The sequence below is a fragment of the Erythrolamprus reginae genome, chromosome 3 (genome assembly GCF_031021105.1).
Source record: "Erythrolamprus reginae isolate rEryReg1 chromosome 3, rEryReg1.hap1, whole genome shotgun sequence".
Classification (NCBI taxonomy): domain Eukaryota; kingdom Metazoa; phylum Chordata; class Lepidosauria; order Squamata; family Dipsadidae; genus Erythrolamprus; species Erythrolamprus reginae.
The window spans coordinates 130570160-130642248 of NC_091952.1; the positions used below are offsets into that span (position 1 = coordinate 130570160).

Below are 72089 nucleotides of genomic sequence, written 5' to 3' on the forward strand. Positions count from 1 at the left end.
AACAAACATGCACAGAAAAGATCTGATTGTGGGAAAAGTAATCTTCTTAATTGAATATCTATAGAGATTCTCAGCCATCCAGGTCATGGTTGTCCCAAAGGTGCTTTTTAAAGAGGCAACTGAACTGTCTCATTTTTCTTTAAAGATGTTTCAGTTAAGCTTTGGGTCTTAACTGAATAGTGAAAGTTTTACATTTCAATGTATCAAACTCAATTCCCAGTCTCTAGGATTTGTCTAGTTCAGGTAACTCAGTAACTGAGCCATCCATTCCTACACCACCCTGAACCTTCAGACCAACATCAAATACAGTGGTACCTCTACCTAAGAGTGCCTCTACTTAAGAACTTTTCTAGATAAGAACCGGGTGTTCAAGATTTTTTTGCCTCTTCTTAAGAACCATTTTCTACTTAAGAACCCAAGCCCGGAAAAAATTCCCAGGAAATTTGAGAGCGACACGAAGGCCCAGCCAGAGGGAGTAAACCTCTGCCAGCGCCCAGAGAAAAGAAACGTTCCCTTCAATCTGGGCAACCCATATACCCGGTGCAAGGTTGCCTCCCGGAGCGGGCACGGAAAGGCAAAAGGGGGCACTTCACCCCAGCCAGATCAACTCAGCTTCAGCCAAACTGAGGAGTCACCACAGTGAAGGAAAGGCGCTAGCTACAAAGCGAGTGAGCAAGAAGAGAGAGGAGCCCTTCAGCCTGGGAAGGAAGAGGAAGTAGGTATCAGCAGCAGCAGCCGCTGCCTTTCGGTCAAAGGAGCAGGAGGTTCCCCCCTCTCACCCGCCTTGGTTTCTCTCTCTGGTGCAGTGTATGGGAGGCAGCCTCACGCTGGGTGTATGGGAGGCGCGTGCTCCTCCTCGCCACCTCAGAATCCCTCTTTTTTTTAAGCCTTAAAGTTTTGGATTTTTTGGATTCTCCTCACCTCACCCTCTTCCTTCAGCAGCGACTGTCCTCCTCCTCCTCTTCTTCCTCCTCCTCCCCCCCCAAATTTATTTCTTTCCTAATGGGTTTGCACGCATTATTTGCTTTTACATTGATTCCTAGGGAAAAATTGCTTCTACTTACAAATTTTTCTACTTAAGAACCTGGTCACAGAATGAAAAAGTTCTTAAGTAGAGGTACCACTGTACATCCTTCTCCTAGAAGTGTCATGAACCTGGTCTCTACATAAAGCCAGAGGTGGGCTGCTAAGATGGAACGGTGATGTGTGCTCGCTCCTGTGGCTCTGAGTGCTAGTGGAGTCCAGCACAATTATGCTACTGCACCTGGGCTGGTAGTGAAATCATGGCCAGACACAAGTTAGGGTTCAGGACAATAGTGGAGAGAACAAATAAGTGCACTTTAAGAGTACAAGTCCCCATATTACCTTGGACCTTGTGACTTGGCCATGAATTCATTCAATTTAATCTATCTCACAAAATTATTGCCATGAGGAGAGTGTGCAGGGAGACTCACCTGCTTTATAAAGTTGCCTTGGATGCCTAGATAGTAAGTGATCTACATATGGAGAAAACTACATTTTTTTACAATGCATAGGCATTAGACCAAAAAGAATTTTCAACATTTACTTTTTAGATATAGTAATGCTATCTTTTGAGTACTTTTGTTTTAAGGTTACATCAATATAAATGTAATGAACTGTGACCTCCACTTCACTGGATTCCATTAGAAGCTCCCTAGAGTACATACCGCACTGGAGTTGAGTATAGCCTAGCTTTCAGAAACAGCTGGAGTGAGAAGGAACATTCTTTTGAAGTTCAATTTTTAATTCATTGTAAACATTCCTCTTACCTCCAGGTACTCTTGTGTAATAATCCATCTTGCTAATATAGCACTTGTTAGCAATCCAAGAAACTTTAGGTGTTTTTCTCTCCTTCTTTTTCTGCTACTAATGCACTGCAGTGAGTTATGAGTCTAAAGTAGCTTCTAAGCATGGTATACCTTCAACTCCAAAAATTTCCAGCAACTGTACACAACACACCTGAAAGATGTCAGGTTGGAGAAAGTGGCGGTAGACCTATAGAAGCATAAACCTGTTCTCTGCATTAGATAAAATGGCTGATTGGTAAAGGTCCTGGTCACTCAGAGTAAATAACTGAAAGAATTTGAAATGTTATACCACCTGCCATCTCAAGGATATCAAAAAAGCAATGATCTGTAAGTCATATGGCTTCCGCTTCCTAATTCTCTTCTTTCTATCTGAACTAAAATTCCAACTCATGCAAATGAAAAAAAAAATATGCTGTAAAATAACACAAGGGTTACAGTCAGAAGAGATCAACATCTGTATTTACATGTAGATTCTTACCATATTGTGAGAGGCAGCATGATGTAGTGCTTAAGGTAGCATGCTAGAAACTGGGAGGTTGGGAGTTCTAGCCCCTGCTTAGGCATGAAAGCTGGCTGGATGAAGAAAAAGTGTAGAAGGAAAAAGAGTGTTAGGTATGTTTGCTGCCTTGAGTTATTTATATAAGCAATAATGGTGGGATAATAAGTAAGTCAGCAAATAAACAAACAAAAAAATGGGAAGGCAATCAGGAAGATTCCTTCATTGTATGTATCAGAATAGGCCTCTGTAAAAACATATTTAGAGAATTCCACTTTTTATTTCTGGAAGTTTAACATATAAACTGCTTTTCAAGATGAAAGACCTCACTCTGAAAAGGTGAATTCCAATAACGTATGTTCTTGGAATTATAAAACCAAAAATATAAAATTAAAACCATTTGGTTCCATCCATTGCTTCTTGTCCTGTCTTCTGGTCCTTTGGAAAATAGGTTGATCCCCTCTTCTTTGTGGCAGCCACTCAAATATTGCAACACTTCCAGTTAATGTTGTGGTAGGAACGGCTGGAAAAAAACAGAGCTCTGCTGGGCTCCATGAGACTTTTACACTCTGTTGATTTACTAACATTATTTCATAGATCATCCTAGCAGGCAAAAGAAGAAAGAGATATAAAGTGGTTGGGAGGAGAAAAGAGAATAAGAAGAAAGACAAATAAGCCTTTACATTTTGGATAATTGGGAAGGTGTAAGCTGGAATCTATACAGTATAGATTTATACTGTAGCTTTTAAGGACTAGAAAGCTAGGGGATCTGGAGGAATAATTCTTGGATTGATAGATTTTATTAATAATAAACTTATTTAGATATTGGATACAGAAATATTAGAGATAGAATAATTTTTCATTCATTATTTTTTGGTACAAAATATCTCAGCAGGAGACAATAAAGTTCTAAGAAGAAATATTAATGTTGACTAAAAAAATTTATGAAAGTGTGACAAAGAATCATAAGATGATGGGATTGTCTAAATATAAAGAAGTGAGTATAGAAGACCCTCAACAAATGGTGGGGAAAGATGAACAAAATATTCAGAAGACAAATGGAAAATCAGAAGGAGTGGTTGAAGAGACAAATCAAAATAAGCTACCAGAAAACGAAAGCAATGAAAAGACAATTACAATAAATACTAAGAATCCAATCCTTAAGAGTTTACTGTAGAACAGAGAAAAAAAGGAACGCTTCCCAAAAATAATGAAAGGGTTATGGATGATGGGCATGCAAATTATGCAGAAGAATTGGAACATTGGATGCACTATTCCACATATGGTCTTACTAATAGCAGTATTAATAGTTCACATGGTCTTGACTCTATAACTTTTTGGGCTACAGGTGTAACTCTGCTCCTTTTTTCTGCATCAGCGATTGTCAGCTAAGAGCTATAATCAAACTAGATAATGAAATAATTGTCCAAATGAAATCCCCTTCTGAATACTGATGACTTATTGAAAATTATGCAATTAAGTGAGCAGTAATTTTAACCTACAAAAATATTGCAGGAAGCAAAACCTGTCTGCCCCCATTTCACCCATAATAGAATATTCAGTTCATTACACTGGGAGCTTAGTTTTGTCACATTTCTGCAATGCATGGGGATCAGGTATCACTTTAGTGTTCCGTTATTCTTCAATTATCATTTTGGCCACTATTTATCCACTACATGAGGAGTCTTCTTCATGTCCTTAGCTGTTTTTTGCCAGTTGGGCCCATAATATCTGATGATGACGTTGATCCATTTTGTTTTACGTTGCTTTATTTTTCAATATTGTTTTTTTTCCAAAGCAATATCTATACGAGTTTTATTTAAGTTTTATTAAACATGAATAAAAATCTATTTTTATTGAACCATTAATAAGGATCACTGCATTTTTTATTTTAAGGATGATTTGTAGAAAATCCGGTGATAGAATTCAAAAAGCTTCTTGGATGAGATGCGAAATATCTTCAAGAAAAAAACAAGTCCAAGTTGTCTTTTGAAAAAAAGCATCTTTGGGACAATCATGACATGGATGGTTGAGAATTTCCACAGACATCCAGTGACAAAAAAAATCTACAAATTTTCTTTTAAAACATTTGGATCAGGTGTGTATGTGTGTGTGTGCGTGTGTATGTGTGTGTATATGTATTTCCATTTATATGGCTGTCCATTTCAGGTTTATGTTTCCGGGTGGCTAACTCCTACCCTGTTTCCCCGATAGTAAGACACCCCCGATTGTAAGACGTATCGGGGGTTTCAGGGGGGGTCGGCTAATATAAGCCGTACCCCGAAAGTAAGACATATGTCTTACTTTCGGGGAAACACGGGGGTATTGCCGCCTCCCTCTCATCTAGCTGCGCGCCGCCTCCTGCCCACGCCTGCGCCGTCCCCCTCTCCATACGTCGCCGCGTCTGCCACCTCCCTCTGATCTTAATGAGCGCCGCCTCCTGCCCACTTCCGCGCCGCCCCCCCTCCATACGTCACCGCGTCTAAATGTTAATTTTATGGTTAAAACAAAAAATTTGACAATTTTTTTCCAATATAAGACATACCCCGAAAGTAAGACATAGTGGGGCTTTTGGGGATAAAAAGAAAGTAAGACACTGTCTTACTTTCGGGGAAACACGGTAAATTCTAAAAAGCATTACAAAATCCACTAGAAAACAAAGCAACAGCAGCCATGGTAAAAACAAACCATCAATCACAATTAACTAAGCCAAAACATAGGCTCTGTCCCACCTTCTGATTTCTAGTCTTGATAACTGAGCCACGTCTTTAAGATCTTAGAAAGGCTGACAAGATTGGGGCTAATCTGGGTTTATCCTCTATCCTGGTGCTCTTTGACCGCTCAGTAGCTTTCAATACCATCAACCATGTACCGATTAGTGGTTGGGAGTGGGGGGCACTGTTTTATGGTGGTTCTCCTCCTACCTCTCTGGTCGGTCACTGTCGCTGTTAGCAGGGGGTCAGAGGTCAACTCTGAGGTCCCTCCTTTGTGGAGTTCTTAAGGGGTCGATCCTCTCCCCCCCTGCCATTTTAATATCTACATGAAACCACTAGGTGAGGTCATCCAAGGACATGGGGTAAGTTACCATCAGTATGCTGATGACACTGTTATACATATCCATCCTGTGTCCAGTCAGTGAAGCAGTGGGAGTGATGTGCTGGTGTTTGGAGGCTGTTAGGGTCTGGATGGGTACTAACAGACTCAGGATCAACCCCGACAAGACGGAGTGACTGTGGATTCTGCCTCCAAGGACACTCCCATCTGTCCGTCCATTACCCTGGGGGGGATGGGGACTTCTGATCCCAGCGACCAGTTAGAGTCGGCCTTCTACAGGTCCCATTAATTAGACAATGTCGCTTGGCAGGACCTAGGAGAAGAACCTTCTCTGTGGGGGCCCCGGCCCTCTGGAATCAGCTCCCCCTGGAGATTTGTACTTCCCCCCCTCCTCACCTTTCATAAGAGTCTAAAGACTCACCTATGCCGCCAAGCTTGGGGTCATTAGATTCTTCCCCGACTGATGAATGTATTAGTGAGTTTCATGATTGAATGGTTATGTATGTATTTTAATTGTTTCTTTAATTTTTAGTTGTAACTTTGAATTTTAATTATTTGGATTTCAATACATATTGTCTCTTTCATATGTTGTAAGCCATTCCGAGTCCTCAGAGAGGGGCGGTGTATAAATCCAATAAATTTAAACTTAAATTTAATCTAATTTCTGGTCCATGCAAAGAGGATAAAACAGAAATAATAAATTTTCTTTTAAGTTTTGACAATTTGCTACATGTATCAGCCTACATACAAAAAAAAATCAACCCCCCAAACCCAAAACAAACCTGGATGAGTAAATGTTAGAGATTTCCATGACAAATAAAGCACATCTCCCACATCTCCCATTATGCAAATATAGACACAACTCCGAAATTTCTTTGTTAAAGAAATATCAGTTTGCTGATAGAAATATGAATGCTTGGCAACTGACATTTATTTATGACAGTTGCAGGGTTCTGAAGTCATGTGATCATCTTTTGTGACCTTCTGAGAAACAGTCAACAGAGAAGCAAATTCACTTAACAAACATGTTACATACCTACGGGACTGCCTTCTGCCGCACGAATCTCAGCGGCCGATTAGATCCCACAGAGTTGGCCTTCTCCAGGTCCCGTCGACTAAACAATGTCATCTGGCGGGATCTAGGGGAAGAGCCTTCTCTGTGGCAGCCCCGGATCTCTGGAAACAACTCCATCCCGGAGATTCGAATTGTCCCCACCCTCCCTGTCTTCCGCAAGATGTGAAAGACTCACCTATGCCGCCAGGCATGGGGGGATTAACTCCCCCCTCTCTTCTGACTATAGCACTTGAGAATGGTATGACTGTGTTGCATTTATTGTTTTTAATATTAAGGGGTTTTAATTCTACTTTTATTAATTGGATTTGTATTTATTGTTGTTGTGAGCCGCACCGAGTCTTCAAAGAGGGACGGCATACAAATCTGATAAATTAAATTTAATTAAAAATTAAATTAAATTACTTAACTTAATTGATTCAAAAATTGGATGGAAAAACTAAGTGAAAAGTGGAAATGGTTCACTCCTTAAACCCATTACTTTACTGTTTACAACTTTTATTAATGAGAACTGACGATCTTGGACAGGAAAAATTCCTTGGTCTATGGCTGGAAGTCAAAGGAGGTAAATTAATTTGGTCCCCAGGATTGAATTACTGTCAAATATAATTCCAGATTTGATTAATATTTTCTGTATTAACAGCAATTTTAAACCTGCAGTGAACTTGGACACTGAAAATTCTGATTACGTTATGACTTAGTTTGTTGTGCATTTTTTTTTTCAGGCAGCTTTTTAATCTCTAAAGCTAACATCTACTACTGAGGTAGGTTTTGGTCAGATAGGCACTATTATTTTTATAATGTTTCTACTCAATGCCTTTTCAGATTTAAATCATACATTCATATTTTATTTGTATTTTATTGATAATTATTTATAGAAGGATAAAATAAGCATACCTTAATAACACATGCTAAAGAATTGGCAGCTGTAGTTTGACACTGTTGTACCATATTTTTCGGAGTGTAAAATGCACCTTTTTACCCCCCCAAAAGAGGGTGAAAATGTGGGTGCATCTTATACACTGAATGTAGCCCCTCCCCAGCCATCCCCAACCTTTGGCCTCTGCCTCTCAGCATTTTATCTCCGTGCAGCAAACAGAACAAAGCCTGTTAAGCCAAGCAACTGGCTATCAGCTTCTTGACCCTCAGCTGATTGAAGCTGCAGCCACATGCTAGAACTGAAAGTGAAACTAACGCTGCAAGGAGGAAAATTACTGGAAGGTAGAGGAAGAGGCAGAATTTTATTTTCTTGTGCTAATGAGACTGCTAAAACTGGATGCAAGAAGATAAGTCAATAACTATAAATGTCTGTAGAATGTTCAAATTATTAGACTTATTTTTAAAGACCGCTTTATTATTGTTCTAGACAACTTTAAGGAAATGAAGAAGCTTCTTAAAATGAATGCTTGATATAAGAGGCCCAGTGCTTTTGTATCTTCTTTTAAATAGCAGAGAAAAATGTATACAGTACTTCTAAAAAGCCATATCAATATTAACAGCATCTGCATAAGTAAGTCTGAAATGTAAGTATCCTGTTTTAGTATTAAGATAGAGCAGCAGAGTTAAACTCTGATTCAGTCATGTTTGGACTAGATCTATTTAAATAATTGGGAGGAATTAGCATGACTACATTTAAGAAAACTTTCTGGCATTAATATACTGCCATGATGTATATTTCTCCAATTCTTTGCTGTTTCTATGGATCAGACACATATGCACAGAAATACACAGCAAATTGTATATCATTTATTCTGTTTGCTGGAGGAAAATTGCTGGGAAGGAGAGGCAGAATTTTTTTCCTGTGCTTTTCCCCCCCAAAACTAAGGTGGGTTTTATACTCCAGTGCATCTTACACTCTAAAAAATACAGTATATGATGTCCTCAACACTCAATGACTTTGCCATTTACAAAAATATGCATATAACTTAAATAATACAGATCATTGATTATCTGCAAAATTATTATATTAAGAGTAGAAATGTAATATACAACAAGAAAAACAATATATGAGGAAAAGTCATGGCATAAATTGCCCAAATTTCAGTTGGGCTTTAAATTATAATTTCCCATAGGTTCAAATTACAAGCTTTTTTTTTGCTACTGTTCAGTTAACTAGATAAACATTGAAGTCTTTTAGAAATTTTTCATACTGACTTTCTGTGATATATTTATCTTCCTAAAGTTAAGGAGGAAATATCCACCAGAGGCAGCTAATCGTGCAGATGCTCCCAAGGCAACAGTTGGACTACATGAAATACAAAATTCTCGAGAGCCCTGAAGCTCAGCAGTAAAGACCAAGGCATTTTGATCAAGGGCACAAGGTTCAAAGTAATGATTAGCATTATATAAAGAAACTGTTCCAGGAGCATCATTAACCATGTTCTCTGAAGCAGGTCTTCCTACATAGTAAAGAGAAGAAAAAGTGGTCAGAAATTATTTGTTATGGGGCTTAGATCCTGTTTTGCCCTGACCAATGTCACTTTAACTAATTCACACTTCTACAATGTAAGTGCAGATTCTGCTTTCCCATATCTTCTCCTTAAATCATTCTAATTCCACTTTTGATTAAATAAATATGAAGTCATATAAAATTACTCAAAACCTAATTATAATCATGAACAGGAAGTGCTGAGTACAGGAAGCTGTTCTCATGTTCCTAAAGGAAACCTGTCTAGACTGCATCATGATTTTTTATTTGAAACATGAAGACCAACAAAATCTGCTCTGTAAATCAATACCCAGTATTTCCCTATTTTCCCCCTAGCTCTCTCATATTTCATTTTAAATGTTAACCCTTTCAGAACCAGTATGTTCCATACTATTCCGGTTAGCCACCATACCTGATATCTCAGAATTTAGTTCTTCTGGGATTCAACAAAGGCCTTCTATGGTTCAGAAATTGATCATTTTGTAATCTCTACTGAATCTAATTTTGTAGTATCAGCACAGCTACAAATCCATTTTAAAAGGGTATGATATTTTGGCAACAAATTTAATAATACTACAGCAATAGTAAAGTCAGCATTATTAGAAGATAAATGCATAAATATACCGTGTAACACAGATGTTGATGGAGGAAGTTGGGAATGACAAGCAGACAATTTGTTTTCATGTGATTCATTTTGACTCTGCTTTCCTGGTTTCTTAGAATGGACAATAGAAATATAAAACTCTTCTAATGTTTGTGACAAAGAATCAGATATATCTCCAACAGAGGATTCTGTCTGCAGTCAAGTGAAAAAAAAGAAAACTGCTTTAAAACACAGGATATTTTATTTATTTTATTTGTTTGTTGTGTCAAGTACGTATTGGTGGTATACAAAGATATAACAATACAGTACATGATACTAGTAGGAGAGAAAAATTAGGACAGGTGATGGAAGATTTAAGATTTGATTGGATTTGTATGCCGCCCCTCTCCGAGGACTCGGGGCAGCTCACAGCATATACAGAAAACAGAAAACAGTAATAAACAATCCAATTAATAATACATTTAAAACAATCCTTAAAAGTTCTGATTTAAAAAAGACTATCATTCACAATTCATTCAACAATCATACTAAAGCATTCATTGGTCAGGGGGGAAGATCTAAAAACCCCAAGCCTGACGGCAAATGAGTTTTTAAACTCTTTCAGAAGGCGAGGAGGGTGGGGGCAGTGCAAAACTCCGGCTGATTCCAGAGGGCCGGGGCCCCCACAGAGAAGGATCTTCTCCGAGGTCCCGCCAGCCAGCATTGTTTGGTCGACGGGACCCTAAGGAGGCCAACTCTGTGGGACCTCACCGGATGGTGGGATTTGTGCAACAGAAGGTGGTCTCGGAGGTAGTCTGGTCCCATGCCATGCAGGTCTTTATAGGTCATAACCAACACTTTGAATTGTGTCCGGAAACAGATTGGTAGCCAATGCAGTCCATGGAGTGATGAGATATCGGCAATACTGCGCACACGGCTGCATTTTGGACAATCTGAAGTTTCCAAACACTCTTCAAAGGTAGCCCCATGTAGACAGCATTGCAGTAGTCGAATCTTGAGATGAAAAGGGCATTAGTGACCGTGAGCAAAGACTCCCTGTCCAAATTGGGCCGCAACTGGTACACCAGGCGGACCTGAGCAAACGCTCCCCTCGCCACAGCCAAAAGATGGTGCTCTAAAGTTAGCTGTGGATCGAGGAGGTTGCCCAAGTTGCGAACTCTCTCTGAGGGGGTCAATAAGTCCCCCCCCCAGTCGACCTCTGAACCCCCCCCCCCGCTAACACCGACTTTGACCGACCAGAAAGGTAGGAGGAGAACCACCGTAAAACGGAACCTCCCACTCCCAACCCCTCCAGCTGGCGTAGAAGGATACCATGATCGATGGTATCGAAAGCCACTGAGAGGTCAAGAAGCACCAGGACAGAGGATAAACCCCTGTCCCGGGCCCGCCAGAGATCATCCATCAGTGCAAACAAAGCAGTTTCCGTACTGTAGCCGGCTCTGAATCCTGACTGCCGAGGGCCTAGATAATCGACTTCTTCCAAGGACCGCTGGAGCGACACCACCTTCTCAACAACCTACCCCATAAAGGGAAGGTTGGAGACAGGACAATAGTTGTTAAATACGACCGGATCCAGGGAAGGCTTCTTGAGGAGGGGGCGCATAAGTGCCTCCTTGTAGAGAGCCGGGAAGGACCCCTCCCTCAAAGAAGTGTTGGTAATCTCCTGGACCCAAATAAGGCATGCTGGTGCACTTATTTGACAGACATTGTTACAATTAAAAGAAAACATCTGAAGCAAAGGATTCGTATGGCATATGTGATGGTCACATAAATTTGGAATGGCAAATACACCGAAAATCTGAACAATCTAACAATACACTTCTATTTTGTGTATCTTATAACAATTGCTATAGACTGAGGTATATAGTTACCTAATTAGAAAGGGAAATGTCTGCAAGCAAACAAGCAAGCTCAGAGAGCAACAAGGATTCCATATTCAACCCAGTCCAGCTTATATATGTATTTGTGTGTGTGTGTGTGTGTGTGTGTGTGTGTGTGTGTATTTGCCATTCCAAATTTATGTGACTATATATATATGTCACATGTTTTTTTGCTGAATTTGAAAATTAAGGGAGACTAGGATAGATCTATTTCAGTCTTATTTTGGCCTCATCAGCTAAGTCCCAGTGGGTATGGCTAGCTGATGAGGCCAAAATAAAGCCTAAATAGATCCATCCTAGTCTCCCTTAATTTTCAAATTCAGCAAAAACAAAACAAAACATGTGACATACATACATATACATGCAGTTGCAAACAAACTATATCTACAGCAGCACGAAGCTTACAACTTCAAGCCTCCGGAGCCTCTGGATGGCAAAAAACGGATCCAACAGGCCTACTAGAAGTTTTTTTCAGAACTTCCTGTTGGGCTGTTGGGCCATTTCTTGCCATTCATAGGCTCCAGAAGCTTTTCTAAAGCCTGGGAAAGTGAAAACAACTCCCCCCCGCCCTCCAGAAGGCTGAAAATCAGCTGGAATCAGTTTTTCGCCATCCACAGGTCCCGGAGGTTTCAGTAAGCCCTGTGCTCACGCGTGCGGCAGGGAGGGGGCAGTGCTGGGGGGAGTTAGGGTTAGGCATTGCATTATTGGTGTGGCCTCGCATGCCCCCTTTTGGTATCAGAGCAAAAAAAGGTTCATGAAATCTTTTCTATAGAACATACAACTGTCCACTCCAATAAAAACATTTCTCATAAATAGAAACAGTACAAATCAAATTACCTTTGTTTCTTCTGTCAAGCTCAAAATTTTATTTGGATGTTCCACACTTGGATAATCTGCTATATCAATGGCACTGGACACATCTACAGTCTGCCAAAAAAAGGACATTTATTTCAAGCAGAAAACAACCTCTCTCCAACCCTTAAGTCTTAGAGGGAGATCCAATCTTTAAAGTAATGACCAAAAGACCAGAATGGTAAGGAGAGAACAGAGGAAACCAATTTATATATGGAATTGCCAGGGACTCAAAGTACTATGATATCAACAGTGTATCAGTATGTCTCACACACTGCTATATTCTCAACACTACTCCTGCCTGGAGAAGTCAGATCAATTTCTCCATAGCCTCCGAATCTTCAATATGGGGCTACCTTTCTAGGCAAGCCATGTCTCCTTCAAGTCCAGAACAATTTCTGGGGACTTCATGGATATATCTGTGCTGTCTTCCTGACAACACAACAGTTTGTCTAGGTAACCCAATGTAGGTATTCACCAGGCCTGACCCTGTCCAACTTCTAATCCAAGACATAATCAGACGGGCAATGCTAACTGCTGAAGTGCCTTTAAAAAAGGGATTTGATATTTTGAATGAAGCAAAAGCCTGCTACCAAATCAGCAGGAGTGTAGCAGCATTAAAGTTCTGATATTATGTGAAAGCATTCATATCTGTGTCATATCCAATCTGGGAAATAAGGTTTGGACAATGTAGGTAAATATCTGCTTTTTACCAAGCTCTCATACTGCTCTGCGAGACTGTAGCATTATTTGAGCAGCTTTTAGGAAATTAAGGTTATTTTTATTAGTGACATTCATGTTATGAAATACAGGTAGATCTTTACTTACAATTGCTGCTTAGTGACTGTTTGAAGTTATGGCAGACACCCCCTCCCCCAAAAGATACAAATGAACCAGTTTCAAAGTTCTGAGATCTGGGCAACCCAGCTAGTTATGTAATCAGATTTGGGGCACTAAACAGAGGGCCTGCATTTATGGCTCTTTGCAGCTTCCCCCAGTCATGTAACCAAAATTAACAATGAACTTTTGCTTGCATTTACTATGTAGACAATTGGTTCACTTAACAGACACAGTGTTCACTTTACAACCAGAATTTAATGACCACCACAAAAAAGTAATAAAATCGGGTTGGTCACATGATGACCGTCTTAGTGACTGGCACAAATTATGACAGTATTCTTGGGCTCAATTACGGTTGTATGTTGGGAAATACATGTACTGATCCCAACTACAAATTGAAAGCATTTTAAAGCAGGGATTTATCATTGCCTTAAGTTTTCCAAAATATTTTGGTATTCTACTCCATATGGTATGATTGCTAGATTGTAATTATTTCCTAGTCTCTTTTTTTTTTACTGCTGTGCAGTTTCCTTATTTTAGTATTTTTGTATTTTACCCTTTTTACTTACAATCTATTTTCATCAATTTCAAGTTTATGCATACATATAAGATTATAATTTTCTTTTTTTTTAAAAAAAATCTATATATTACAAACTTTGAATCTTTGGGATAAGAGAGCACTGCATCTCAACTGAAGCTTTGGATTAGTAACCCGAAAAACCAGTAAAGAAGTCTACCTTTTGAATCACATCTTGGTTGTGTTGACTCTTATTTTTGTTGCCTTCATGACCTGACGTCTGGTCAGAAACTACCATAATATCAGTACGTAAATTATCAGAATCATCCGCATTTTTCTTTTTTTCATAATACGTTGAAGGCAACCAGTTCTCATCCCAAATTTCTTGACTTAAATACACCGGCTCCAGGTATGGTACTTCAGGATTTGGGTGCTAGAAAATGTTTACAATACTGTCATTTTAATTATATATTTAATTTTAAATACAATATTTTAGAAAATTTGTTCATTGGAAAATCTTGCACAAAATTCCATTTATTAAAAGTAATCCAATCGCGCATTTACCCATTTTGTTCAATTCCTACACTGTATAAGTAGTCTTTGTTTACCAATTGTTTGTTCAGCAGTCAAAGTTACAAAGGCACTGAAAAATCTTTATGAGCAATTTTTAGAGTTGCAATTGAATAAATATTGCCACATGTTTAACTTTTATAACTTTGCAGTATTTTATCCATGTAGTGTTCTATTTCTACCTTTTCAGTATACAGTATAGAACATGCTAAATACACTGGTACTTCTACTTAAGAATTTAATTTGTTCCGTGACCAGGTTCTTAAGTAGAAAAGTTTGTAAGTAGAAGCAATTTTTCCCATAGGAATCAATGTAAAAGCAAATAATGTGTTCAAAACCATTAGGAAAGAAACAAAAGCTCGGAATTTGGGTGGGAGGAGGAGGAAGAAGAAGAGGAGGAGGACAGTCGCCGCCTAAGGAAGAAGGTGAGGTGAGGGGAATCAAAAAAATCAGTTGGGAGGATGTTAATGAAAAGGTCTTCTTGTTCATTGAATTGGAGTTAGGAATGTATTTAGGGATGAGCCAGAGATTATAGCATTTCTTTTCAAGACAGGGAATGTGTTAGTGAATGCTGTATTGGTGCCAAATTGGGTGAAAAGCTGCTAGATTTTTTTAAAGGATGTGAGTTTACGGTTATTGAAGGGATATTTTTTGGGATTCTTGGTGCAGCAGATGAAGAAGGAAAATTGATCCATTGATATAGGCAGCAATAGGTAATGAGGGAATTCTGAATATGCTTTATTTAAAGAAGGAAAGAATTTGTAATAGTATAATGACTAAAAATGTGATAGATGGCGTGTGTTTAATACAGATATATATGAGAACAAAGGCAGAAGGTTTGCAGATAAGTAGCTGAGTTGTTGAGTTTGTTTGTTATGTATTATTAGTAGTGGTTTGAGGATGAGAGAAGTTATAAAGCTTCTTGACAGCTTTACATTGTTTAGTGGGCAGTTAGCATGAGAGGAGGGAATTCCGTTTTAGTGAATTCCAATATTAGTGTACAGATGTGTATGTGAAAGGAGTTTATTTCATGTATAATAGAGTAGTATGATGTCAGGATTTCTGGATTGGGCTCTGTTTAAGGGAAGAGAAAGTTGTTTGTGAGTCTTTCGTTGTGTGACATTCCTTTCCCTGTACACATTGTTCTCTCTGTAATCTGAGAAAATGAGGGGAAGTGTAGTTGTTTTTTTTTTACAGCATGGCTTAGGTAGTGTTTATGCATATGTTCAGAGTTGTGGTTGATGCAGTTGTTCGGTGCTTTGTTTTGTTTGTTTATTGTACTGATGAAGATATACTCCTATGTGAAGATTGTTAGAGGATAAGTTATGGGAAGTAGGATAGAAGATGATAGGGGTAAGTATTAGGGTGCTGGAGTGCAGTCAGCGATCGAAAAGTGGTTTGCCTGTTTTAAGAGGAGATTGTCATTTGTATGAAATGGTATGGGGTTATTTGCTGGAGCAGGGGGTTGGACTAGATGACCTTTAAGGGTGTTTCCAACTCTGACCGTTATAATAGTAGTGTTAGTGTTTGAGTTGTTTGTGGCAGTAGAAGTTGGTTTAGCTACACAGGATAAGGACAATCCTGATGTGGGTTAAAATACAAGTTGATAGTTTTGGATTGGTGGCTTGTTGTGGTGAATGGAGGAGTTAAGAGGCTGAAATCATTTGAATGGGTTAACACAAACCTGTAGGACATTTGTCTATTATTTAATTTTGTTTAGTTGTTAGTAAATAAAATGAGGGAAGGATTTGAAAACTCGTGAGGTCTTCACATATTTGAGTAAATTTAGATAGGTCTTAATAATTGGTAGGGTACAATTGGTACAATAAATAGAGCTTATTAAAGCTGTATGAAAGGCAGCCGAATGATCAGTGATTGGTTATAATACCCGTAAAGGCCTATACAATGGGACTATGGTATTGATTATTGGGAAAAGACTAGCTACTGTAAAAGAGACAGCAAGGTAGGAGAAGGAAATAGAAATAATTTTGTGTGGGAAATATGTGCGTGTGTGTTGGAGATATGCAAGAAGAATGCATAGATTGTTTGTTCTTGTGAAAGAAAGTTTGTTTCTGAGTGTGCGTATGTGCGTATATACTAAAATATGTACACTGGAGTAACATAAATAAGGGGACACAATGGTTTGGATGGAAAACCTGGTGCTGCCGATAACAATGGTGAATCTGGTGTCCCTGGTGAAAATGGTACCCCAGGACAAGCTGGTGCTTGTAGTGATAGAGCCCTGTTGGTCCTGCTGGCCCTATTGGTGTTGCTGGTCCTTTTTAAATTACCTGGTTCTCCTAGTTTCCAAGAACCTCCAGGTGAACCTGGTCAAGGTTGTTGTGGTCCAATGGGCCCTCTTGGAAAATTTGGATCTCATGGTCTTCCAGGTTGTGATGGTGGATATGGTGGCATAGGGCTACCTGGCGATTGTGGTGCTACTGGTTCCACTGGTGCTAAAGGTCCCAGCTGTGACACAGATGGTTATGGTGAGGCTGGTCTTATGGGTCCAAGAGGTCTCCCGGGACAGTCTGGAAGCCCGGGTCCAGGTGGGAAAGAAGGTCTACTTGGTTCAACTGGACCTGATGGTTGCCCTGGCCCAGCTGGCCCACAAGGTGAACCTGGCAATACTGGATTCCCAGGACCAAAGGGTCTTAATGGTGAACCTGGAAGATCTGGAGAGAAAGGTATTCCTGGATCTCAGGATACTCAGGCTTTCTTGGAAGTCCCGGCTTGCCTCGACTCAAAGGGATAAGGGGACTGGGAAAACAAAACCAGTTGTAGAAGGTAAAGTGCTGGCTGGTCATTTGAATGAATTACATTGGAAATGCCAGCAGTTGAAATATTTATTTTGGAAAAAAATATATCCTTTAATTGGCCAGGTAGAAGAATTTTGATTTGTAGTGGTAAATACTTAAATGATGGTAAATATAACACTGGAACAAATATGCCTAGATATGGGTTAATGAAAGGTTAGGTACACGTTTTACACCTAAGTACGCCTAGGTAGTAGAATAATGTAGTTGTAATGGTTTCCTTTTGTCTGATACTATCTGGCAAAAGCTGGGGAGAGAACTGAATCGTAGAAACACTGTGAAATTATAACAAGCTTGAATGAAATGTTTATCTTTAGCATTTTTAGGTGTCATATGTGTATAAATGTTTGTGCAATGTATACTTTAAAAACATGGTGGAAATCATCAGAAACCATACTATTTGTTTCTGAAAAAAACAAATATACAAAAAACTGTCCCAGTGTTTTTTCTCGTTTAAGGTTTGATGAGCTGTTGGCACTTATCTGATTATTTACAAGTACATGATTTTAAGAGTGGTGACTGGGTCCTGATTAATGTCTTAAAAGAACATAAACAGAAGCCTGTCTGGGAAAGTCCATTTCAAGTACTGATAATTATTGAGATGACTGCGCACAAGTGAGAAAGGGAGAGGTTGGGTTCATCATTCCCATATAAAGGGTCTGATTCCTGCTCCAGATGAATGAGTAGACTTCATCAATTCATCAGTGTCTCCTGAAACCAGAGTGAAAGAAAGAAGCAATGAAAGCCTTTTATTGTTTTTAAATAAATGGAATTTTGGGGTGTGCAATTGTGCATCTGGGTAGGAGTCATTTTCATGTACATTGCCATATTAATTGCATTGAGAAGAGGATACCGGAACCGCCTTCTACCGCATGAACCGCCTTCTACCGCACGAATCCCAGCGGCCGATAAGGTCCCACAGAGAAGGCCTTCTCCAGGTCCCGTCGACCAAACAGTCATTTGGCGGGCCCCAGGGGAAGAGCCTTCTCTGTGGCAGCCCCAACCCTTTGGAATCAACTCCCCCCGGAGATTAGAACAGCCCCCACCCTCCTTGTCTTTCGCAAGTTACTCAAGACCCACCTATATCGCCAGGCATGGGGGAATTAAGACATCTCCCCCAGGCTTTCTTATATTTTATGTTTGGTATGTATGTGTTGTATGGTTTTTAAATTGTTGGTTTTTTTTAATGTTTTATTATTAGATTTGTTACATTGTTATACTGTACTGTTTTTATTGTTGTTGTGAGCCGCCCCGAGTCTTCGGAGAGGGGCGGCATACAAATCTAATAAATTGAATTGAATTGAATTGAATATATCTGAATAGGTCACTTCTATGTTGTGGAAATTTGAGGATGTAAGTCCCTGGATTCAGAGTGTTAATGTATAGAATACTGTCTCATATACACATGACATACAACTATACCCTTGGGGGGGAGGGGTATTATCGCATGAATGTGATAATAAAGTTGGTGATTGTTTTGTGGAATGTTATATTGTATACAAAGGTAGGGATGGGATCGGATAATGGGACCTAGTGACATGGCAGCAGCTGTTTCCATACTGAACTTGATCATCAGTATATACAAACATCATCACTAGCATTAATTGATCCAGATTTTGAAGCTGGAATATGCATCAGATCCACTTTTAGCAATGGGATGCCAGTAGGAAAATATCCATTGTGCTATCATACATATGACGTGGAGGTGAAGGATTTAGATGTAGCTATTAGAATGGAAGCTTTCCATAGGTAATGTTTTTAAAGATATGGGAATCATACACCCTTATATAAAAAGTTTAGAATCATAGAAGAGGGGTTATTATTGCCATATCAAGAAATAAAAGCATGTTCAACGCTTGTATTCTTATGTGCAATATGGCCCTAATAAAACTGCCTTTCACTTGGAAAGGTAGATGTGCAATTAGTTATGTGAAAGCAGCACATAGATTTTATTTATTTATTTATTTTGTCCAATACATAATACACATTGAAGAGAATAGATATGTAGTAATATAAATGAAGAAAAGGAGAGAAGAAAAGATATAAAAGTATAGGAGATCATATATGAAAGGAAGAAAAGATAAATGAGATAAGGAGAGACAACTGGACAGGGAACGGAAGGCACACTGGTGCACTTATGCACGCCCCTTACTGACCTCTTAGGAACCTGGAGAGGTCAATCGTGGATAGTCTAAGGGAAAAATGTTGGGGGATAGGGGTTGACACTACTGAGTCAGGTAATGAGTTCCACGCTTTGACAACTCGGTTGCTGAAGTCATATTTTTTGCAGTGTAGTTTGGAGCGGTTAATATTAAGTTTGAATCTGTTGCGTGCTCTTGTGTTGTTGCGATTGAAACTGAAGTAGTCATTGACAGGTAGAACATTGCAGTGTATGATCTTGTGGGCAATACTTAGATCATGTTTTAGGCATCGTAGTTCTAAGCTTTCTAGACCTAGGATTGATAGTCTGCTTTCGTAGGGTCTTCTGTTTCGAGTGGAGGAGTGAAGGGCTCTTCTGGTGAAGTATCTTTGTACATTTTCAAGGGTGTTGATGTCCGAGATGTGGTATGGGTTCCAGACAGATGAACTGTATTCAAGAATGGGTCTGGCAAAAGTTTTGTAGGCTCTGGTGAGTAGTGTGAGATTGCCGGAGCAAAAGCCACGTAGGATCAGGTTAACAACTCTAGAAGCCTTTTTGGCGATATTGTTGCAGTGGGCTTTAGCACTTAGATCTTTTGATATTAGTATTCCAAAGTCTTTTACAGAGTGGGGGTTGGTTGTGAGATTTTGTTTATTCAGTTTATATATGAGGTTCGGATTCTTTTTGCCGATGTGGAGGGTAGAACATTTGCTGGTTGATATTTGAAGGTGCCAGGTGTTAGACCAATCTGAGACAAAGTCGAGGTCTTTTTGGAGAGTAGATGTGTTGTCCGTGGTGTTGAAAAGTTTTACATCGTCGCGAAAAGAACACAGTTGCTTGTGATATGATCACAGAGGTCGTTGGTGTAGAGAATGAATAGAGTAGGTCCTAGTACGCTGCCTTGGGGAACGCCACTTTTAACCAGGACAGGGGTGGAAATGGCACTTCCAATTTTGACAACTTGTTGCCTGTTTGACAGGAATGCAGTAATCCAGCTGTGGAGGAATCCTGAGATGCCATAGGAATTGAGTTTTAGGAGTAGTTTGTCATGGACCACTGAATTGAAGGCTTTGCAAAAGTCAATATAAATTGCATCAATGGATTTTCCTTGATCTAGGTGGGTAGTCCATATGTTTTTGCAGTGAAGTAGTTGAAGGTTGCAGGATAATTTCTTTCTGAATCCAAATTGTTTGTTAGAGAGTAGATTATTAGATTCTAAGTAAAGGGTGATTGATTTATAATTGATTCCATGACTTTACATGAGACGCAGCATAGCAAAATTGGTCTGTAGTTGTCAACGAGAGAAGTGTCCCCTTTTTTGAAGATGGGGATGACTATTGCTTTTGGCCATAGCTTGGGGAGTGTGCTGGTCCTGAAGGAAATTTGAAAGATGATGCTTAGTGGTTCGGCTATAGCAGAAGAAAGATTTTTTAGGAAATATGCGCAAAAACCATCTGGTCCGACTGATAGAGAAGGTTTGGTGTCAGATTGCTTTTTAAACACGGTCTATAGTGAAGTCTACTTGGGTTAGGTCGTTGAGAGCGTTTGAGGTGCGATTTGTGAAGATGGGGGATGAGCCATTACTGTTAACGAAGACAGAGCCAAAGAAAGAGTTGAAGAGGTTAGCTTTGGATGGATCATCATGGTATTCTTTGTTGTTGAGTCCAACGAGAGGTGGAATAGGTCTAGAGCCTTTGAGTTTGTTGTTGACAAAGTTGTAGAAGGCTCTTGTTAGATTTGGTGCGAAGGAGATTTTCCTCGTTTGCTGTGGTAGTTGAAACATTCTGCTTTTATTTGTTGGCAAATGCTTTTGTAACATCTTTTGAAGTTGGTTACTTGGCCTTTTTTTATTTTTACGCCAGAGAGATCTTTTTTTGGTTTGTAGTTTCCTTATTGAGACAGGTAAGTTAATTTTTGTTTTACTTCTGGTTGAAGTTAGTGGTACATGTAGTCTGATAAGTCTTTTAACTTGTAGTAAGAATGAAATCATCAATAGTGTTGCAGTTAGAAAATAAAGTTCGCCAGTCGAGAATTGAGAGATTGAAATCTGAGTTCAGAGTTGGCTTTCCTAAAATTGTACTTAGGTGACACATTATACAGGTGAAAGTTATCCTGGTGTAGATTGAGATTGAAGTTGATCATACTATGATCACTGTTGGAAAAAGGTTCTTTTACATGCAGGCCATAGATTGCGCTTTTGCTATTACAGAATATGAGGTCAAGACAGGTATTAAGTCTAGTATTGTTTAATACTAATTGGTCAAGTCCCAGGCTGGTGACGGCATTGTATAAGGTAGTGTGGATTGGTTCCGTGCTGCATTCATTTAAGGTCCAGTTAATGTGAGGTATGTTGAGGTCACCAAGGAAGATAATGAGGTACGGGCAGGATGTTGCCCATGTTAGCAGTGAGATTAATTTGGTTGCATGAGTGATGTCGGAGTCAGAAGCTCTGTAGCATAGGAGGAAGCGAAGTGTGGTATTGAGGGAAAGATCACATATAATGGTTTCTGGGAGGATAAGATCATGTGCAACTTGGATGTTTTTTAGATTGAGTGATTTTTTTATAGAATATAGCCACACCGCCTCCTCTGCGGGATTCACGGTCAGACCGAAGGACAAGGTATTACTTGATGTGATGATGGAGATAGGATAGGATGTATTTAGCCATGTTTCACAGACAAAGGTAAAATCAAATAAGTTGGTGTCAAGAAGGAGGAAGAATTCAGACAAGTTGTTAATTATACTTCTTGCATTGATTTATTTACATTTGAGATTGAGTTTGGGTTCTGGGTTGAAATTGGGCTGAGTTGAGTTGAATTTAAATCGGAATGGATTGAGGTCGGATTGAACTGAGGAAGTAAGGGGCGAGCTTTCATATTCTTGGCTGGAAGTACTAGGGATGACAATTTGTTGATGAGGGGTGGTGGGTTGGGAAGTGTGGGATTGTTGAGGAGGGATGGGATTTTTGAATGGAGGGTTATATGTCTTGGTTTTGATGCATTCAGTGCGGTAGTCTATGTATAGGTTAGTTTCACCAAGCTCAAGACGTCTCGAGTTCGGCCCGTAGTTTGCGAGAGCGGATGCGTTGAAGTAGAGTTAGATCTGGTCTGGATCTGAGTTTGTTGTAGTTGTCATTATTTCTGGCGATGGAGTTCATGGTTTTGATGAACAGTTGTTTGGCAGTTTCATTTTTGCAGACTATCCTACAGAAACGAGGGGCCTTTGATCCATCGCTGTATCTAAGTGCAGGGCTGTTTCTAGTAACCTCTAGGATGTTATCAGGGGCAAAGGTTTGTGGATGTAGGCGGCGGATGATGTTGCGTATATTTGTTAAATCAGATTCCCCATTTTCCTCAAGGCCAAAAAGGATGGCATTCTGTCGCTTTTGTTCGCGCTCCATGGCATCTTTTACAAGGGTGGGGATGTCAGTAGTTGAGCTTGCAGGTAAAGATTGTGGACTTGGTGGAGTATAGACAGGTGGTGGTGGGGTAGTATAGTGTATTTGTTTTGGTGGTTTATCTTTTATCAGATCTTGGATAATTTTTTCAATGGAAGCAAGCCATGGTTCTATGTTCTCTATGTATGATTGTTGAGTTTTTGTTATTGCTTTTAGGGAGAGGATCTCGTCAGATAAGTTGTAGAGTGAGTCAGGTTTGGGAATACAAGATGAGCAGAAATAATAGAACGAGGAATTATCTTGAAGAAAGGAGGCAATTTGTTTATTTATGTTAAGGCAGGTATGGTGTGCTAATTTGTTACAGGAGTGGCATTTTTTGGATTCTTCTTGTATAATAATTGAGTCGTTGCACTTAAAGCATAAGTTGCTGATGTTATTTGCCTGGGAGTTTTGAGCCTTTTTTTTTGCCGGGCATATTCAGTCACTGGGTTTATTGCTTTGCCACTTGTAGCTTTATTGTTTGTATCACTCTGGTTGGGGAAGGGGGCGATGGAATGTGAATGGCAAGAGATGCTTGAGGGTTTCTTCTCTTACAAGGTAAGGTAAGAGTTAATTGCAGTTTGAAGAACTGCTTATTGCAGAGCTGCTAATTGCAGTTTGCAGTTTTAAGTTGGAAGGAATGCGTTTTCAGAGTCCTCCATTTTACTGGGGATCAAGCATCTTCCAGGATCCTTCACGTCCTCAGTGGTTCCAAATCCACATGGAAGAATGTAGGCAGTGGGGTACCACAGGGTTCAGTCCTGGGCCCTGTGCTCTTCAACATTTTCATCAATGACTTGGACGAGGGAATAGAAGGGCAACTGATCAAATTCGCAGACGACACCAAGCTGGCGGGGGTAGCCCATACCCTAGAAGACAGGCTCAAATTACAGAAAGACCTAGACAGACTAACACAGTGGGCCCACACCAACAAAATGATGTTTAACATCGACAAGAGCATAGTCCTTCACCTAGGCAGAAAAAACCCTGGACACACATACAACCTGGGAGAAACCCCTCTTAGCAGTAGCAACTGCGAAAGAGACCTCGGAGTCTTGGTGGACAATCAACTAAGCATGAGCCAACAATGTGCAGCAGCAGCTAAAAAAGCCAACACAATCCTAAACTGCATCAACAGGGGAATACACTCCAAGACCAGGGAAGTCTTAATACCAGTCTACTACGCCCTGGTCCGACCACACCTGGAGTACTGTATTCAGTTCTGGTCACCACACTTCAAAAGAGACATTGAAACTCTGGAGAAGGTGCAAAAAAGAACAACCAAGATGATTAAGGGATTGGAAACCAAGACTTACGAAGAGAGACTGAGGGAACTGGCCATGGATAGCCTAGAGAAAAGGAGGGCCAGAGCAGACATGATAGCAGTCTACAAGTATACGAGGGGATGTCACAGAGAGGAGGGGATCACTTTATTCTTCAGGGCACCAGAGGGCCGGACGAGGAACAACGGCTGGAAGCTGACCAAGGAGAGATTCAACATGGAGATAAGGAGGAACTTCCTGACGGTCAGAGCGATCAACCAATGGAACAATCTACCAGCGGACGTTGTGAACTCCAACACTCTGGACATTTTTAAGAGAAGATTGAACTGCCACTTGACTGGTGTACTATAGGGTTCCTGCTTGGGCAGGAGGTTGAACTCGATGGCCGTCATGGTCCCTTTCAACTCTAACAATAAATAAATAAATAAATAAACAAACTAGTAGCTAGACTCTGGCGTTAGCAGGGTTTTCGCTGCAGGCTGGGCTCCTACCACTGAGTGTCGCAGTTAGGCATTTTAAGGTCAGGTAATTAATGATGGCTCTGCACAGCTGGGGGTCAGACGTCTTCTGAAGTCCTTTTGCAATGGCTGGACTCTTTTTAATGTTTATTCAGAGTCCTTTCGCTGTTGACAGGATTCCTAACGCTGAGTAAGTGGGGGTGCTGGTGAGTTCAGGACAAGTTCTGCACGGGTTGGGGTTTCTGGTCATGTGATCGCTGTCCTTGGATGGCCGCGTGGTTAGTTTGCCCGTAATGGTGACCAGTCAACTCCCTGGGGTCCGTAAAAGTCACATTGGGGCTGGAGGGGCTCTGAGGAGGTAGCTGAGGGGCTCCGAGGGGATCCAACTGGCCTCGTTACTCTGCGGAGTAGAGATTATTGGAGGGCTTCGAGTCTTTCCTATGCAGGCTAGACTCCTGACGCTGTTTCAGTGATCTACGGGGCTGGGAACAGTCTCAGCTGGGGATCTTTTGATCAGATCGTACAACTTGATTAATTGGAAGCTGCTGTTTGCCCTGGGCGCCGGGATTAGTTAGCAGCAGGACAGGCTTTGTTCCTGAAGGGAAGATGGCTGGAAGGATTGTTGGGCTTCTGTCTCGGCTTTAGGCTGAGCACAGTAAATCAAGTGGGAGCCGCCACTCCGCTGGGTGTCTGCGCTATATTCCCTGTTGTCTCTGCCCAAATCGCAGGATTCCTTACTATTGGCTTTTTCGTGCCTGTATGTCTGATTAACAAGGAAAGTGGGAGACACATTAAGAAAGAGGGAAATGTTTTTCTAGAACTGATAAAAGTAGCATTAAATAGTTCCTCTTTCTATGTGAAAGGGGAAACAACAGTTTCAGATATAATGCCTATATGTTTTGTTGGGGTTCCAGTCCCAGGAATATTTTTTTTTTTTGGTTGAAGAAGCTAAGGTTATTATAAAACTTAATAATTACAAACTTGCAAAAGTAATTACTTTGTTTGGGAGTCCAATTAGACCCACTAAATGGACAAATCAAAAGAATTTGGTAATTGAAGTAAAACACATATTACCAGCCTATGAGTGTATATCGGAAACCGGATAAAAAGTAAGAAAAAGTTGTATATATACACATTTATCTCTACAGAAAATACATTCACTTGTGCTGAAAAAGAAGAAGTTGAAGTCCTAGGACAAGGAGTGGTTTTTATTTAGTGGCTTACATGCTTAGGCATTTATTCTTGCAAATGCAGTAGGTGGGCCCTACACAATAGAACGCCTAACATTTATGGGGGTAGCATTTTTTAAAATGGTAATCAAGAAACACAGTTCTAGTATGAAATTATGAACACCACACTATACCATGATAGTCATGTATCATCAGACATTATAATGGAGAAAGGTGAGATGAAAGAACCATCACATGAACAAATCCCGGAAGGTGGAGAAACAATACATGTATCCCATTATGGGCATATACCAGGATAATGACTTGTTCAGTGGCCTATATCCTCAGTGTTGTTTGATTCAAGCCCAGAGAATATATATAACATATATGAGGTAAAAGATCTCTCACTCATGAATATGATACAAGATGTAGTAATGAGATAGTAGTACTATCAAAAGTATAAGTTGGTTTGTTGAGTATATTTCCCTGGTTTGCCTTACAATAAAACCATATGCAAATAGGACATCTTGTTTGTGCTTGCAAAAAGCATTAATGAAATTTCATCTGCCATAGCAGCTTTGGCGGATGAAATGGGGGAGGTACCGAAATCTGTATTAAATAATAATAATAATAATAATAATAATAATAATAATAATAATTTATTAGATTTGTATGCCGCCCCTCTCCGAGGAGTAGCCATTGATTATATGTTGCTAAGAATGGGTCATGAGTGCGAGGAATTTGAAGGATTATGTTGCTTTGAGATTAGTGATAAGAAATAAATTATCAAAGGTAAGATTAAAGCCATGCAAAATATCACTACACATTTACAATATAACACTGATAATGCTTCATTTAGAGACATATGGAACAACCTAACCTCCTGGTTGCCAGACTTCACTTGGCTGAAGAACATATTTGTAGGAATTATTGTAATTGTTGTATTAAGCTTTGTAACCTGTATTTGCATCAAATGTATATGTATCAGTTATTGGAAGGCCTATTGTAAACAAGGTTGCAAAAAGGGAAAAATAGGAGTCGAGAAAAATATTCCCTCTAATAGGGAAGTTAGCATTATGGTACAAGATATGTAAAATTCCTAAGAAAAATAATTTTTGTAGGAGATGGGAGAGGGATGAGTTGTAAGAAAAATCTGGGGCCTACATTTTAATTAAGAGAATTCTGTAGTATATTTTGGCAATAGAAACTCTTATTTTCAATAGCAGGCCTATCCTGGCAACTCCGAGAAAGGGAAAAGTGATGCCCATGTCGGCCAGGAAATCTTTTAGACAAACATGTTTATTACAAACACAAGAATTAGGGCAAAGAACTATTAGAAAAGAATAAACAAGAAGATAAATATAAATTAAGGAAGAAATGTCAAAAAAGGACCTGAAAGATAACATGGGACACTAAGGAGAAAATGAAGTAAAAGTATTTGTGATAAACAACTCTAAATATGGACATAAGGAAGGGGCGTGAATAAGACATTAAGAAACCTATAAATGATGTGCCCTGTTTTGAGCAATTCACCCCCAGAGATACATGGCTGTCTCTCGGTGACCTCTTCGGGGCCCTGTATGCATATCGGTCTATTTTTTCTTTATTTTGTTGTCAATAAGGTATTTCCCCTTTTATTCCATTGGTCTCCTGGGGATTTTTCTAACAAGGAGCAATAATCAGATGCTCAGATTTTCCCACCTGTGAAACTACTTCATTATTGCAAGTCTCTGAATTTGTTCCTGGGAAGTTTACAAGACAGTCCTGCTGAAGCAATGAAGTGTCATCTTCTGTGAAATCATCATGCTGGTTTCGGTTTGGTTTCATATATAGCATAAAAGGATTTAACTCTTTAAAGCCCTGTCAAAGTAAAAATAAAGCAACATTTAATGGCTTCCAGTCTGACCTTAGAAAACAAGCTGCAACTGAGGGTAGTTAATGGTATGTAGGAAAGACCTTGGGCTAAAAGAGGCTACTAGGGGATGGTCACATAACAAATAGTGTAGCCCACAACTATATAGCTGGGGCAAGAGGCTCAGAAGAGACTCTGCAGTTTCTTCAGCTGTAAGAGAAATGGGAGACAGGACAACTGCATTTTCAGACTTACAAATGTTCTGTCAAGGTAGCATACAATGAAATAGAATTTGCTCATCTGATTATGGTTTTTATCTAGTTTAACACACAAGGTCAACAGGATGATATATTACTGATTTCATTTGCTATTTTCATACAAATCAATTTGAGGACTTCAGTTCTATTTATATGATGCTACCTGTACCTGAGGGTAGAGTTACAAAATGAACATTAATTTATTAATTAGGCATAATGCCATCCACCGATAGGCTTGCTTTCCTAATACAGTGGTATCTCTACTTACGAACTTAATTTGTTCCGTGGCCAGGTTCTTAAGTAGAAACGTCCATAAGTAGAAGCAATTTTTTCCATAGGAATCAATGTAAAAAGCGAATAAGGCGTGCAAACCCATTAGGAAAATCCAAAGCTTTTAAAAAAAGCGGCCAGCAGAGGAAGTAGTGGGCAAGAAGGGATTTTCATCCTGATTGGGTAGCAAAAGACAGCGGAGGGAGCAGCAGGCAAGGGAAAGTAGCAGGCGGCTCCGGAGAGCTCCTCAGACACACCGACCTGGATGAAAATCCCTTCTTGCCCGCTGCTCCCTCCACTGTCTTTTGCCCCCCGATCCCATTGAAAATCCCTTCTTGCCCACTGCTCCCTCCGCTGTCTTTTGCTCCCCCCTCCCGATCTCACTGAAAATCCCTTCTTGCCTGTTGCTTCCTCCTCTGCTTTTGCCCGTTCTCACTGAAAACGCCTTCTTGCCCGCTGCTTCCTCCGCTCTTTTGCCCCCAAATCTGGATGAAAATCCCTTGCCCGCAGCTCCCTCTGCTGTCTTTTGACCCCCAATCTCATTGAAAATCCCTTCTTGCCCACTGCTTCCTCCACTGTCTTCTGCCCCCTGATCTCTGTGAAAATCCCTTCTCGCCCGCTGCTTCCTCCACTCGCTTTGGCTCCCCAATCTCGCTGAAAATTCCTTCTGCGAGAGTTCTTAAGTAGAAAATGGTTCATGAGAAGAGGCAAAAAAAATTTGAACACCCAGTTCATTTTTCAAAAAGTTTGTCAGTAGAGGCGTTCATAAGTAGAGGTACCACTGTACTTATTTTTAATTTATAGTTTGATTAGAAAATTAGGCTGTTTTAAAGGTAATTTTATGAAACCCATTTCTTTATATCCAGATTACTTCTTAAAATTATTTTTAGAGAGATAAATGATCCATTTTAAACTTTTTTTTGTATGGTTATATTTATAAAAAAATAAATTCCCATTTCCAATATGGATTTCCTTGACGCAATGACAATTTCTCTTATGATTTTGTTTCATTTGTTTTCTTTTCGATCCAGCTAAGGCCAGTCCGATAATTTACTTGCATAATTCAGCCCTGTAGCCCTGTTGCATCATAACTTGTCTTCATTTTACCTTGGAAGGAATGTTGTCTCTACAAATGAGTGCATGACCCTCTAATTTCAAAACATTGTGCAAGTAGACATCATCATCGGAACTGGTATCACAAAGGAAGAGGTAAAGGACATCATTTATATATTCAACTACCAGTCCCACCAGCAATTTCTGCTCACAGAATCTTCGGAATTCCTTTATAGCACTGACAGACCAATCACCCTTTATGCAGGGGGGGAAAAAGAGAGGATAAAGAAGAATATAAAATAAATGCAAAGTTTAAATTTAGAATCAGTAAAGCACAAGTTCAAGTATTCTCACTGTCATGGAAGGCTTCAGAATAATCTTTATTTTTCAGCCAAATTTTTGGGAAAATTTGAAGGAAATAATGTTTTTCTATGAATGTTACCTTCAACCTGGGGTGAGGAGGGGAAGGAAAATATAAATTTAATCAAGTACATTTACTTTATTTTTTTTTAAAAAATTGCCAGTCTGTATAAAAAATACCAGTTTTAAATTTAATTTCTTCCTTAGTTAATAAACCATCTAACTTTACCTCCTTTTAAATTTTCACTGATTCATTCCTTGACTTATTCAACAGTTCCAATGTTTCAATTCTGATGCTAACATTGCTCTGTAAGCAAGCAATGCTTTCCCAATATTGCAACTTATTTTTTCTTTGAACCCCCAGTTTCAACTGTTTATAAATTGTTTAAATTTTTAAAAATCCACACTAAAATACAAAATAAGCAAAATATTTAAATCAATACACAAACTACATGAAATTATTCCAGAATCTTACCTAGTACTTCCCTGCTGTTGTTCCGTCCTTTACTCTTCCCCTCACTTAATATCAGCCCAATTCTTACCCCTTAATCAATGCAGCTAGCCCAACTCCATCTAGTTTTAGTCATTTTGTATTTTTATGCTGAGAAAAAGTGTGTATACATATGTGAGACAGAATAGCTGATACAGGCAGATGTGGAATCAAATACAGTGATACCTCGTCTTACGAACCCCTCTTCATACAAACTTTTCGTTATACGAACCCGGTGTCTGGAGGCTGTTGGGGCCTGGATGGGTGTCAACAGACTCAAACTCAACCCGGATAAGACGGAGTGGCTGTGGGTTTTGCCTCCCAAGGACAATCCCATCTGTCCGTCCATTACCCTGGGGGGGGGAATTATTGACCCCCTCGGAGAGGGTCCGCAACTTGGGCATCCCCCTCGATCCACAGCTCACATTAGAGAACCATCTTTCAGCTGTGGCGAGGGGGGCGTTAGCCCAGGTTCGCCTGGTGCACCAGTTGCGGCCCTATCTGGACCGGGACTCATTGCTCACAGTCACTCATGCCCTCATCACCTCGAGGTTCGACTACTGTAACACTCTCTACATGGGGCTACCTTTGAAAAGTGTTCGGAAACTTCAGATCGTGCAGAATGCAGCTGCGAGAGCAGTCATGGGCTTACCCAGGTATGCCCATGTTTCACCATCACTGCATCTGCATTGGCTGCCAATCAATTTCCGGTCACAATTCAAAGTGTTGGTTATGACCTTTAAAGCCCTTCATGGCACTGGACCAGAATATCTCCGAGACCGCCTTCTGCCGCACAAATCCCAGCGACCGATTAGGTCCCACAGAGTGGGCCTTCTCCGGGTCCCGTCAACTAAACAATGTCGGTTGGCAGGCCCCAGGGGAAGAGCCTTCTCTGTGGCGGCCCCGACTCTCTGGAACCAACTCCCCCCAGAGATTAGAACTGCCCCTACTCTCCCTGCCTTCCGTAAACTCCTTAAAACCCACCTTTGCCGTCAGGCATGGGGGAACTGAAACACCTCCCCCGGGCATGTACAATTTATGCATGGTATGTTTGTGCGTGTGTTTGTTAGTACATGGGGTTCTTTTTAAATCTTCTTAAATATTTTAAATTTATTTGGATTTGTCATGAATTGCTGTGTCTTGCTGTGAGCCGCCCCGAGTCTGCGGAGAGGGGCGGCATACAAATCTAAATAATAAATAAAATAAATAAATAAATAAATAAATACTTAAGATTTTTTTGCCTCTTCTTCCAAACTATTTTCACCTTATGAACCCGAGCCGCCGCCGCTGGGATACCCCACCTTCGGACATCCGTTGTCAGCCAAAGCGCGGGGATTCCCCTGAGGCTCCCCTCGCTGAGATTCAAAGCAGCGCCGGCAAAAATGAAGAGAATCCATTCATTTTTGCCAGCGCTTCAGCTGGCAATGGAAGTCCGGAGGTGGGGTTTCCCAGAGAGGGGAGCCTCAGGGGAATCCCCGCGCTTCAGCTGACAACGGAAGTCCAGAGGCGGGGCATCCCAGAGGTGCAAGGCAAAAGGGGTGACTTTTGGGATGGGGTTGCACGCATTATTTGCTTTTATATTGATTCCTATGGGGAAAATTGCTTCGTCTTACGAACTTTTCATCTTACGAACCTGGTCACGGAACGAATTAAGTTTGTAAGACGAGGTATCACTGTACCTTTTACTTTCATTTACTCAAAAGTTTTATCCTGAGCCTGTCCATTTTGGAATATGACTTCTGACATACATACACATCTGTGTCATTCACTGACAGAACAAGATAGAAATCTCCAGGGTTAATTTAATTTGGTAAGTGTGAGTTGATACAGTGGGCAAAGTAGGCACTGTATAGGACTTTTTGATGTATGTGTATCATTTTCTTTCCTTCTGTTTTTCTCAAGAGGGATTCTTAAGTTCAATGTCATCTTCCTTTTTGCTAAATAAGGCATAGTCCTCTGGATTCAGGGAAGGTCTTTTCAGGAATAGATGAACATGCTTCAAGATGCAAGTACAGTATATATTTAATACTGCACCTAATTTACCCTAACTGAACCAGATCCCCAGAAAAAGATAAGATGGTGTCTCAAATATTTTGGAACATAACATATTCCACGAGGCAATCAAACTATGTGAATGATGCAGATCAATTCTCATCAAGCTTGTTACAGCAAATTTTAAGGGCTATAACATAGGTTTCCTTACAACAGATTATTTTTGAGTGTGTGACTTCTACAGAGATCATGCAATCACTTCTATACAAATATATAAAAGGAATCTGTGCAAATTTTATTCTGCTAGTTGTTACTGACTGTAGGTGTTGATGTACATCTTCATTTCAAGGCCATTGAGCCAGTGCTGTCCAAGACATTTCCGTGGACACATGGCCATCATGAAGACACAGAGCACTATACTTTCCCACCATTGTTATTTATCTATTCACATTTGCATGCTTTCAAACTGCTAGGGTTACAGGAGCTGGTGTGTGGATGGAGCTCACCCACATCTGGCACTCGGATCTCAAACCTGGGCTGCTGTGACTTAACCGCTGAGTAATCACACTCCATACACACATATTACACACACACACTCAATACAATGTACTCAATAAAATATATAAAATATATTGGAGCCAAGGTGGCGCAGTGGGTAGAGTGCACTACTGCAGGCCACTAAAGCTGACTGCTAGATCTGCAGGTCAGCGGTTAAAATCTCATCACCGGCTCAAGGTTGACTCAGCCTTCCATCCTTCCGAGGTGAGTAAAATGAGGACCCGGATTGTGGGGGCAATATGTTGGCTCTGTTAAAAAGTGCTATTGCTAACATGTTGTAAGCTGCCCTGAGTCTAAGGAGAAGGGCGGCATTAAAAAATCGAATAAATAAATAAAAATAAATATCTAAATAATAAATTCTAAATCATTGGGACAAGCTGTGCTAATTATAATGGAGTAAACAACATAAATATTACAGCGATTGATAATCATGTGTTCTAATATATAATCTGATTAACCTTACCATGACTTTTATATAACTTTAACCATTTCCTTGTTGACTCATTCAGGAATTTCTTCATGATGAGTTTCTCAAAAAATTGTGATTATCTCTTCAATTATCTCCAACCAATTCCCCAGATGAGAACCAAACAAATAGGAAATTACATACCGTGCTTGGCTTTACCGAGGCTAAACAGCTAGGGATAACTTGGGCAGGAAGTTTTGCATAGCAATGTCTGTTGGAAGAATGTCAGAATAGGCTAATTCAGATTTATCAATAAAATATGATTTGATGTTGTTCTCCAATCCCTTTATATGCTTTGATTTATGTGGCACTTAAACAATAAACCATATTTTACAAACCATTATGCCTTTATGATTACACTAAGCTAAAACCAAACAAAACTTCACTGTAGTTTTGTTCAGTGTGCGAGCCCACCACTGACTAGATACGCATATCACACACACACATTACAGCATACTCTATTGAAACAGAGCACAGCTTAACAAATTGGCAAAACAATCAAAACTTGTAAAGCAAATGTTTTTCTTCCTTAAAAAAAAAATGTTTATATTGCCTTGCACTGGTTAGATGCTGGGAAAAGTTGAAATACAAACAGTACAGAAAGCATCATATTCCTTTCCATTCACATATCACACTAAGTCGGGTGTTGGCAACCGAACCAATAGGGAAGATAAGTAATACGCACCCCTGAATTATGGGGTCATAAAAAAATAATAATCAGAAAATGTGATCGGCATAAAAGTTTATGTATCTCTATTATTAGCGCAAAAGGGAAAAGACAATGAGAAAGATCTTATTTTGTCAGACTGTCAGATAAATGTCCCAATCTCAATCAATATTAAGCCTAAACTGTAGCATGTAATAATGAGGTAATGAAAGACATCTTTAAAGATAGTTTACTTACTTGAGTAACCTCAGTGAAGATTTTTGAGTTATTGTTATATTTCCAAAGTCTGGGTAAAACACTTCCACTTCTTGATCATTAAGGAGTCGATGAATGACAACTCGGTACCACCATTTGTCTTTAGAATTCTTTACACAACAAAGCTGGCCAGGACGGATGAAGGTTTCAGGTATGACATAACGATCAGTTACATATTTACTAGAATAGCATCGTCTGAAAGAGAAGATTCAAATATATTGCAGGTAGAGTGGTGCAGCAGGTAGAATGCTGTACTGCAGGCCACTGATGCTGACTGTAGATCTGTAGGTCAGCGGTTCAAATCTCATCACCGGCTCAAGGTTGACTCAGCCTTCCATCCTTGCGAGGTGGGTAAAATGAGGACCCGGATTGTGGGGGTAATAGGCTGGCTCTGTTAAACAGTGCTATTGCTAACATGTAGTGAGCCGCCCTGAGTCTGAGGAGAAGGGCGGCATAAAAATCGAATAAATAAATAAATTATATTGTCACTGTAGCTTCCTATATATCTGTTGGAGTCTGGTACTATCTTTTCTTTTTAACACATTAAAACGTACAAGCTTACATGAGCAATAGCTCTGCAGTCTGAAAAGGTACTATCAGTCACCTGTTTTTTGGCTACCATACATTAATACAACTTCCCTCCTGCAATATTATGAACATATGAGCCAGGGTGGCGCAGCAGGTAGAGTGCTGTATTGCAGGCCACTGAAGCTGACTGTAGATCTGAACGTCAGCGGTTCAAATCTCATCACCGGCTCAAGGTTGACTCAGCCTTCCATCCTTCCCAGGTGGGTAAAATGAGGACCCGGATTGTGGGGGCAATATGCTGGCTCTGTTAAAAAGTGCTATTGCTAACATGTTGTAAGCCGCCCTGAGTCTAAGGAGAAGGGCGGCATAAAAATTAAATAAATAAATAAATAAACATGTATGAGTACTGAACTGCACTGGATTGAATTCTATGGAAAATTGGTCTGAGGCCTTATTTGGATTGGCAAAAAATATCCAGTTTTAAAAATCTCATTTTTTAACCAATCCCATTGTTTTAAAAAATTCAAGAGATCAGTTTAGAAATACAAGAACAAAGACATCCTTCATTTCCATAGACTACTTCTCTCCCGTCTGGAGAGAAGCTGAAATTCCTGCTGGTAGGAACTTCCTCTTTCCAGAAGAATACATGTATCTTATAGTGCTCATTCATCTTGTCTGGTAGATTTAAGCAATGACTCTGCTGCTCCCACATAGTAGAGCATTTTTTTCCTAGTCACAGAACACTGAGATGAGGACTAGAAAGCAGCTGGAGTGTCAATATTCAAACTATCAACGGGCCATCTTCAACAATCTCCCTGTATCTCATATCATGATATATTTTACATATGGTTTTATACATACAGGTAGTCCCCGACTTACGAAGGGGATCCGTTCCCAAGGTCCGTCGTAAGCTGAGTCGGAATATTCCAATTTACACGAATATTCCGATTTACACGGTGTCGCTGGGAGGGGGCGGTTTCTTCAAGGAACCAACAGCCGGCGAAGCCTCCTGCTGAACGTTCAGGTGAGGGGATCTCCACGGTGGGCAGCCTCAGAGGCTACAGCAATGCAGCGCCGAGAAGGACCAGCTTCAAGTGACCAACAGCTGGTCCTTCTCTGCGCTGGCATTGCTGTAGCCTCCGAGGCTGCCCACCATGGAGATCCCCTTGCCTGAATGGAGGCAGCAACAGCCTCGGAAGTTGCAGCAATGCAGCACCGAGAAGGACCGGTTGTTGGTCCCTTGAAGCCGCCACTGCCTCTGTTCGGACGCGGGGGTCTCCGAAGCCACTGCCCTCCATGGAGATCCCTTCGCCTGAACAGAGGTGGCGGCAGCAGCGGTGGCTTCGAAGCTGTCCCCGGGTCATCGTAACGATGAAACGTCGTACGTCCGGGACGACGTAACCCGAGGACTACCTGTAATAGCAGGCTAGGTTATCTAGTACTATTTTCTATTTTCTTCAAGCCTGAAAAAATATTTTCCATCTAAACTTATTTGCCTTTTTCTTCTTTATGGGAATGATAAAAACAAGTTGTGAAAATCCCAATTATTGAAAGATGATGACAATGTTTAAATTCTTCACCACAATTTTTAAAACAAACATGACAATTATGAAATGAAATGTTGAAAGTTTACACTTTGAAATGTGCATGGATAGCCATCTTGAGAGCAGTTGCACTACAAGTGGTTGAGAGTTATAGATTACAGGCATTCATACACAAAAAACAAAGTAAATTCTCATTCTCCCTTCAATTTTAGTAAAGTTTGTGCAAAAGAAGGTATCTCTAGAACACTCATAAACAGCCCAAATATATCTTAACCTCATCTCAATCATAATATTTTCCAGCTCATCAGAGGTTTCTCCACCATAAATCCGAACATGGAATTGTGTAGGGGACACAATGTCTTCCACAAATAATCCAACAAAAGCATTCTTCTCAAGTTTAGGGAGACAATGAAGAGTTTCATCTCGAACAGCATCTGGTGGTATTTCTTCTTCCATTATTTCCTGTATAATGTTATCTTTCTTTATGCCTACGTGCTGCAAATGCAAGGAAAGAAAAAAGAATCACCTTCACAGAAAACTCAGGACTAATGATCTTGGCTGAAAAACCAATGCAAGGAAACATAAAAGCTTTTCTTTCAAATTTTTCATCGTGATGCTTGAGCTTGTAATCTTTGTGATGTTCTTTATATTTGAACTGTGTGTACTATTATATTTGACTTGTTTGTATTCCATTATACTACAAAACACATATAAACAGAAATTTGAATTGAATACTTTATTTGGCCAAATATGATTAGACACACAAGGAATTTGTCTCCAGTGTAATAGTGTTGCCTGCCCTATTTTTGTAACTTGAATGTAATTTGCAAAAAGATATCCCTACAGTTTCTCCACATCTCCCACCTTCATAACATTTAATAAATAGAAAGGATCGCACAAAATAGCTTGAACACATTAAAAAAATCTGCATTAAATCAGTGGAAAAATAAACATCTTGAAAGATATGAGAATTTTAATATCTAAATGTCAGGCCTGGAAACCATCTTGGGCATTGGATCTTCAGGCCTACCACATTTAGTGCTATGAGAAACTGGGAGGGGAGATTGTGTAAGTGGGGACCTATAGTCAAAATAACATTCCTTTCTCCAAGAGTCAAGGTCATTCTGCTCTGCACCTGGTGGGGTATTCCTGGAAGGGATCTTCAGTTGGGATGGTGCATTGATTGAATAATGTGATGGACATGTGGGTGTTGGGGCAGGGACTTGAACTTTCTTTTAGGTGTGGAAAAACAGAAGCTTTCATAATCGGGTTTTCCCAGATGTGCCAATATGATGGCACATCATATAATAATAAGATTGATTTTTGATAAAACTCAAACCCTGGAGTTTTATTTCGTTGAGGATGTTACTTGGAACTCTGACACTAAAAACTCTTCACACCAACATTATCCCAAATTTTTTCAAGGAAGCAATAGAATGAATTATTGGTTACGCATGGGTGCCAGTCAATTTCAAGTAGTGTTAAATGAAACTTTTTTCACTTTTCAATCAGGATTTAAGTTCAATTTTGCACATATCCTAAAATAATTTTTGACAGGAAAATAATATATTTTGGAAAATCCATTGGAGAAATTAGGCTCTCAAAATTTTCAGTGATTCCATTATTTCAGTTGTAAATTCAAGAAGGGATGCTGAGATATTGCTGTTCAATTTTTTCAAGAGATGTTGCATCTTGGAAGTATGAAATGATCTTGGAAATATGAAACCTTGGGGATCTTGGAAGTATGAAATGATTTGGAGTTTAATTATTGTTATTCTCAGATGGACTATACATGGCCTTTGGAAGTGCATTAGCAATGCACTTTTGGTGCTCTGTACTAGAGATGAAGCCCCAAAATGAGGAAAAGAAGGATGTTAAATTGGTTCCAAAATGGAATGGGAGCTATTGAAGTACTGATACTGCGTATTCATATTTTTCAATTCTATTTAGCAGTCTGAATCATATTTTTAATAATATGGCATTGCTATTTTGGAACCAATTTAACATCCTTCTTTTCCTCATTTTCGGGCTTCATCTCTAGTGCAGAACACCCAAAGATTACTTCTCTGTACAAATGAATACTAGACCTTGAGTTTTTCTTTAGAGGCCGCACTGAGCACATTGGGTACAGCAATGTGGTGCTCACGTAATAAATACTTCACCAGAAATTTATCTGGTACCCTAGTCATCACTTTGAAATCAGAGAAAGCCATTTTTATTTTCTCGGCCTTTTCTTGGTTTTTATTGCTGTTATTGCTATATGCAACTTTGATTTTATTGCACTCTTTTAAAGTTAAATGCTGTTTTACTACATAAATATGTACTATTATTGTGTCACCATACCGGCAGTACCATATTTGTTACTATATTGAACGTAGTCTTCAGTTTCTTAGAATTCTCGGAAAGGAAATCCCAAGTGGGCACTTCGGGTTCTTCAGAGGCCTCCTGCTGTGCTAATAAACCGGACTGAGAAATTTTACCATTTGTTTGTTCATCTGTAGGAACAATATAGATCTATATTAAAACACACAAAAATGTTCATTCAAAAATAAGGAAAATTTTATATTCAGGAATGCTGTACAATAAATATAAATGGCCCGGTTATAAATTATACATTTAAACGACACTGCTTAATCTCACTGTTTTACTTCTAAAGAAAATTCGGGGAAGATACACTCCAAATTCCTGCAGTGGTTTTCTAGTGAAACTCATGCCCAAGTGACTGCTCCTTGCATTCAGAAATGCAGAACAGAGAGAAAAAGCCCTCTGGATTTTACTTGCCCCTGAAAAAAACATGTTAAACACCTGGGGGGTGTTATTTAGTTTTTTTAATTATTTGTAATTATTTGGTTCATAACGACAATAAACAAACCTGAACTATAAAAACTGTAAAGCATAAAACCATAACATTACTTGCATTGAGCTAGTAAAGCTTTCAAAGTTGAGTTTCACATCCAAACTTTATTACACCGAACTTGTCTGATTTTAGTGAAATACAAACTAGTACTGATCCATGTTTCCCCTTTATTCTGTATCTTGAAGTAGACTACGCAAGTAGAACAATTTCATATGCAAGGAGATTTAAGTGTACAAATAAGCCTTCTGTCAAGTGTCTTCACATAGCATTTATTAAAGTTCCCTGGAATCTACTGTGCTTTATCTTCTGTAGAAAGAATAGTTTATTTTTTAAAATTCAACTTTGCATCTTATGTAACATCCTTTGCAGAACATCAAACAATAATCATTATCCCAAACAGAGCAAGCAACAAAAATGGGCATTGGTCTTACCTGAACACCGGTTCTCATATAGCTGGGAGAGAGAAACGTGGAGTGGGTAGTAGCTCTTGCTTTTCCGGCCAGTGACTGAACATGTGACCCTTTTTTGGTCACGCCTACACTTCCTAAAGATCACCAGTTCAGCAATGGGGAATCGATGGTCATACTCACACCTTTAAAATGTAAGATCCTACCCTACTCCTGACTAGACTGTGGCAGGGAGGGTTTGGCTTCTCTCCCCCAGTTCTACGAGAATCAGGAATCAAGTTAAGACCAATGCCCATTCTCCCTAGAGCAGGAGAAAGAGAAGCCAGGAGTGGGACATACCAAAGCCTGGCTGTCCCAACAGGTCTGGCCTAGCTCTTCTCATCAGCATGGACCCTCTGGATTTGCCTGCCAAAGGCCGCTTCAGCCAAAGTGTAAATGTCCAATTTATAATGCCTGATGAAAGGCAATGGTGAAGACCAGATAGTAGCTCTACACACCTCTTCTATTGAAAACTGTGTTGATTAGGCCACCGTTGTGGCTGCACTCCATAGCTATACAGGCTCTGGCCAACTTTTCCACTGTTGAAGAGGTCTCCTGCCAGCCCAAAGTGGAAGGCTAAAATGAAACAAAGATTCAGTCTTCCTCAAGGAAAAAGTCCTATTGACTATCCAGAGAGCCCATCTCATATCTAGGAAATGTCATTTCCCCTCCAGAGTGTATTGAGCTTGGGCAAAAGTTAGGTATCTCCTGGGTCCTGTGAAACCAGGAGTTTTCTTTAGGGATGGTCCGATCCAAGCACCACTCTATCAGAATAAAAGACAAAAAGATCCTTCCTCACTGAAAGAGCCGCTAATTCAAAAATCCTCCTGGCTGTCCCAACAGCCATGAGGAAAGCCAGAGTGAGAAACCTTAGGCTCGCAGATGTCAAACACTCAAACAGGCCCCCTGTCAGAGCCTGAAACACCTTTGCCAGATCCATAGAGGGATCCCTGTGGACTACAGTGGGGTGTAGATTAGCGGCAAGCCTGAGGAATCTGTGCATTGTGTGGTGAGTGGTAAGACCCCTGGCTTCCACACGGACAACATGGAGGACAGAGCTGCAACCTGTCTCCGAATGCTATTGGAGGCCAACTCCTTGACGAAAGCCTAGGACTTGTGCCACTGACAATATGGTGCACCAGGAACATAAGTTCTTCAATGTGTGGTCATAAATTCTAATAGTGGATTGCCCTCTAGAGGCTTGAATGGTACTGATGACCTTGGATGGAAGATTACCCTGGGTTAGGATCCTCCACTCAAGTGCCATATGGTCAACTGGAGTTACTGTGGTTCCGAATGGAACAGTGCCCCCTGGCTGAGGGAGATCCTGTCCTGAGAGATTCTCCAAGGACTTTCTACTGAAAGACCTACCAGATCTTCAAACCATGGCCTTCTGGGTGGGCCAATGGGGGGGAACTGCTCCTGAAATACCTTCCTGACCACCACCGGCAGCTGTGGTAGAGGAGGAAAGATATATAGGACACCACATGGCCACGGAATACATAGGGCGTTTATCCCTTTCACTCCTGCAAACCTGCTGAAGAATCTCGGCAGTTGTGTGTTTCCTGAAGAGGCAAAGAGGTCCAGAACTGGGTTCCATATCTGGATGACAGCTCCTGAAAAAGAGGGGGATGCAGATGTCACTCTGAATGGACCACTGTCGATCTGCTGAGGCAGTCTGCCTGTACATTCTGCATTCCAGCTATGTGCTCTGCTCTCAGGGAAAGAAGGCACCTTTCTGCCCAGAGGCCCAGCATCTCGGCCTCCGCCGTAAGGGACCTTGAGTAAGCTCCCCCTTGCCAGTTGACTTGGGCTTTGATGATCACATTGTCTATCAAGACTAGAATGTGATCATATACCACTGAGGTCTGGAAAGTCTTGAGAGGCAGGTGGACCACTTTGAGAAGCAACCAATTGATTTTGTGCTGGAGATCTGACCATGTCCATTGTCCTTGGGTTATCCGAGACTGCAGGAGGGACCCTCAACCAAAGAGACTGGCATCTGTTGTTATGGTGATCCTGTTGGGCTCTCTAAACAGAGACCCCTTGTGAATTGCCCTGGAGGTCCACCACAGAAAGGACCACAATATCGTTGAAGCATCCAGAGGGTGAAATGGCCTTCCCCAAGACTGAAAATCAGCTGGCCAGGGCACGCATGCACACTGGAGCTGACATAGGGCAATGCCTCACATACCCTCCGATATGGCTCCACGTGCCATCGGTGGTACACATGCCATAGGTTCACCATCAGTTATAGAGCTCCTTTTTAGCTCCAGAATGGGGAAGCCTCACCCCAGGCTTAGCCCATTGTCTCTGAATCACATCAAGGAATAATATGGGTGCTGGCATAGTTTCCATTTCAATGGCTGGCTCTGAGAAGTGACTATGGCCCGAGCTCCCTATTCCCTGAGCTGGATCAATTTTGGGAGAACCCAAATTCCATTATGTCCTTGGCTTTATGCAACAATGACTTAAACAAATCAGGCCAAAAAAGCTCAGCAAAGAGCGAAAGCTCAGGAGCCATCTCCTCTTCCTCAGATAAAGCAGAGAATTTACCTTCTACAGAGGAAGCCTCACTTCCAAAGGATGTTGCTTGGACAGGCAACCTAGAAGAATCCGGCCATGCCTCAAAGTCCTGGAGGCAACTTGATGTCTTCGATGAAGAGGAAGGCCCATGGCTGAAAACCCCAATTGTTGGAGGCCAGATGCTATTCCCAGGGAAATAGCCTTGAAAACTAATAATTGCAGAAGATCAGGTAACTCTGAATCAACTGCATCTTCCTCTGGGCAGGGCCCAACCACAGTAGGAGTAAATGTAGCTTTTGGAACATATCTTGGAGGAGGAATTATTTCCTTTGGAGCAATTGTAAGCAGATTTGGAGGTGCTGCACAAAAAATTTCCCCAAATTCCACTTCCAAAGTGGGAAACCTCTCTCTATCGCCATCTGGTGATCAAGAGGAACAATCAGGCCGAGAGACACTGGGATCTAAAGCTGATTCAAAGGCTTGCTCCTCTGGAGAGATTAAGGCCTCAGTCTCTCCCTCAGCAATCTCTCCCAGACCTCATGGCTCCCTCCAGCTCCTTTTCCAAAGCTCTTAAGCACCTATCAGCATCTCTTTTGGACCTCTGCTGCAGGCAGCTCCCTTTGCAAGGCTTTTCTCAGCAGTTCCCCTTGCAGCCGCTCTCTGGCAGGGGGCTCTCAGCCCGTGACCCTTGGGGGCCACTGGGTGGTTTTCTCTGCCCCTGGGCTGCTGCTGCTGAAAGGCATAAGCTCCACCATTGCCCACCTCTTAAAGTGACAGAGCTAACCTGCAATGGGTTGCTGCTGCCACTATTTGATCTGGAGCTAAACCGTGCCCGCCATTCATGGCCCCCCCAAAAAAACACCAAGCAGCCAAATAATTTATTCTGCTCCCTGGTCACTCCTGTACTAAAAATCTCCAGCAGGTTGGAGGGCCCACTCTCCGAGCCAGCTCAGTCAGCATGGGATCATGGTATCCAAGACCCCTCAACGTGGCAAGGCTGAAAACCTATCCGCCACTGGGCGTTTATCAAGCCTCCTGAGGAAAATAAACAAAGAGGGGGGAATCTTTAAATGCTCATGCTCCTTTTATGTAGTCGTCTGATCCAGACGAGTGACTGAGCTCAACTGGGAATCTCCAGGAAGTGCAGTTGTGACCAAAAAAAGTTCACATGCTGTCACTGGCCGGAAAAGAAAGAGCTACCACCCACTCCTGGCTTCTCTCTCCCCTGCTCTAGGGAGGACAATAAAATTCTAAATGTTTTATCATTAAAACCATGTAATTTATTATAACTATTGTGTACTATTCAGAGGGAAGTTTGACATTTCTAGTTTCACTATATTGTGCTTTTACCAAATTTGAATGGTGATTTGATATCACCATTTGATATCATGATTTGACATATTATCTTCTCATATTCCCAGCATTCTGGCCAATGAAGGGTAATTTCAGTTATATTTATCAATATCTAGATGACCTCACCCCTGTTTGTTTCTGTAAAGTTAATGGTGAATCTCTGAGGTGGTAGATTATTTAAAAGAAGCCATATCTTTATGGAATGGTGGGGCTAGAGTGATGAGGCAAGAAATGTTGCAGGTCCCATTCCCTAAGCCTTAAGGAGACACATCTGGCAGGACTCAGAAGGGCCTTCTCCGTCGTGGCTCTTTCCCTCTGGAATATCCTATCTCTGGAAACTAGAATGGCCCCCACTGTGAAACTCTTTTGGAAGGCCCTTAAGACATGGTTCTGCCAGCAGGCCTGGGGAACCCAGAGTGGAACAGAGCCCATTAAATATGAGTGTGTGTTGTCACAATATGTATGTTAAAGAGTGTGTGTTGCCACACTCATGTACAGTATGTTAAAGGGTTAAATAAGGTTCAGGAGGGAAGTGTTTTTAATAGGAAAGTGAACACAAAAACAAGGGGGCACAATCTGAGGTTAGTTGGGGGAAAGATGAGAAGCAACGTGAGAAAATATTATTTTACTGACAGAGTCGTAGATGCTTGGAACAAACTTCCAGCAGACGTGGTTGGTAGATCCACAGTAACTAAACTTAAACATGCCTGGGATAAACATATATCCATCCTAAGATAAGATACAGGAAATAGTATAAGGGCAGACTAGATGAGGTCTTTTTCTACCATCAATCTTCTATGTTTCTAGGGGGGGGGGTGCTATTGTTTTATTATTTTTATTTCTTTTATATTGTACTTTTGTTTTCTGTAAGCAACCTTGAGTCACTGTGACCATATAGATGGCAATATAAAATTTCCAAATAAATAAGTATACTTTACTTTACTACTTGTATAATCATAGAGATCCATGCTGGAACTAAAATTCTTTTCAAGAGAACAAATGGATACATGTTGCAACTTCCCATTGTAAACATATACGCAACATATTTGTGACCAGAACAGTCATTAACCCAATTTTCCGGAAGCAATTTAATGGCATACTGAAACCATAATTCAATACAGATTCTTCAGTAAAACGTAAAAGGTGCATCTCTACTATAAGAATGTAAATATTCATTTTAATTAATTACATTGCAAATATTTAAATAATTATAAATCTATATAATTAAATTAAATACAGGTAATCCTCAAGTTACAAATGTAATGGAGCCTGCTCATTTCCTCCGTAACTCGAGGATTCGTGGGAGTGAAGATCACTCCCTTCTTTCACCCATGCATTCACTAATTGAATGTGAGGTTCATTAAGGGCACATGAGGTATTTCAGACTGAGGGAGGCCTTAGGGGCCTACTGATGAAACAGGGCCTATCATCATCTACCTAAGACCATCCAAGGCCTTCCCAACCCACTGAAATACCTCATACTGACCCAAATTGCTTCCCTCTCTTCAACCTGCTGTGCAAGGTCACTTACCTTGTGAAGATGCTCTGTTTGGCTCTCCACAGATCTCCCATGGCCTGTTGCAGGCCAAAATGGAGCTTCCAGGGACCAGGCTTGGGGAGGCCCACAGAAGGCTGAGCAGGGCTTCTGAAGGCCAGATCTACCATTCAGAAGCTCCATTTCAGCCAGCAAGATGCTGGGTGAGGCCTCTGGATGGTCAAACAGGACTTTTGAGGGGCGAGTCTGCCCCTGAGAAGCTCAATTTTAGCCAGCAAGGTGCCGGGCAAAGCTTCTAGATGCCCAAGCGGGGCTCCTGAGGGGCGAATCCATCTCTTAGAAGCTCTATTTCAGCCGCCAATTGCAGGATGAATGTCATAGAGCCTGTTTGTAAGGGCAAACAACTGTTGTGGTGCTGCAAGATTCGTAGTTTTTGGCCTTGTTCGGAGACGCTAGGGGCAGTGATCGTGTAACTCTTAATGTTCGCTAATGGAATGCTTGGGAATTACCTCTAAAGGAGCCCATTTTTCTGGAAAATTTGTGCACCTAGGATTTCCACTTACCATCTGGTAAGCTTTGAGAATCAATGTCAAAGATGAGCCAATCTTGTTCTCCTTCTCTGCATTCAATACGGAGAACATCGGTAAGGGCACCAATAAGTTCCATCAAATTTAAGAAACCCAGATTTCTTACTGCCAATTTTTCATGAAAATACTCCTAGATAAAACAAAAAAATCTTAGAAATGAAAACAGAAATCCATGACTAAATTTGCAAGAATGATTAAATGAGAAATTAGTCAACTTAGCTAATATTATAAAATGAATTTGCAAACCAGGATCTAAAATGAAATGTGAATAACAAACCTATTTTGCTATTACTATTGCTATATCATTTCTAAATAAAAATGCACAATATAAAAGAAGAAGTATATGAAACCAAGAATTATAAGCCTCAGTGTCTCTGCACCTGGCATTATTTGCATGTACACTGTCAAATGATGGTATTAACTGTTTTTTTATACTAGAAATCCATGCAGTGGGGTTAAATATTGCACTATTTTAGTCTACAGTATGCACTGTCCTATTTATTCCAATAGTTATCATAGAATGAGAGCAAGAGAATGCCTGCAGGTGTAAAAGGCAGTAAACACAAATATATCTGAATAAACACACCACCATTACCTCAAATTCTCCAGGTAACATGGAAGCAAGGAGGCCATTTGGGTGCTGGGCTATAATCTTTAAAATAAATCAGAGTGATTGTTAAGCTTATTTACAACTTACTTACTTACTTACTTATTGGATTTGTATGCCACCCCTCTCCGAGGACTCAGGGCGGCTCACAACATATATAAAAACATAGTAGTACATCTAATCCAATTAATATAATTTAAAAATCCTAAAAATCCTAAAATAATTTAAAACATTCATTATCATTCACTCCATAAAACACACTAAAAACTGTCACAACTGTGGCCCAAACAATAAAAAATGTATCTAACAAAGTTTACTATTGTGGGGAAAAGTAGAGAATGGGATCATTATGCATGCTGCTTTCAGTTGTACAAATAAAAGAGGGATATAAATAATGATCATGATAATTTACTTGGAACAGTTTACAGCCTGTGATGATACAATCCCATCAAAAACATCTCCTTAACCCAGATGCTTAAGAAAATTCAATAGATGAATAAAAATGCCAAATTCAGTCTAAATATCTGGCTGGCTGTGCAACATATAATAATACTGTTATGGATTGTGGCATAAATCTGCCATGGTAATCCCAGTGGTTATCGGCACTGGGACTATACTGTACCCCAAAAAATCTTAGAAAATGTATGCATTGACAAAATTTCTGTCAATTACAAAATGCCATACTGCTTCAAAGATACATTATCCTGATATCTGACAACATCCTAGGATCTTGGGCAGAACTGGATGTATATGAAGGCCAATACAAATTAAGGAACTGGCAGTTGTGATTTCACATTGTTGTATATATTATATTATATTGATTATAATAATACTGATAAGTTATCTAAATATTTACAAAAATATTTCAATATCAGTACTCTTTATTCTAAAAAAAAACCTTCTATACTTTGACCATAGCAATATGACATTTGTCTACTCTGTGTTAATACATTTTTATTATTTGATTGAAGTATAAACAAGAAAGCTACTGTATTTCTCAGAATATAAGATGCAACGGAGTATAAGATGCACCTTAGTTTTGGGGGAGGAAAAAATAAGAAAAAAGCTGATTGAGGGGTGGATGGCCTTCCTGAATACCTGAATACCTTCAACCAGCTGTTCCCAGGTGAATTTAGCAACAGGTTTGTTGGTTGTGAGCTCTGTGCTTTGCTTTTCCAGCCTCTGAAACCTCAGTTTCAGAGGGTTTTTTTCCCTGAAACCTCCATTGTAGTCCACCCAAGTTTTCACCCTCTTTCGGGTGGGGAGGGAAGGTGTGTCTTATACTCTGAAAAATACAGTAGGTGGTTTTGCATTAATCTTGGTATTCTTTGAATTCTAATTTCATTTGGAGGGTAATTGCAAACCAAATTTTAGTTCCTAAGAATAAAGGAAGGAGAGGGAAATCTCAGTTTCCTGATGGTACAAATAATATTGCAAATCCTGGTGTACTTTCACCAGTTTTAAAAATTGGGCAAGGCATTCTTGTGTTCACAATGCTCCCATAGAAATTTCCAGAACTCATATATGATTTATATGGAAGAGATCCAAAGAGCAAATGTAATAGATAACCTAGATGATGAAATTGAACCAAGACTTGCTTTAAAAAACTAAACAAAATAAACCTATCTATGAAATATATATCCAAAAAGGAATCTGTTAAAGTTGTATCTTAAAAGGGCTATTTACTGATGGCAAGGACATTTTAATTTTGCTTAAAAATACATCAGAGAATTACATATAGCAAAAGAAAAATATTAAAATTTTATAAAAGATTTAAAAAATAATAATTTTTAAAAAGTGTTTGGATTTGAGGAAATTCACATTAATTATGAGAATTTGCAAACAAATATTGTTTGTATCCCAACCGATAGTATTGTATGTAGGAATTCAATATCCTTTCAGTGATAGATAGAAGTGAAGGCAGAGAAATACATGTGGGTTTCTTTCCCCACCCAGCTAATTTGGATAGGTCCACAAAAGTTTATGAAAAAGTTGGTGGGCAGCAATGTTAATTTTTTCCCACTAAGTTCAAAGCATTTTGCTTTATCACTGAATGGATCCTATTTCTACCTATGTTCTCTGGGCTGTTATCTTCAAAATACAAACTACAGCCAAACGGAATACAGTACTTACAATTTTAATTTTTTCTTTAAGATCTGAGCTGACTATTCCTCCAGGTCCTTTTTGGGCCAGGGCAATCTTAATTTCTTTCTTGAGCTTTGGGAGAAAAAGGGAGTTATCCAGCGTGAAAGGAAGTATAAGTACATATAGTACACATCTAAAATCAAACAAAATGCTGGAATCGGATTAAAAATCTTCCATTATGCGACTGCATTTAGCACTGTGGCTAGCCAAAATATCCCAAGAGAGGATTCCAAGAGATCAAAAGCAGAACAGAAAAGAAATCAACATCTTCCCCAATTGTCAGTAGCTATCAAGAATCCAATGCTAAACATTAATCACTAAGTAACAAGATGTTTTCTTTTTTAAATTAATGGAGTATAATACTTCTTGGTTTCTAAAATTTTCATATATGGGGAAAAAATCTTATATTCAAAAGTAAATCAAGAGAAAACCCTTCTGAGAGATTAATTTCCCAGGACCCTATATAACAGAAAACAAATATTTAGAAGCAAGCCCTTGAGAGGAATTTTTAATTAAGAGACTTGGCTAAGAAATACCTGTTGTAAAATAGTTTCAGATCTTTGTTAAAATTTAGATACTTTTTATACATAACTAATACAAATAAATTTAAATAGTTATGTAAATCCATACACTATTTAATTAGTAATTAAAGCATTTGTTGGTTGAGGAGGGAACGATAAGGTACAACTTTTGGACTGCAGTGATAAGCAAGGAGAATTTTCTTTTCAAACATTTTAGTAGGGTTTTTTTAATTTTCCATTTTTATGTGAGGTAACTAAATTTAGAAGTAAGCTCATATTATTTGTATTAATCAAATGTAGATTAGCTAGATGCATATAAAGATTAGGCTGGTAATTTTATTTCAATATCCGTTTACTTTAGTTCCAATATCTCAGGGGCTGCCACAAACAAGAGGAAGTGAAGCTATTCTCCATAGCATCTGAGGGTAGGAGAAGAAATGGGTGAAAATTAATCAAGGAGAGAAGCAACATAGAACTAAGGAGAAATTTCCTGACAGAACAATTAGTCATGGAACAACTTGCCTCCACAATTTGGGAATGCTCCAACACTGGAAGATGTTAGATAACCATTTGTCTGAAGTGATGTAGGGTTTCCTACCTAAGCAGGGGGTTGGATTAGAAGACCTCCAAGGTCCCTTCCAACTCTTTTATTATACACTGCTCACAAAAATAAAGGGAACACTTAAACAACACAATATAACTCCAAGTAAATCAAACTTCTGTGAAATCAAACTGTCCACTTAGGAAGCAACACTGATTGACAATCAATTTCACATGCTGTTGTGCACAAATATTTCATTCATTCTGATATAGGATGTGTTATTTGAGTGTTCCCTTTATTTTTTTGAGCAGTATATATTGTCTCGCTCAAGAATTGTTTTAAATTTTTATATTAAATATTTGAAAATATATTTCTTGTTTCCTTTGGTTAGCTGCCCAGAATAAATTTATCATACAAAAAGGTGAACATGCTTGTAATAAAGCAGAAATAAACATTGAAAGCTAAATTAGTAGCTCCTCCTACCTTTTAGCCCAGGAATAATTAGAAAACAGACTTATTCTCTGAATATTGTGTGGCACTCCAGAACTCTACTTGATTGTTTTAAAAAGATAGGATTTAAACGTCTTATACTGTGCAAGGATGTTTATAGATAACCCAATGTACATAAGGATTATTTCATTACTTTACATTAACCATTTGATCCTTACAGATTAAATGTACTTTACAACTTCCAGAACCCCATGGATGAAAGTGACTGATTCTAAAGGTGCAATTCAGCATCAGAAATAGCATCACAGCTTTTTCATTACTGATAGCAATTTGAAGTGTTAACTTTTTTTTTGTTAATGGCCATATATCTTCAAAGATAACATACTGGCAGAACTTAAGTCAGCAGTACATGCAGCAAGGTCCCAAATAACTGGAAAACCCATTGAGACCATTTAAAATAATTTTTGCTCCTAATGATAGGGATTGGAGTTCAGGAGAAGGGGTTCTTCATTGAATACATTTCTCGGCCAAAGCAATGTTTTCACAATTTTTATATATCCAATTCAAATAAAACAAGAGATACTAATATATAGGAATGAACAGATAAATATTTCTTACATTAATCTATTTGATTTATGAAAATTAGACAATAGCATAGCACTCAGACTTATATACAGCTTCACAGTACTTTACAGCCTTCTCTAAGCAGTTTAGAGTCAATCCCCAAGGATCTGGGTCCACATTATACCAACCTCAGAAGGATGAGTCAACCTTGAGCTGGTAACATAGAAACATAGAAACATAGAAGTCTGACGGCAGAAAAAGACCTCCTGGTCCATCTAGTCTGCCCTTATACTATTTTCTGTATTTTATCTTAGGATGGATATGTGTTTATCCCAGGCATGTTTAAATTCAGTTACTGTGGATTTATCTACCACGTCTGCTGGAAGTTTGTTGCAAGGATCTACTACTCTTTCAGTAAAATAATATTTTCTCATGTTGCTTTTGATCTTTCCCCCAACTAACTTCAGATTGTGTCCCCTTGTTCTTGTGTTCACTTTCCTATTAAAAACACTTCCCTCCTGGACCTTATTTAACCCTTTAATATATTTAAATGTTTCGATCATGTCCCCCCTTTTCCTTCTGTCCTCCAGACTATACAGATCGAGTTCATTAAGTCTTTCTTGATACGTTTTATGCTTAAGACCTTCCACCCGTTCAATTTTGTCAATATCTTTTTGTAGATGAGGTCTCCAGAACTGAACACAGTATTCCAAATGTGGTCTCACCAGCATTCTATATAGCGGGATCATAATCTCCCTCTTCCTGCTTGTTATACCTCTAGCTCAGCGTTTCCCAACCGGTGTGCCGCAGCACACTAGTGTGCCGCGAGACACAGGCAGGTGTGCCGCCAAGCTCCCGGCCCGATCTGCCCCCTCTCCTCCGCCGCCGCCACCTGCCTTGGGGCGCGACTTCTCTCGCGGCGGCTGCAGCTTCAGCTCCTCGGGACGAAAGCGCTCCCAGCCCTCTCTCGCAGCCCCCTGGCTGGGAGCGCTTTCGCTGCGAGAGGGCTTTCTCCATCCGTTTCGGGAATGCACGCCCAGCCCCTCTCGCGCGCGCGCCGCTCCCCTTTTCTCTCAGCCCTCCCCGGCTTCGCTTCTCAATCCCTCCCTCCTTCCATCTTTCCTTCCCCTCAGCCGTTCTGTCTGGGGGTCTCCCGCTCTTCCCTTCCCCGCCTCCCAGGCTTTGCCTTTGCCACCCCCACCCTTTTTTGGTTGACAAGGAGTCCTTTGCCGCATCCCACAGTTCGCACTCGGCTCGAGGCCGCTTTCCCTGGCTGCGCTCGGAACCGACAGGGCGCTGCTCTTTCTCTCTCTCACTCTCTCCCGTGAGGCGGGGGAAGGGGGGGGAAAGCAAAAAAACCCTTCTTGCAGCGTGCCCGCGCTCGTCCCTTCAGCAGCAAGGGAGGGAAGTCAGAGGGCGAGGGAGCGAGCGAGCGCTCTTGTCCTCGGTGCCCTCTGCAGCCTGCCTTCCTTCTTCTTTGCCCCCGCTGAGGGACGGAGAGAAAGATAGAAAGGAAAGAGGGAGGGAGAGATAGAAAGAAAAGAGATAGAAAGGAAAGAGGGAGGGAGAGAAAGGAAAGAGGGAGGGAGAGATAGAAAGGAAAGAGGGAGGGAGACAGAGAAAGAGAGACATAGCAAGAGAGAGAGAAAAAAAGAAAGATAGCAAGAGAGAGAAAGAGATAGCAAGAGAGAGAGACAAAGAGATAGCAAGAGAGACAGAGAGAGAGAGAGAGAGAAAGAGACATAGCAAGAGAGACAGAAAGAGAGCGAAAGAGAGAGAATGAAAGAGAGATAGCAAGAGAGGCAGAGAGAGAGCAAGGGAGAGAGAAAGACATAGAGAGAAGGAAGGAGGGAGAGAGAAAGAGAGCAAAAAAGAGAGGAAGAAAGAAAGAGGGATGGAGAGAGAGAAAGAAGGGAAGGAAGAGAAAGAGGGAGGGAGAAATAGAGTGAAATTGAGGAAGAGAATTTTTTTTTGTCCAAACTTTTCTTTAGCCCCCCCCCCCCCCCCCCCCCCCGGTCAATGTTCCCCAGGATTTTGAAAATATGAATAATGTGCCGCGGCTCAAAAAACACTGCTCTATCTATGCAGCCAAGACCTGAACTGCCAAACTGCTGGCAGCCAGTGATCAGCAGAAGTAGCCTGCATTACTGCATTATAACTACTGTACTGCATTATTGCGGCTCATGTTATTATAAATCAAGAATGGGACTTGTTCATTTGAATTACAGCTGCATTGGAAAGTTATATTTATGTGGGGACGCTTAGAATATTATTTTGGCTAAGAGTATTTAAAGCTGATTCCATAGTCAGTTTCTGATGTTGGCTGTATAAAATGAAAAGGCATTCCATGCCAGAGAATTTCTATGATCTAAATGCATCCTTCATTTCAGTCATCTCTAGGGTATAATACATTTACTTCTTATTGTCTCATCCTCACCTCAGTTCCCATTTTTGGACTTTCAACTAGTTTTATCTGATTTTGCAAATCATCAGATTTCTGGTCTGTGGTTGAACACTGTTCATCCATTAGCAGGATTGGAGAAGGCATCTCTGCCACAGGTGCTGGTACAGCAGCAGGCGACGTTTGCTCTGTTTCACATGACTGGACTGCCATTTTGCCTTAAGAAAGACAGGATAAAAATGTCAGCAGTAATTACACATAATTCCATTTTCTATTTCAAGCCAGTCAATATTAAACTTCTAAAGAGCAAAATTTCAATCGTTTACCAGAAGGCCAGTTGGGACAAGGAACATATGCAGATTCATGTCTGTATCAATATATGTCATCTGCAATGATATGCATAAATCTAACCAACCAACCTTTCAGCAAAGACTACTGTAATAAATATATCTTCCATTGCCTTAACCTCAGTAAATTAATCTTCTTACTATAAATCCAGCCAGTGCTATAATCTTCAACCTAGAGAAGCACTGAGCAATTCTACTATTACTATTTCTCCTCCAGGTATAGCCAAGAATGTTTGTATTTATCATCTCAAAGTACACGCTCTCAGAAGGTAAAACGTCACCACAGCCTCTATCACTGCAGTATGTATTTTCCAGCAATTCTCAAAGTTTTTGTAAGCCAGGTATGATAAATATATTCCTGTTGAATATAAAAATTCACATTTCAGTTGAATATAAATAAACACTGTCTTACACTCTGTCATTTCTGGTTGCTTTGTAAGAGGATGCTCATTTAACATCAACAGAGAGCCTGCTCTCGTTTGAACAATTTGAATAATATCCGAAGCTGCATTCAGTACTTCAAACATTGAGAAGAATCCATAACGCACAAATTCAAATTTGCGTCCAAAGTGTTGGGCAAAGGCTTTGTCAAAATCTGAGAGCAAAACTGGGGCAAATTTGAGCATTTCCTTCAGCTGACTTTTTATAACAGGGGGCAGAATAGGAGGACCTCCCCCATGCCGAGGCAAATTTAGAGAACGTTGGGGGTGCAAAGGCCCTTGAGAGCAAAAGATGGAAGGCAAAGAGAACTTCAAGTTATTTTTGGAATGTGGTAGCTTAGATCTGCTCTTTTGTCTGGCAACCAAGCTTGCAATACTTTTGGTAGATTCATCAGCAATAGCTGAAAGACAGAAAAAAAAGTAACAGTTTATTATCACAGTACTAATTCCTAGAGTTTGCATTCTGCAGGCACATATATTTTCCTAATTGTTACAGGTCATAATCTCCCACTCTTAAGTCTAGCATTACAGAACTTTTTAAAACAAATACTCCCACAGCTTTCTACTGTTTCATTTGCAATTTTCTCTCCCATCTTTTTGGGCTTTTGACCTTTACAATTCATGTTTCAAATTTTGGATTGCTTTGAAAGCCCTTATAACATATGATTCATTAATGGACAAAAAAAGATGAAATTAATTTTAAAAGAAACACTTCAAGAAAGAGGTATAAATTTGGATTGGCTACACTATCTACAGATCCAATCTAGGTACAATAAAGACAAAGTAAAATATGGTTTCCAAAAAACAAATACGCTAGATAAACTTCTACTGGGCACAGACAAACAATAATATCAAAACTATACAACTTTTTATTATAGTACAAGCTTCTGGATGAAGAAGTTAAAGGCAACACGATTGCATGGGCCCAAAACTTTGGCTATGCTATAAGTGGGGGGAAATTTGGACACTAAATTATAAATTAACTCAAACAACAAATTATAAAGAGAACCTCTATGTTTTATAGATGGCACCTCCCCCAGCCTGCCTTGCAAAAATGTTTTCGTCCATAGTACCAGTAGCCTTTGTGTGATTTTCCCAATCGCACTCATTATTTGCTTTTACATTGATTCCTATGGGAAAAAATGCTTCTTCTTACAAACTTTTCTACTTAAGAACCTGGTCACGGAACGAATTAAGTTTGTAAGTAGAGGTATTACTGTACTTTTTAAACATTACTTTTACCAGATTAAAATCAAACCCACCTTTGAGAATAACAGTACCATTTCCTTTTGAAGATATGTTAACAGTATCAGGCATGTCCTTCACTAGTTCCATAACAGAATGGTAACCCAATACACGCAAAGGAAGCATTTTTCCTATCATTGACTTGTATTCTTGTTCTAACTGGTAAGGGGTAAGACCTTCCTTGATAGGTGTCAACAGCGACCGCACTTCTTTCTTCAGTAAGTTCATTTGCTGTTCTTGATCTGTCATGTTTACACTGACTAAATGAAAAAGACAAAAAAATAGTACTTCCTATGATAACAGAACCAAAAATGCCATGGAACTTTACCTGTGGTCAAGAAGAAATAGAAGAATATAAATACAGAGAGACTTAATTTAACAAACACTCATTCAGCAACTGTTCAAAGTTATAGATGGGGATAAACGAATGGTATTTAGAACTGGTCCTTGAGGTAGTCTGCCCTGCATTCACATGAAATGATCTGTGTGCTTGGCAACCAGCTCACATGATAATAGCAGCATCCCACAGTCAATAGCCACTTCCAATCTTTTCTGTTGACTTTCCATAAGCAAGGTCAACAGAGAAGTCAGCAAGGATGGTCACAAGTCACCCAATAAAGTCACACCCAGCCCTTCCATTCTCACAGCCAACCGTACACCTGCTCACACCTGGCAACAGCTCTGTTGCTAGTCTGCTTGTAACTCACATAATAACCATTTTCTTCACTTAACAATGGTAACAAGAAGTACCAGGATTGCCATCAATATGTTACAACCATATTGCTTAGCAATGGAAATTCTCATCTCAATTACCATTGTTAACCAAGGACTATCAATACTAATAGCTCTTAGTATAAGCCACTATTACAGCTTGTAATATTACAGATTATAATAGTGGAACTATAATAAATATCTTTTTTTAAGCACACCTCAAAAACATCTTCACAATGTTGTCAGGGCAGTGCCACGTGACGTATCACAACTTTTTCCCCCTTTGCTAAACCGGGTATGGCTGTGGTCAGCACGTGATGCATCCAACCCACAGGCCTTTATATAGCCCTGGTATAGAGGAAAGGAAATATTGAATGAAAAAATATACTTGCATCATTTGTAAGTACAGCAGTCTATAAGCAAACCACAGAGGGAAGAAAGGGTTTTATACAAAATTCCATGTGAATAGATGACATTGTTCTTTGATCTCCATTATATTAACCCTCATTTTTAAAACTCTGTCTGAAGTGATTCGGCATTTTGCTGCCAACAAGAAATCATATATACAGTGTATATATATATATATATATATATATATATATATATATATATATATATATTATTAAAATCTACGAAAACAAATATATATATATATATACACACACACACACACACACACATCAATAGAAGACAATGTATATGGCTCAGAGTTAAATTGTTTAATCTTTAATGCTCTCTGAGCTTGGCTTTTTGTTTGCAGACATTACCTTGTTAGGTAATGAAAATGTCTATAAGCACAAACAAGCTTAGAAAGCACCAAGAACTCCAAATTATTTATTAAAACAATGCAACAAATTTATTAAAGTCTAAAGCTGTAGCTCACCTGTAGTAACCTTAAACTGAGCATACTTACTTTTATGCGCCACCATTAATGACTCAAATGTTTGTGAGATTGGCAGCTATATTGGAAAAATACCATTTTAAAAATCCTGGTAATATAGAAATTACAAAATACAAGAAAAAGAAATCCTAAACAAAATCTGATTAAACTTTCTGAATTAGGTACACTCATTCTGTACAATGACTCCTTCAGCTGTATTTGTAACATTTTTTATATTTATGCCTATGTTTATGAAAGAAATCCTGTACTATATGAGTTTTTTTAACTGAATTCATCTTCTATTCCCTCTTGTTTAGGATAAATTAAAGGGTTTTTTTTTAAATAACCTGTTCCAAGTTCAGATCACCCCACCCTGCACTTGTTTTAATCTGGCCAAAAATACAAGAGCATGTCCCCCTGCGGCCATGTTTAGGTCACATTTACTAATTTTCTAGCTTTGCACAACCAACTGCTCTTAAGAACTGTGGAATGGAATGAATTCATATGATAAACTAAGTTAATATTCAGGCGACTATAATTGAGTTTCTTTACTGAGGTGGGGAATTCGTAACTGCAAACAGTGATAACAGGCTGCTTTTCAAACCTGCAAGTGGGAGCCCCAAAACTGAACTCTCTCTCTCTCGCCCTCCTGAGCCCCTTACGCAACTCTGCATTTTATCCGAGACCAACTCCAATTGGAAGTCAACGGCGTTTTGTTTTCCAAGAGGACTTTTCCAATTGTAAAGTTGTAGCCACGACTTCCCACAAAACAAGCCAGTTCTGTTTTATCTGTGGTCTGTGGGTGGGTGTGGTCTGGCTGCGGGAATAATTCAGCCAAGCCGCCTCTCCTCCACACATTTCGTTTGCTTGTGTTTTCTCACAAGGTTCTCCAGCACTTCCAGCCCTCTTTCTCTCCCAGCTGACTTCTTCCCACCTGCTCCCGTAGCGACGCCTTGGTTTGAAGAGTCTGAAAGACTGCCACAATCGACACGCCCTGGCCCGCTCCGAAGGCCTTTCGCTCCTCCCGCAGAATTCGACTAGAACCCCAAAGCCAGCTGCGCAGGCTCAGTTCGGGAGCAGGCGCGAGATCTTCACGCTGCCGCACGTTCGCTCAGCTTCCCTTCTGAAGGGGGAGGGGGGAGAGAGAGAGAGACCCCCTAAATGGGGCGTCCTGTATCTCAAGCAGTTCTCAACGTTGGAGATTTTTTTTGAGGTGAGGGCTGGGGAAAAAATAATAACCAGGACAACCACTTGGGGCAGCAGTGCGTTCAATTAACAGCCGTAGTGGCGCAGTGATTAGAATACTGTACAATACAGCTGGGCCGTTTCTACTAACAGTAATTCGAGATCGACTCAGGCTTCCATCCTTCCGAGGCTGGTGAAACAACAACAACAAGGATTCAGATTGTTGAGGAAGGGAATGCCGGGGACGACGACAATATGCCACTCTATAAAACCGCTTAGAGAGGGTTGTGAAGCTGTATATAATGAGGGCTATTGCTATTAATTGTAGGCCATCAAATCGTGTGGGGGGGGGTTTAAATTATAGAAGCCACACAGATAGATAGATGCAGTGATGGGCTACCAAATTTTTTACTACCACACTGTGGGCGTGGCTTATGCATTTTGTTTCAACATCTTCCAGTGCAAATTGGGTACTCTGAGGTGGAGCTCCAAATTTTGTGTACTGGTACTGCGTTCCTGACCATACCCCTAGGAGCCCATCACTGGATAGATGTATATGTTGTATATGTGTAGGAGGAAGTGTGGGTGTGTAAAAGTGTAAACAAAATTAGCAATAGCACTTAGACTTATATACTGCTTCACAGCGCTTTACAGAGAGTAGGCATATTGCCCCCAACAATCTGGATCCTCATTTTACCGACCTTGGAAGGATGGAAGGCTGAGTCAACCTTGAGCCTACCGAGATTCATCTGCTAAACTGCTGGCAGCTCGGGATCAACAGTAGCAGCTTGCAGTATTGCACTCTAACCACTACCCCACCACCACCATGAACTAATCTTTGGGTGCTATTTTACTGATATACTCCTGGATGCTCTGGATTTTATCCAGGACAGTGGTGACACCAACATCCCGCTTTTTCCACTACCTGGTATACAGTCAATAATAATAATAATAATATCATCATCATCATTATTATTATTTATTACATTTGTATGCCACCCCTCTCCAAGGACTTTGTCTGTGTTGGACTTGGGGTGGAAAGCTCTGTACATTGAGAGATGCTTCCGGATTTTTTAATTGGTACCCCCCAGTTCTTTTGGTCTGCTTACTATATCCACAGGGTATCTAATGACTGGCATGGCTAAATTTGATTTTCAGAATTTCAACCCCTTCTGCCTAAGTCAGGGTAGGCAAAGTTGGCTCTTCTATGACATATGGACGTCAACTTCCAGAATTCTTGAGCTAGCATGATTGGCTCGGGGATTCTGGGAGTTGAAGTCCACAAGTCATAGAAGAGCCAACTTTGCCTAACCCTGGCCCAAGTAATAGAGTTCTGCCCGAAATCTTGTTAAAGGCTATTTATTAATGGATTCCTATACAGTACTTCTTTTCCCCTTCCTTGTAGGCCAGATTATATCAATTGCTTTTCTTTTCTGCTTAGGTCAGGGGTATCAAACTAACATCATCAGGGACTTTCCCCCCCTTTGCTAAACCGGATGAGGCCAGCATGTGACACATCCGGCTTGCAGGCCACAAGTTTGACACCCCTGGGTTAGGTCTTATGTTAAAAGTGCTGTGAGTCATTGCAGAGTGACCGTTTTTCTATGGAATAGAGAAGGATAAACCATCTTTATGGCTGTTTTGTCAGGTTTATCCAATTACGGATCTCAAAGCTGACCTTAAAGATATATTTTTGAATGCTTTCTTTCAATAATTCAGCAAATAAGTGCCTTAATCGGTGTTAAAGATAACACATGGGAAAATGTTGAATTTACCAAGAACCCTATTTCTGGGTGTTAGATCAACATTTATACTGTTTCTCTTTCCTGAAAACAGCTGAGCTCCATTCTGGAGTTGCATTTAGATAGCTTGGTGGGATGCAAAGATTGGAAGTAGGTGAAAAGCAAAAGATGTTGTGAATGTAAACAATTCTTAAATTCCTGCCACCCACAGCAGCAAAATGAAAATATAGCAGAGCTCAACATTCCAATACATTCAACCATGTAAAGAAGCATGAGAAATACCAGCCTCATGATCAGAACAGGTGGTTTTCATCCCTTGGAATTTCCCAGTGTATCTACAAATTTTTCCTTTAAAATTATAATAATAATAATTTATGTAATAGTCACCCAAAGAGAAAGAGTCCCACCAAAGGAGAATTCCTATGGATTTTTAACTTTATCTGAAACTATTATATATATATATCTTTTGCCAGACAGTAGATTAGAATGTGTATGGACAAGCCATGATATTATAACTCAGGTCTCAGCTACTCCCTACTGTATTTGTAAATAATTACTTAGTGCATTTAATTAGATATTCAGATTAAATTAAGCCTAGATTCATGAATTGAATACCAGTTGAATTGTTTACCACATTAAAAAAAATCAGCAAAACAATATATTTTTACTTGCTTTTAAACAAAGTACTTGAAGAGGTTAAAAAGTGAATTGTTTGTGCTTATGCTTATAATAGTCTAGTGGTACAGATTTCTAATTACAAAGGAATCCAAGTGATGAAGGAAAACATGGATTATTACCTCCTTAAATTCACCTTTTTTTTCCTTCTCACATCAGCATTTCAGAATGAGTAGCACTAACAGCACTAATTTAAAAACAACACTAATCTTACACATGGGCAGTGGAATTTTGATGTAATGGAAATAGCAAGAATGAATGAATTGTAGTTGTAATCCTGAACAGAGAGTCTTTATCCTCCTCAAATATTGTACATAGGAGTGTTGCTCCCAACATCCTGCCTCACTGGTCATACTGACTGGGACTTCTGGGAGTTACTATTCAGCAATTTCTAGCAGATTTTCAACCATTAGTTTAGTATAGAATTGCCTGAGACATGTATTTGATGAGAAGACTATTGGTGTGTTTATGTACACCAGGTTATTTATGTTATTTGTTTGTCAAACATACCCATAACAAGTATAGGTATGAACATAGGAAGTAAATATTACAGATAAATAGGGACAGAAGGCACATTGGTGTGTTTATGGTTATGCCCCCTTTATGAAACTCTTAAGAATGGGGTGAGGTCCATGGTAGACAGTTTGAGGTTGACTCTAAGGGTTTGAAGCTATAACAACGGAATTGAGTAGAGCATTCCAGGCATTGACCACTCTTTTGCTGAAGTCATATTTTCTGCAATTGAGTTTGAAGCGGTTTACCTTGAGTTTTTATCAATTGTTTGCCCATGTATTATTGTGGTTGAAGTTCTTGAAAGGCAAGACATTATAGCAGAAAATTTTGTGTACTGTGCTTATATCGAACTGCAGACAGTGCTGTTCTAGATTGACTAAGCCTAAAATTTCAAGCCAGGCGGTATTGGGAACTCTGTTGTGATTAGAAGAGTGGAGTATTTTTCTTGTGAAATACTCCTGAACCCACTCAATTGGGTTAAGGTCCAATATATAGTGTGGGTTCCAGGCCGACGAGCTGCATTCAAGAATTGATCTGACAAAGGTTTTGTAGTTAAAAATACAGTGTTACCGGACAAGAAACTTCGCAAAATTAGGTTAACAACTCTTAATTCCTTTTTGGCAATGTTGTTACAGTGAGCTCTGTAGCTTAGATTGTTAGATATGAATACTCCTAGGTCCTTGACAGAGTGAGAGTAGACTACTAGATCGTTTCCACCCAACTTGTATTTGGTGTTCTGATTTTTATTGCCAATTTGTATGACAGAGCATTTATTTGTTGAAATTTGGAGTTGCCAATTACACAACCATTCTGACACATTGTCAAGGTTGCTTTGTAGGGCAACAGGATTGTCATTAGTGTTAAATAATTTTACATCATCAGTGAGGACACAGCTGCTTTTAATAGGATTGCATAGATGGTTGATGTAAAGTAGAAAGAGTGTGGGTCCTAAAATGATGCCTTGGGGGACACCGCTGTTAATGTGCCAGATTTGGTAGGGCCCTCCCTATTTTGACTATTTGTTACCTGTTTGACAGGAACGCAGTTTATCATATGTAATCCCATAATAGGGGGATTTACCTGCAAGTAAAGTACAAAAAACTGCACTTTAATAGTTCTTTCAAATATCGGAGTTTTAAATTAAGTATACATTGTAAAACCATTGCATTAAAGCTATTTTAGACAATGCATTTAGCACATAGGTGGAATGAAAGAAGTGACTATATTCACAGCAGCTCTAGTGTGAACACACTGTAACTTGTTGCTTGTATCCTAAGATTTTTATTAATATTGATTGTTTCTTCATTGCTTATTTGACCCCTATGACAATCATTAAGTGTTGTACCACATGATTCTTGATAAATGTATATTTTCTTTTATGTACGCTGAGAGCATATGCACCAAGACAAATTCCTTGTGTGTCCAATCACACTTGGCCAATAAAATTCTATTCTATTCTATTCTATTCTAATAAATTATTTTTTGTTTTCCATCTGGTGCAACTGTCCAACTGTTCCAATGTTGCAACTGTCAATTGGGGCATTACAGTTAGTCCTGGACTTACAATCGTTGCTTAGCAACTTCAAAGTCATGATGGTCCTCCCCAGGGTATTCCCAACTTGGTTCCCATGTTCTGGCAATGGCTGCCATTCTCACCTCATGATCACATGATCCACATCTTGGATGTTTAGCAGCCCATCCACATTTATGGCCATTTGTGGTATCCAACGCTGTTGTAATTGTTTTACAATACTTTTACTGAAAATCAGCATTTACCTCCAGTTTTTATCAGAACTGGCCCACTGCATAGGACAGCTTAATGACCATGCTGTTAGCTTAATGACCACAGCTGCCATGTTATGACTGCCACACTCACAAAGTGACCACCACAAAAAAGGTGGTAAAATTGGGTCAGTCAAGTGGAGATCCATTTTACAATCGTCATGACTTAATGACTACAATGGGCAGGCTCAATTACTGTAGTGAGTTAAGTAATTAGCCCATTCAGGTAATCGACTTGTATTAACATCAAGATTCATCAAATAAGGATATTTACAAGAGGTAACCACTATTATTTCCCAGGGACAACCTTATTTACTATATCGCTGCTATAGTGATTGAAGTCCTAAAGTATATATACAGCCTGCGAGTACATTCTGAAGATTACACTTAGTTCATTTCCTAAAGTATATTCTAGAGCTGTGATGGTGAACCTAGGGCACGCGTGCCACAGCTGTGCCATAGGTTCATCATCACAGCTCCAGAGGCGGCACACGGAGTCATATCTGCCAGTACGCAAGCCGTTGCTCTAGCTCAACTCCAGCTGATTTTTGACTCGCATGGAGACTCTGAGAGGGCGTTTTCAGCCTATCACAAGGCTTCCTGAGGGCGTGGGAAGCCGTTTTTGCATTTACCAGGGAAGCCTCTGGGGCCTGGGGAGAGTGAAAACAGGTCCACTGGGCCCTCAGGAAATTGGGAAATGGACCATTTCTGACCTCCGGAGGGCCTCGGGGGGGGGATGCAGGGGAGCCACTTGCATGCACAGAGAGTGGGGCATGTGGGGACATTGAATTATGGGTGTGGGCACACACTTTTGGCGCCTGAGGGGGAAAAAAGTTCATCACTGTTCTAAAGTCTATATGTTATACTAGCAACACTGGCATTCATTGATTTGGAAATTGTTCTAGAAGGAGAATTTTGCTTCCATATCAATCCACATCTTGTAAGATCTGGAAGTCCTGCATACAAATAGGGAGAGAAAGTAATTTGGCCATGGTTTTTCCTTACAATAGTAAGCTTGCATTCTCAGTTTGCTCCATATCATGCTGCAGCCTACTTTTCCATTCTCACCATACTTTCTAAAATTCAGGACTTTTGTGACTGCCCAGTAGCTCCCTGCCTGAGAATGAACATTCTTCTCTTGCACTGTATTTTCCCTCCCTCTCTCCCTCCCCTTTGGCAACATAAATTTCTAGGCAGCACAGTCTCCCACCTTCTCATCTAGAGCTGCTTTCTACAGTGCAGACAAGACAATGAGTGGTGAAAAAAGGTCTCGGAGCTCTTCTAGGGAGAAGCACGGGAGAAGCAGAGAGAAGTCATCTCCAGGGAACAAAAAGGAGAAAATGGCACACAGGCCGAAAACCAGCAAAGAGAGGCCGCAATCCAATCAGAAGAAATTTAAAAAGGACACCAAAAGCACCCTTCAAGCAGGCAACCAAATCCATACTTCCACAGTGGTTGATGTGGATGATGTGGTGTCATTTGATGAAGAAATGGAAGTGATGGCCTTGCTTGAAAGCGAGAAGCAGGAGGAAGGTAAGGGAAGAAATCCGGTACAATACCAGTAAATCATCTCCTGGACAGGTCCATCTCCTGAAGAGAACCTAGTTTAAGAGATCTTAGATCTACAATTCTTAAAGTCAATACTATCTCTTATGAGCAAAAATGAACAAAGACAAGCAAACCAGTCTGGGTTGTTAAAAGCATTAGAAGATAGAAGGGAATTAAATGTTGTCTATCTCTTGCATGTTTTCTGATCTGGTAGATCTACTCTGTAAGTCATGTTTAATTAAAGACAACAGGATGATATAAATACATTGAATTTATCTGTCCTCTCCCTTGCAGATACCAACCAGCTCTGGGTAGTAGTAAAATGCAAAAGAACTACATTCTTGTAATAAACATCATCACTTCCTAGCTGCTTTGCGTTTTAAGATAACTTGACCAAAAGAAATCAACAAAGTTATTGCAAAGTTATTAAGAGGAGCATCCTCAAAGCAAACAGTTTACTGGGAAAATACAAAAGCTAGAAATTTGCGTCCCAGAGGCAACTATTAGTGCAGTATACAGCACAAGCAGAAATTCTGAACAGTAGTTTCAGTTAATGTGGAATTTAATCTGTGTTTAAAATCGGGCATGAATGAAGGATTCAGACTTCAAATTTATCTCAAATTCAAGTGTTATTTGATCTGTAATATGCTTCTTCCATTGAGAAGGCTTTGTGCAAAGCTTCTGGTTGGTAGATCTCAGCTTCTATTTTAATTTTTTTTTCTTGGAAACCTCAGGAAAATAGACATCAGTGAGACCTAGCTGTTAGACATTCAGTAGAGATTCAGAAGAAGCCTAATAATTAGGTTATTGGTGTTTTCTGACTTTGGTTGTATTTCCACAGATGTTTCGTTATTAAGGTAGGTAACATCATCAGCATATGGAAGAGTGTGGCAAGAGCCTTAGTGGCGCAGTAGTTAGAGTGCAGTTCTTGAAGCTACTTCTGCTGATCACCGTCTGCCAGCAGTTTGGCAGATCAAATCTAAGTAGGCTCAAGGTTGACTCTGTCTTCCATCTTTCCAAGGTCGGTAAAATAAGGACCCAGATTGTTGGGGCCAATATGCTTACTCTCTGTAAACTGCTTAGGGAGGGCTGTAAAACACTGTGAAGCGGTATATAAATCTAAATGCTATTACTATTGATGGTTGTTTATTTGTCTCTCTTATGTTACCAATCTGGGTTGGTTTTAAATATGAAAATAGGATTTACCTCAATGTTAATGGTTGATTTGTTAAAAGGCCAAGTTTCCAGGAATTCACTTCTGTCATTCTAAATCATTTAATATCAACAGGTTCCCTGCTGAAATTGTGGCTGGGGTGTTTTTTGTGTGTGTGTTTGTGTGTGCCTAATGAAGGGCTTAGATTAAGAAGATAGGGTCCTGGTAATCTGCTGTTAGTTTCTGTTTTCCAAAATAAATTTGGCTTAGCAGAGCAATAAACAAATATATCAAAATTCCACTCTGAAGAATCTACAAGCATCACTCTAAAAAAATTTCTCATATCGAACCATTTCACTGGTCCTTCTAACTCAGGTTCGTTTATGATTGGAACAGTTAAAATCAATGGTGGATTATGGCCAGTTCAGACCAGTTCTCATGTACCGGTAGTGGAAATTTCCACCCACTTGCTGAACTGGCAGTGATGGCTGGCTGTCCATACCCCCAAACAGGAAGTAATGCAGCCTTAATTAATAGTTTGACAGTAGTGACTGAATTATTTGTTTAGCAGAATGATGGTGTTCAGTGAAAAAACTGTTCTTGTGTCTAGTTTTGCTGGCAACAATGTAATGGTCTATAAGGGAATGACCTTGGCAGAACCATAGCATAGACCAGTGTTTCCCAGCCTTGGCCACTTGAAGATATTTGGACTTCAACTCCCAGAATTCCCCAGCCAGCATTCGCTGGCTCGGGAATTCTGGGAGTTGAAGTCCAAATATCTTCAAGTGGCCAAGGCTGGGAAACACTGGCATAGACAACAGTCAGACAAGCAGCAGCAGGGGTGAGTTCCACTTACCTTGGCCACCAGTTTGCATTGCGACATTTTGCATGTGTGCACATCCTCCACTCGCATACACACACATTCCCTCATGCAATTTGGCTTCTGTGCATGCTCAGCAGCTGGAATCCCCCGAAACACAGCTGAGGAGCTAATCAGCTGTGCTTTGGGCAAAGGAATAATGGTCAGTTTAAACCCAAGGGGCAGGCGGGAGGGCCCTTTTACAAGCAGAAAACAGGAAAGACTTTTGAAACAATGGAAAAATTCATGAAAAATTCCCAAAAAAAGATGGCAGCGCCCATGGACTGGCACCGACCGAACCAGATCCGTGACACCATTGTCACATCACCAGCGGATTGCTAACAATTTGGGCGATCTGATCCAAACCAGGAGCAATCCACCCCTGAACAGCAGCTGAATATGCAGAAGGAATGGGATGTGGCAAAGGTCTCAGAAGGTGAGGGAAGAAGATGTACTTTCAAGATAGCAAGATTTTGTTAATGTAGCATAGAGTTAGTATATCTGGATGTGCTTCTTATCTGGACTGCCTCCCAAGTCTAACAGTACATGGCAAATAGTTTCCTTGACATTTCATGTGCCACTAAATTCACCTTTTTAGGGAGAGAATAACAGAATGAAGAGATTGACTAGGGATCAGATAGAAGGAATAATCTCACCTCTGCTTGAAAAACCCAGGGGCTCCTTTTGTGATCACACTCACTACTGATCACCTGATTTTGCCTCCTAAGTAATAGGTAGGGATGCATAATTGAGTTTACATACCTTGAGACTGACATTGGGGTATTACGGGGAAATGCTAACAGCAAAGAAAGACCCAAAATATATGTTGGAAGTTTAATCTGTATTAGTCCCTATTTTCATCTGCAGATGAAATTTGAACATTCATTCATTCATTCATTTGTTGGATTTATATGCCGCCCCGCTCCAAGGACTCGAGGCAGTTACGTTATCCTAGTTCAATTTCATCTTCCTATAGTCTCCTTTATTCCCAAAATAATGTGGGTCAGCATGTACATATTTCATATTGATTTTTTTTAATCTTACTTTTTTCCTCAATAACAAATGCAGGTTTAAAGAAACCAAGAGAATCTTATATCTTGTATCTGTTTTTCTGCAGGCTTAAAGTCTCCAGGCTTAGGCATCTGCGAGTGGCTTCTTGTCATCCTCTCACTCCTTCTCATCATAATCACATTTCCCATTTCCATCTGGTTTTGTATGAAGGTAAGAGTATTTCTAGAGATTGAAGTTGATAAATGTGAGAGACAGCAGTAAAGTCTGTTCATCCAAATGCTTTTGGATACAACAGCAAGCCAGACATTCAACTCGCACACAAAGAAAAAAACCCACAAATTCCACAATGTTATGTGATAAGGATATTTATTTTCAATATGTCTGCGGAGAGGGGTGGCATACAAATCCAATAAATTATTATTATTAATTATTATTATTATTATTATTTTATGTACAGATGGCAGAGGCAAATTTTAATTCCCACATTTTCTGATTTTATAAACCAAATATCAAGTCTTCACAATCTAAGAATTCTCTATAACTCTCAAACAGTGAGTCCTTTTTGTTTTTTTCACTGGATTCCTGAGATCCACAATGTAAAGTCAAAAGTTTATATATTTTCCACCTTCCACCTGTGTTAATTTTTTAAGTTTTATTGATCAGAGCAGCCAGATAAATTAAAATTTAACTATGTAATGTGATGTGATAATTGAACCTGATGTTGACCTGATAATCTTTCAAATCAATCAGAGTCCTCTCTGTTTAGGATGTGGACAGACTTGAGTGGCATGTATGGATTTGTACATTGCAGAAATAAGGCAACCACTTCACAAATGCATGACACAACGTAGGAGAACAAACCGGTCAGAACAAGATTCAGCTGTCCATCTGCAATTGTAAAGCAAAGGTTACACTTTTGAAGACAGCAAAGTTCACATTCTGGACACACACACACACACCTTTAACATCTCACTTTTAATAGTATAATGGTGAAGAACTGTAGCATCTGACTCACCTGGCCCTTAATCATGATCTTTTCTCTCTTAGTTAGAACAAAGATAGATAAACCTGCATATTAGTAGTAGAGATTAGGGCTAATCTGCTTTTCTGTCTCATACTTAGTGATAAAAATGTGACTGGGACATTCACCTTAGTCAGGGCTCATTTTTATCTTTACTTCAGAATAATTACTCTTATTCAATGGCACTATAATCCCATTTTACTGACAAGCTATTTATCTTCCCAACATATTTGACAGAATTACTCATTTGTACTAATTTACTTTTTTACATTTTCATGGCAATAATTTATTCCGTTAACTTTCATACCTGGGATCTTTACAAAAACTGAGTTGTCATGTTACAACTAAAATAAAACTACCCTAGTTTAGTCATCTCCTTCTGACTGAAAAATATCTACAAACCCCTCACATCCTGGACACAAATTGTTTCAACTCCCCTTGAGACATCGCTACTGAGCATTGCACACCAAAACTACTGAACACAGAGGGGGGGGGGTTCCATTCCCATCACTCTACTGAACACTTAATTTCTACAGTTCTGTCTTGTGTCTAGGTATATACACATGTAGTATGGATATATTATTTTTATCATTCTAATTTTTTCCACTGTCTCTATTGGAATCATTGTTATGATTATTATCCTTTGTATTATGATTATTATCGCTTTGCATGCACACTAAGAGCTTATGCACCAAAGACAAATTCCCTGTGTATCCAATCTTACTTAGCCAATAATTATTCTGTTCTGTTCTGTTCTGTTCTGTTCTGTTCCAGTCCAATCCCATTCCTATTCCTATTCCTATTCCATTTCATTATTATTCTACTCTACTCTGGCCAAGCTGGGTTAGGGGCAGGGAGGGCAAGGCAGCAGCGGAGAGCGCGGAATCCCCTCTCTCCAGCCTCTTCCCAAGGAGGCTAGTTGGGAGGGGAAAAAGCGGGATATTTTTCAAAGGGTGCGGGACGCAGGTCAAATGATGAAAAGTGTGACTGTCCCGCTAAAAGTGGGACGTCTGGTCACCTTATATTAGAGTGAAAACAATCTGTGATTCCCAAGTTTTCCTCTTCTGCTCTATTTTAAAACATAGAAAAATCCTTCTTCTTGCATATGACCATTGACCAGCCAACTTAAGAGCTACTATGTGCTACTTTAATTGCATGAAAATACATAGCTGTTGGGTAGGTACACACAGTATATAGGTAGGTAATGGACTATTCAACACTATCATACCCAGAAAAGCATATGGTAACAATGCTTGGTTATTGCAGAGAAAGATCATTAAACTCCATAAACCTCTGGAGTCCACGACCTCTGGGCCACAGGCCACTACTGGGTCATGGCCTGTTTAGGTACCTATATGCGCAACTCAATTAGCCAGAGCACCAGGCCAGTGCACATGCATGCAACTTGACTTACGTGAGCAGCCGGCCATTTCACATGCACAACTTGTACGAGTGACAGGACACCAAGCTGTAAAGATTGGGAGAGTCCTGATTTAAAGGAAGTCAGAAGTGGAGTTCCTTAGGGCAAGGGTCCCCGTGGCACACTACTGGGCCATGGCCCATTGGGAATTAGGATGTGCGAGTGTTAAGCTGGTGCATGAACTCACAGCTCTACTTATGTGATTGGTAGGCCGTCACACAAGCCTGCAGCTCCACCTGTAAAAGTGGTGGGCCAATTCCCCTCTCCTCCCCCGCTGGGCCACCAAGCCATAAAGGCTGGGGACTACTGCCATAAGTTGTTAAAACAGAAAAAAAGATTTGAGAGATTCCTCTCATCATTTTACATTTCCTCCAATTGGCATTGAGCAATCTATTAAAAGCTAAATTTTACTTCCATTTTTTTTTTCTTCCTCTCAAATTCTGTTACTCTTTTCCATTTTTTAATGACAGATTGTACGGGAATATGAGAGAGCCATTTTATTCCGATTTGGTCATATTCTTCAGGGAAAGCCAAGAGGGCCTGGTAAGTATACAAATATTATTAGATTTTTGCAGGACCACAAGTTAAATATAACACTGCTGTCTATGACATCTATATGGACTGAACTATTGGGGTCACAGATGTTGTAAAAGAAGGTACCAGTGTCAACCTTGTTGAGAAACAATGGCACAACTATGGTTGTATTAAAACACATAGTGAACATCATGTGAAGAAATCACCTTGCTAGTTCTGATTGTTGAATTACAGTATGTAATCAATAGGGTAGTGAATAAAATGGTACAATATTGGCAACTTTATTTGTGAAATGGTAGAAACTAAAACCATCTTTCTAGATGCTATAAAAAAAGTTTCCCTTGGAATTACAGAGTACTGTACAGTCCATTTCTGTAGAGTTTCAGTTACTGCGATTTTACATAACTTCTCTGCACTTTTCCTTTCAGTCTATTTTTCTTAGTCCCCTCATTTAAAAAAAAAGGTTTCCTTTTTGTGGTTAAATGTAATGGTTCCTAAGAGGTCAGTAAGAGGCGTACATAAGTGCACCAGGGTGCCTACCGTCCCCTGTCCTATTGTCTCTCCTATATCTCATATATCTTCTCTTCTATACCTATATCTTTTTCTGCTATTCTCACATAGTTATATTTCTCCTCTATTCCCCCTTTAATACATTCTACCTGATTATATTCTCTATAACCCTCATTGTGTATTATTGTGTATTGGACAAAACAAACAAACAAACAAATAAAGAAATAAGTATCCTCCAGGTAGTCCTTGTTTATGAATGATAATTGGGACCAGAATTCCTATGCTAAGTGATATTCTAAATACAACAGCATTAAGGTCACTTATCTTCTTTTGGCTTAATTACACATTTCACACTAGATCTGCCAATCTATGTGGCACTACATCAGCAACAGTTAGAAAGTGAGATTTTTTCCTAGGCATACTCATCAGCTAAAAATGCAAGAAGTTGCAATACTCAAGGACTTCAGCATGGAGTAAAAAAAGTTTGGAAACTGACAAAAATATATTAAAATGTTAAGGGAAAAATGTGATGGCCACTACTCCAATCCACCATTGTTTCTGTTCAAGATTTTTAAAAGCATTTCATAAACCTTCAGAAATTATTTGACAAAGATGTCTGCTGGACAAAAAGATTACAGTCATTTCTGCAAACCAAACCATTCCTATGACATGGTAAAATAGATTACTGGAAAATCTAGGAACCATGCAAATAACCCCTGGTTAAATAAGTAAATCATGATTTATTTAACTCAGATTTTTTAATCTGCATGGCAAACATAATCTGACATGTACTAGGTTCCAACAACACGTTTGGTTAAAATATAGTTGATAGTTTCTGTAGTATAAACATAGATAGCAAAATCTAGGAACCTTAACTCAAGTCAAATTGTGATAATAGTAACCCCTGGACCTCATTTTTATCTTTGCTTTCTTGTAAGGTTTGTTATAAAGTGGTTGCTGGGAGATTAATTCTGCTTTTCAGTCACTAGGTACAGAATCAGAAGGTTAGAGCAAGCCTTTTAATGGGAGCATTTTGGTTGCAACAACTTTTTATCCCTTTTTGGTTTTTCCACAATGCAGAAATATTTTTTTAACATTTGAGGGAAATGATTCCAATCTCTGTTAGGCCACTATTACTTTTATTTAAAGGGAAGGTGTGCATGGCCCCTCACCCCCAACATTTCTCCCTTAGACTATCCACAGTTGACCTCTCCAGGTTCCTAAGAGGTCAGTAAGGGGCGTACATAAGTGCACTAGTGTGCCTTTCGTCCCCTGTCCAATTGTCTCTCCTTATCTCATATATCATATATCTTTTCTTCCTTTCATATATCTTCTCCTCTATTTTTATATCTTTTATTCTGTCCTTTTCTTTATATATAATACTACATATCTATTCTCTTCAATATGTATTGTGTATTGGACTAAATAAATAAATAAACAAATAAATAAATAAATAAATAAACAAACAAACAAACAAACAAATAAATAAATAAATAATAAACTATAAAGGAAACTTTGATAGCAGCCTAAATGGCCACTATTTCTCGAATATGAGTTGACCTTAATTTGTGAAGCATTTGACTAATACATACATGGTTAGAATGAACCTGATGATAAGCCAATAATTTTTCTATATGTAAAGTCCCAATATGATGACCTGATAAAATGAGCATCAAAAAGTGTGCTCTTAATTCTTATCATGTAACTTCCATGCTGTTCTGTTTCTTCTAAAAGGCTTGTTTTTTCTGCTTCCCTGTCTGGATACTTACCACAAAATAGACATTCGTCTCAAAACTTTAGAGATTCCTTTATGTGAGGTAAGTGAATTTAGTTAAGGCTTATTCATCCTTTTCTAACTCATTTGCTGGAGAAAATCACATGGATTAATCAAGAAATGAGATAGTTGCCAAACAGATACACTATAGCTGTGATGGCAAATCTGTGCCACAGATGCCACAGGTGGCACATGGAGCCATACCTGAGGACATGTGAGGCATTGCCCTATATCAGCTCCAGCCTGCATGTGCACACTGACCCATCTGATTTTTGCCCTTTTGGAGGGTGGGGAATGCCATCTTTCATCCTCCCTAGGCTTCAGGAAAGTCTGGAAGCTTCAGTGAGCCTTGTGGCAGATGTGCACACTCTATTGCACGCGCCCCCTTTTGGCACACAAGCAAAAAAAAAAAGGTTCACCATCACCACACTATAGAAAAAAGTAGATTCTCCATTCCGAAGGATTTTCATGCTTTATAGCAAGTTACATAGATTCTCTAGTGATTACACT

The 72089-nt window shown here is 39.8% G+C and overlaps 2 protein-coding genes across 10 annotated transcripts in view; one reads left to right on the plus strand and one right to left on the minus strand.

The window, feature by feature from the left end:
• Positions 1-7787: 7787 nt before the first annotated feature.
• Positions 7788-57143, minus strand: TDRD5 (tudor domain containing 5). Of its 9 annotated transcripts, none has more exons than XM_070746653.1 (18): positions 56787-57045; positions 55191-55320; positions 54279-54521; positions 52989-53417; positions 52266-52447; positions 47741-47824; positions 45596-45652; positions 44977-45130; positions 38080-38231; positions 36011-36231; positions 33647-33859; positions 32887-32953; positions 28931-29131; positions 27146-27304; positions 13793-14005; positions 12201-12290; positions 9504-9675; positions 7788-8850 (listed from the first exon to the last, which is right to left on the minus strand). In XM_070746653.1, exons 3-18 carry the CDS (start codon positions 54508-54510, stop codon positions 8585-8587), a joined length of 2892 nt encoding a protein of 963 aa, XP_070602754.1. In that variant the 5' UTR covers positions 54511-54521; positions 55191-55320; positions 56787-57045; the 3' UTR covers positions 7788-8584. The 9 variants fall into 9 exon arrangements, with proteins under 9 accessions (XP_070602754.1, XP_070602752.1, XP_070602751.1 ...); XM_070746651.1 differs by lacking the exon at positions 56787-57045 and adding an exon at positions 56520-56780; XM_070746650.1 differs by lacking the exon at positions 55191-55320 and having other exon boundaries at positions 56787-57143.
• Positions 57144-62999: 5856 nt separating this feature from the next.
• NPHS2 (NPHS2 stomatin family member, podocin) overlaps positions 63000-72089 on the plus strand; it is a 17271-nt gene continuing 8181 nt past the window's right edge. The window contains exons 1-4 of the mRNA XM_070746660.1: positions 63000-63282; positions 66427-66530; positions 69232-69304; positions 71540-71622. Of these exons, the coding sequence (XP_070602761.1) occupies positions 63000-63282; positions 66427-66530; positions 69232-69304; positions 71540-71622 (543 nt within the window). The remainder of the gene's footprint in view (positions 63283-66426; positions 66531-69231; positions 69305-71539; positions 71623-72089) is intronic.

Coding starts and splice junctions, on each gene's coding strand:
- TDRD5 (XM_070746650.1), bottom strand. CDS start 54,510: ATGACAGATCAAGAACAGCAAATGAACTTACTGAAGAAAGAAGTGCGG. Junction 45,131..45,595: donor TGTTACCTGGAGAATTTGAG/GTAATGGTGGTG, acceptor TGTTTTATCTAG/GAGTATTTTCATGAAAAATT. Junction 12,291..13,792: donor ACCAAGATGTGATTCAAAAG/GTAGACTTCTTT, acceptor TTTTTTTGGCAG/ACTGTAGATGTGTCCAGTGC.